The sequence below is a fragment of the Salvelinus alpinus genome, chromosome 2, assembly GCF_045679555.1.
Source record: "Salvelinus alpinus chromosome 2, SLU_Salpinus.1, whole genome shotgun sequence".
NCBI lineage: Eukaryota > Metazoa > Chordata > Actinopteri > Salmoniformes > Salmonidae > Salvelinus > Salvelinus alpinus.
This window is the reverse complement of record NC_092087.1, coordinates 59,851,895-59,923,693: the sequence shown is the minus strand read 5'-3', so window position 1 is coordinate 59,923,693 and position 71,799 is coordinate 59,851,895. Positions and strand designations below refer to the sequence as shown.

Here is a 71,799-nt window from a genome sequence, read left to right as displayed (position 1 = left end):
TAAATGTAAATGTAGTGCGTACAGCCCAGTACATCACTGGGGCCAAGCTTCCTACCATCCAGGACCTCTGTACCAGTCGTTGTCAGAGGAAGGCCCTAAAATTTTCAAAGACTCCAGCCACCGTAGTCGTAGACTGTTCTCTCTGCTACCGCACGGCAAGCAGTACCGGAAGGCCAAGTCTAGGTCCAAGAGGCTTCTAAACAGCTTCTACCTCCAAGCCATAAGATTACTGAACAGCTAACAAATTGGCTATTTGCATTGCCCCCCATTTTAGTTGTCTAGGCTCTGGGGAAAATGTGGCCTTTAATAAACGCATTTCATGCAATTCCATGATGTCATTTTAAATGACTGGCAGAATATTTTTTTAATACCGCACAAATGATCGAAATGGCAGGCTACTTTGACACTGACAAACTGAGATCAATAAAAATGCCTTTTGAATCCATCAATAGCCTAGGCCTAAGTGTGTGGAGACTAGAGGTCGACCGATTAATCGGAATGGACGATTAATTAGGGCCGAGTTCAGGTTTTCATAACAATCGGAAATCCGATTTGGCCGATTTAAAAAATATATATATTTTTTTACACCTTTATTTAACTAGGCAAGTCAGTTAAGAATTTTCAATGACGGCCTAGGAACGGTGGGTTAAATGCCTTGTTCAGGGGCAGAACGACAGATTTTTACCTTGTCAGCTCGGGGATTCAATCTTGCAACCTTACAGTTAACTAGTCCAACGCTCTAACCACCTGCTTTACATTGCACTCCACGAGGAGCCTGCCTGTTACACGAATGCAGTAAGAAGCCATAGTAAGTTGCTAGCTACCATTAAACTTATCCTATAAAAAACAATCAATCAATCAATCATAATCACTAGTTAACTACACATGATTGATGATATTACTAGTTTATCTAGCGTGTCCTATGTTGCATATAATCGATGCGGTGCGCATTCGCGAAACAGGACTGTCGTTGCTCCAACGTGTACCTAACCATAATCATCAATGACTTTCTTAAAATCAATAAATAAGTATATATTTTTTAAACCTGCATATTTAGTTAATATTGCCAGCTAACATGAATTTCTTTTAACTAGGAAAATTGGGTCACTTCTCTTGCAACAGAGTCAGGGTATATGCAGAAGTTTGGGCCGCCTGGCTCGTTGCGAACTGTGTGAAGACCATTTCTTCCTAACAAAGACAGTCAACTTCGCCAAACGGGGGATGATTTAACAAAAGCGCATTTGCGAAAAAAGCACAATCGTTGCACGACTGTACCTAACCATAAACATTCATGCCTTTCTTAAAATCAATAAACAGAAGTATATATTTTTAAACCTGCATATTTAGCTGAAAGAAATCCAGGTTAGCAGGCAATATTAACCAGGTGAAATTGTGTCACTTCTCTTGATTTCATTGCACGCAGAGTCAGGGTATATGCAACAGTTTGGGCCGCCTGGCTCGTTGCGAACTAATTTGCCAGAATTTTACGTAATTATGACATAACATTGAAGGTTGTGCAATGTAACAGGAATATGTAGACTTATGGATGCCACCCGTTAGATAAAATACAGAACGGTTCCGTATTTCACTGAAAGAATAAACGTTTTGTTCTCGAGATGATAGTTTCCGGATTCAACCATATTAATGACCTAAGGCTCGTATTTGTGTGTTATTATGTTATAATTAAGTCTATGATTTGATAGAGCAGTCTGACTGAACGATGGTAGACACCAGCAGGCTCGTAAGCATTCATTTAAACAGCACTTTCGTGCGTTTTGCCAGCAGCTCGTCGCTGTGCTTCAAGCATTGCGCTGTTTATAACTTCAAGCCTATCAACTCCCGAGATTAGGCTGGTGTAACCAATGTGAAATGGCTAGCTAGTTAGCGGGTGCGTGCTAATAGCGTTTCAAACATCACTCGCTCTGAGACTTGGAGTAGTTGTTCCCCTTGCTCTGCATGGGTAACGCTGTTTCGAGGGTGGCTGTTGTCGATGTGTTCCTGGTTCGAGGCCAGGTAGGAGCGAGGAGAGGGACGGAAGCTATATTGTTACACTGGCAATACTAAAGTGCCTATAAGAACATCCAATAGTCAAAGGTATATGAAATACAAATCGTATAGAGAGAAATAGTCCTATAATTCCTATAATAACTACAGCCTAAAACTTCTTACATGGGAATATTGAAGACTCATGTTAAAAGGAACCACCAGCTTTCATATGGTCTCATGTTCTGAGCAAGGAACTTAAACGTTAGCTTTCTTACATGGCACATATTGCACTTTTACTTTCTTCCCCAACACTTTGTTTTTGCATTATTTAAACCAAATTGAACATGTTCCATTATTTATTTGAGGCTAAATTGATTTTATTGATGTATTATATTAAGTTAAAATAAGTGTTCATTCAGTATTGTTGTAATTGTCATTATTACAATTTTTTTTTTTTTATCGGCTGATTAATCGGTATCGGCTTTTTTTGGTCCTCCAATAATCGGAATCTGTATCGGCGTTGAAAAATCATAATCGGTCGACCTCTATGAGGAGGAAATTATGATGCACATGTAACCGGTTCTTCACTGGTACCTTTCTGTGTTGTGTTCTGGTAAGGTGTAGGTGGAAGATAAGGCTCTGGACACAATTCAGCCGGTTGTCTCTCTTTTAATGACTGCATGGAATGGATACAAATACAAGGCAAAAGTTACTGCTGCAGTCTGGACTCCAAACAAGTATATTTGCCTCTCCTCATCATGCTCTGAGCAAACTCGTAGTAAGAGTATCAACAAAAAATACATTGTACATGTACATATTTTCAAAAGACTCATTATATTTTATAAATGTTGTACACCAATACACTAATAATTTACTAATAAGTGCAAAATATTTCTTCGGGTGTACTATTGTACAATTATACCTGAAGCCTACTAATGGAGCAACAACGCCATTTTTGACATGCGCGGACAAGTAACAAAATGAACAACTAACTAGGCACATTAAAATACAAAATCGTTACATTTCACAACATACCTGCATGGAATGGATACAAATAAAAGGCAAAAGTTACTGCTGCAGTCTGGACTCCATACAAGTATATTTGCCTGATAAAAGACAAAAGACAGTGCAGAAAACTCATGAGAAAATAATTGTAAAAACTCACGATGTCTGAACCTGAAAGAGGCCCTCTCCCGCCACAAAGCTAACGACAGTTGAGCTAGCCTTGCAAAGTTGCACTCGAACATTATCCCCATTCACATTAATATAGTCCTATAAACAGTAATGCAACACTAAATCCGTGACGATATAACTTTTGCTTGTCTTTTCTTGTGAATTTGTGAACATGTGCATTGAAAAGACCGTGTCTTGTTTTGCACACTTTGTACAAAATAATAAAATGCAGTACTACAGGATATTTCTTAAAGTAGCTCTTTATTAGCTTACCATTAGACCACCATTTGGGTGGTCTTAACCAATCATAGCACAGTATGATATGGCGGTAAAATGCATCCAATTATAATTCAGTATGTTTACAAATATGAATATTACAGACCGGAGCACCTACCTCTCCTCATCACGCTCTGAACAAACTGAGGAGTAAGAGCATGGCTCCCGTTGATGACATCACAGCATTAACACAATTTAGAAAATAAATACAATAAAATAATTCACTCTTGAAAGTAATGTAATACATCTTACAATAACCTTAAAATAATACATTCAAATAAATATGAGGGATTTTCGGTGAAATACATAAAGTATATTTTACACCTGTTACACACAGCTCACTTGCTAGTGATGGCCGATGTGCTTGTGCCAAAAGCCTATCTCTCTCTTTTGTAAAACAATATTTGAGGTTGATCAAGTATTTTGGTACCCTACAGCATAGTCTTCTCTTTTCAGTAGGAGCCATTTGTTTTCCAACCTGTGTTTTCCTTTGATTGTATTTGAAATATTGTGAAAGGCCTGTTTTTTTATCTTCATGCTGTTTTTTCACTGACAGATTTGCAGCGCGTTCCCGACTGTAGGCTATTTCTTGTTATTGGGCTACAATCTACAGCTAGGCTATTTAAAAAAAGAAGCTATTGATCCTATGTGGTGAAATTATAGGCCTTCTCATAGTGTAGTAGGCTATTCTGAATGATTTCATTTATTTCTGATCAGACAGCAGTAATTCTATAACTTTGGCAAATGTATTTCAATTAATCAGGGATCCTGTAGTTCCTTCAGAACCCTTCGCACAGCTATAATTCTACAAGGAAATAAATGATGAAGTGCAATGCTGGAGAGATGAGAGTTGCAGGCTCATGTCTATCAGAGCAGAGAGGGAGAGAGATCATAGAAAGTGAATCTCATTCTAGTTATGTGAGAGATACTGGCGCGCTTCTCACACAGCCACGCGTTGGTCTCAAACATTGGTTAGTTACTGTGTTGCGCAAACCCTAAACCCAGTCCGGCCCAACCCAAATCAACTCTTAGAATATTCGAAAATTTACTTTTTTACATTACGTTTTTTTTTGTGGGGACAGGAGAATTAGCTAATTAACTTTGATTGTTTTTAAGTTTATTTATTTTTACATTGCAAAAAGTGAAAATTAAGCACTGCACACGTGTCATATGTTATTATCAAGGCATAAAATGCAGATTTTTGTTAGGAATATTGTTCGATCAAAGAAAGGCTTGGCTATTTCTAAGACTGTATGATACACTACATAACAAAAAGTATGTGGACACCTGGTCGTTGAACATCTCTTTCCAAGATCATGGGCATTAATATGGAGTTGGTACCCCCTTTGCTGCTATAACAGCCTCCACTCTTCTGGGAAGGCTGTCCAACTAGATGATTGAACATTGATATGGGGACTTGCTTCCATTCAGCCACAAGAGCATTAGTGAGGTCGGGCACTGTTGGGCGATTAGGCCTGGCTGGCAGTGGGAATTCGAATACATCCCGATGGTGTTCGATGGGGTTGAGGTCATGGCTCGGTGCAGGCCAGTCAAGTTCTTCCACACCGATCTCAACAAACAAGTTCTGTATGGACCTTGCTTTGTGCATGGGGGCATTGTCATGCTGAAACAGGAAAGGGCCTTCCCCAAAATGGCTGAGCAGTTGTCCAAGACATTTCCATTTCACAATAACAGCGCTTACAGTTGACTGGGGCATCTTTAGCAGGACAGAAATTTGATGAACTGACTTGTTGGAAAGGTGGCATCCTATAATGGTGCCATGTTGAAAGTCACAGTACGGGCATTCTACTGCCAATGGATTGCATGGCTATGTGCTCGATTTTAAACACCCATCAGAAACTGGTGTGGCTGAAATAGCCGAATCCACTCATTGAAAGGGGTGTCCACATGCAGTGCACTTTTTGTCAGTAATGTAACTCAACAATTATCTTCTGCCCTATTAATCTTAGAGAAGCAACACTTATTCGAAGTCACCAAAACCTGCACGCCTACCTCATATCACCACTGGCAGTCAGCGACTGTCCAGGGACGCATCAAGAGCCTTCAGCCAGCTCTACCGGACTCCTGGCAGGCAGGGTAATGTTTATTAATCACCAAACGTGGGAAAAAGATGGACTGAAACAAGGAGGGACAGCCTGGACTTCTTTGCAAAAATGTTTTAAAACATTTTCCTTTGTATGCCCTAATGAACACAACCTAGGAGTGGATATGATGACATCATGGACTAGCCCCAGGGCACTAGACAGACAGCTGACAATTGTGCTAATGACACAGCCAGGCAGGAAAAGCATCATAATCGGTCAGTAGGGTAACTCTTGGCCAGACATTACAGAAAAAGCCCACCCTGCACCCTCCGAGTTGCGGGTTGTTGTAGGTAATAGTTCACAGATGGGCTGTGTGCCATTCGTGACAGATGTGTTCACTACTTCTCTCTCAGAGTTATGCAACGTTGGTGTGTGCCATGAGAACCAGAGCTAGATTCTCAAAGTAAACTATAGCGGCAGGCAGGTTAGTACAAGATCTGGAGAATGGGGTGGGTGGGTTGGGCTTTCATTTGCTGTTACAATAACTTCTGTAGGTGGCCAGGTGCCAGGGTTCCCATGCAAGGAAACAATTTTGGTTAAATAAGTTTGTTTTCTTTCTGATAGTATTGTGATGTTGACGGTCATGCGGTAAATGTCAAAGTGAAGAACTGAGGTCATATGAATCTAGGTCTTAGGCAGGTGGTTGGGTGTATTCATGTAAGAAAGGTAAAGTGTCTCTCCATCTAAGCACACTGAACTTTGTGTATAATTTGAAAGCGTGACAGGAAAATTATTGCTTATGTTATCAGTCACACCCCAGCTTGAGATAAAATTGGGATTATCTTTTGACAAGGCTTTGAAAATAGCTACGGTACCATTTCAATCTGGTACTGTGCAATCTTCACAACAGTCAATCATTCACCCACGCACCTTGACCCAAATACCATAAACTCCTACATAGTACCGTACACTGATTGTTCAATAGCTGTCTTCTTGGAAGCAAACGATATACATACACCTTGACACGATGCAAGGTATCACAGTCTGTATAATAACACGAATAAACTGATTTGTCCATTCTTTATTACATTATAAAAACAAAGTCTGCTGATGAACAGAACTATTTACTTGCAAATAAACCAAGAAAAAAAAAAGACAAATAATTTATGATACATAATAAACAAAAATATATACAAAGATTTCTATATCGTTGCTTCTGAGAAACCAAACAAATTGTCAGGTCTGAGACCTGGTCGAGGTAGGTACAGTAAATCATATGCTTTTAACAAAACTTATAAAACATTGTACAGTTACGAGTCGACAACAGAATGAGTTTCAAGGCATTCAAGGCACACCAAATTCCTACCAACAGGTCGGGGCTTTAAAGTTTGTGAGTAAAAGAAGAAGTCTAATTGGGTAAATGAGACATTACATTTTTTTGCAATTAATGGCAATAATTGGAATACATCACATTCAACCCCTTATTAGAACTCAAACTTTGGATCCAGCCCAAAATACAAAATCCACAGCAAGAGAACAACCATGTTCATAACATATGGGGGAATGTGGAAGAGACCGTATTCAAGTTCAATGTTTCAGTAACAAATGGCTGCTCACTTTGATATAGCTTACTCTACAAAATAGACTGTTACATGTAGTCTACTTTATGAACAATGACTTTGGCAAATCGCTAGGACAATAAAAGACAAAAAATATTTTACTGGGCTGAACGTGGGCCTATTGCTCCAAACCAAACTTTTTAAATCAAATTTAACTGTCTCAGTAACATTCACTTCTTCTTGAACAGTCACTGCAGGGGATGGATGCCACCATGCAGAGTGTGCGCAGCGTTAAGCCTGAAGTCCAGACAGGTCTTCTCAACAGGTTTATTTAAATGTCTCTAAATGTTTGTGTTACACCTGTTTGTGTTACATCTCCTTGGTCCCACCATTACCTCATGAGCTGCTCCAGTTTAGCTTTGAGCTGCTCCTGCCCGTCTCGGAGCTTGTCTCGCTTGGCGTTCAGTCTCTGGCCCTCCAGCTCCAGGCCACGGATGCTGTCACGTGCCCTCTTCAGGATGACCACCTTGGAGGCCTTGTCGTTATTGGACAGCTCGGGTACGTTATCCCTGAGCCGCAGGAAGCAGTTCTTCAGCTCGTTGCGCCGCTGCCTCTCCATCACATTGTGGGTATGCCTCCTCTCCTCCTCGTCCTCCACGTCCGGCGACTGCCTAGAGGAGCTGGGCTGGTGGTGACTGCTGAGGTAGTGGCGGGACGAGGATGAGCGGCCCGACAAGCCGTGGTGGTGGTGTCTGTGCGAGTCAGAGACCCGGGAGCGCTTGTGGTGGGAGTTTGAGGCGGTCGAGAGCTCTGGGCGGAGGGGTGATGTGGGGCAGGGGGCAGCGTAATTGTGCTGCAGCTGGATCTCCAGGTGTTGTCGCTTGATGGCACGCCGTTGCCGCCGGCTCTCCTCTGCCGACTGGGAGGGGCTGGCAGTCCTCTTCACAGTCACTACGTCTATCTCCTCCTCTGTGGAGAAGAGAATCCAGGAGAGATTGGGTTAGCAGTCATTTCCGATAACATTTGAACAACTGCAATTCAGATGCCTTGGCTTTAGACGACCACATTTTAACTGCAACTTTCTGGACAATGTTGCCAACTTTCCTTCTACGTTGTTTATCATTTTGTATTGCAAGCTTGCACAACAGATAGCCTAACTTATGTTAATTTTTGCAGAAGCTCTTGAGAAATAGCATTGAACGGTGCAAGAAAAACATGGTCCTAATTTAAAATTCCCTTATGAAATTATGGTGTTTAAAAAGCATGCATGAGGTCGTCCACTCTATAGTACAACTGATGTGTCACTACCTATGTAAAATGGCCTAAAGTCACTTTATAACAGTTCCTCTTAACATTCTAGCAAATAACTCACATGCTAGTGTAACCTTTTCATTTACAAGCACAGCTCAGGCAAGAATGAGGACCAACTCACCAGTATCGCTAGCACTGCTCCCATAAGTTGAGAATTCGCCTCCCGCCGAGCCGTAGTCGGAGGTTGACTCGCTGCCTTGCTCCTGCCGGTCCTGCCTGTCCAATAGTAAATCCTCATTCTCCAAAGCTTGGCACGCGAGTGCCGCGGTGTGGCAGTCCAGTGTGGAGCCAGCAATTTCCTCAAAGATTCTTGTGTCCATGTCTGAGAGCAGCGGGCTGCTGGAGAGCACAGACGATAACTTCTCTTCCATAGACTTATCACCGAGGCAATGCCACAAACAGTCGTCGGACTCCTCTGGCTGTTGGTCCTTTGTCACGGTTGCATTGCCATCGTACAAAATGTCAAAATTCCAATTTAGTTGTGGGTCTTGATCCTCCAGGAGTATATCAGAGACGTAGCTCAACTGGTCCTCCTTGGAAAGTGGTTTGGCATTGAGTCCAGCCTTCATCGGAGGGGACTGGGGTGGCGTGGGGAGCGACTGTAGGTCCTTCATCAAGCTCTGGCAGAATTCATCATCAAATAAGAGAGGCTCCGAGTAGAACCAATCTTGTGACTGAGAGAAACTCTGTAGCATTTTGGCTGACTCTGGGAAGAGGGAAGATAAAACGTGTTAAAAAGAACAGTAGAACGCAGTTCAGAACGCACCACTGCAGAAAGGGCAAAATACTATGCAAGTGTAATGAGAGCTCTCAATTTTTAGTGGTGCTCTTAATACTCCAACTGCAAGCACAACATTTTATTTATGTTTACATCCTTGCCCGCCCCAATGAGGGTGGTCATCAACCAGATGTTATCCCCATGACATAATTTAAACAGCTGGGGAGCTCAGTCTCCAAATTAACATTTTCCTCAAGGAAAGTTCAACATCTTCTTTCCCATTATGATCCACATTTTCAAGTTTTGTATTAGTCGTATGTACGGGATATACACATCAAACGAAATGCTACTTTTCGTTTCCTCCTCGACAATTCAACAATAAAAAAAGTATTAAAGATAAGAATATGAACAAATTAAATGGCTCAGCAGAATAAAATGTTTTTTTTAGCATAAGTAGGCTGGCTATAATACAGGAACGCACAATTTATGGACAAGAGGGGATTGGGGGACAAATGTTTAAATTGGGTAGTATTTAACAATAACATTTCAGAAATATCACAGATACATGTATATCAATCAACTAGAATGCATCTACCACAGTTAGTTGAATAGCTGACGTTTAATTTAACATTTAAATACCGCAGATGGGTGCCGAAAAACTACGGCGAACCAGCCCGCCCACACTTATCGCCGCGGAACTCAATCGTAAATCGTGGCCAAAATACCAGTAGACGTTTTAAAGGGCTAAAGTGGTGCAGTTACTATAAACAAGCAGTAGGCTAGCAGAACAGAGAATAACTATGTCAAAACTAAACTAACGTTACATATATATGGGCGTTCAACCTGGACATTTCATTTGATTAGTTAATCTAAATGTACAAAAATATAAAAAGTAGCCTAACATGCATCGACAGTTGCACATTAAAAATGTTTGCCAAAATAAAGAATTTAAGCTAAAAATCACTCATGCATAATAAATTACCCTTTCGTACATTCTGTAATCTCTTTTGAAATATAAGTGTTTTAAACGTCTGATAGCGAACTAGTTAGACAAACTACGAAAGAAATCCAGCTAAATTACCGGCATGTGAAAAAAAACACGTGAAAAAACCCATGTGAAATAAACTCTGACCCTGTAAATATAAACTCTTACCTTTATTCTTTCAAGGGATGAGAAAAGGAAGACGGCGCCTTTGCTTCGTGAGTTTTTAAATTCCAACGAAATTTAAACGGAGATAAACGAATGTAATTATTCTGCTGTATCTGAAAGTACTGAAGGTCCACTGCGTTTTAATCTAGCTACCATACCTCACGCACTATACCAGATCGATCTGTGGGTGGGTGTGGCGGCGAGACAGATTTCACTATATACTACCACAGCACAGCAGTATCCTTCCACAGCCCAAAATCGCGCCAAAACGTAACAATCAATATGGGACATTACATTTTAAACATTCTACTGCCTTTATAATGTTTATTTGGTATAAATACGTATGCATCTGCTCGGAAAATACGGGGACAAAACACACACCGCAAAACGTGTTTATGGAAAGGTCTATACCGTCTGGAGACGCGGATGGATCTACTCTCCATGCGCATTATGGAATTCCAAGAAAATGGAGGCGGGCTGGGTACAAATTTACACGTGTGATCTCACAAATGCCGGGTGTCTCGTCTGGTTCTTAGCAGCAGCAATAATAATAGTAATAATAAGAATAATAAGGCATCTTCCGTTCTATGATATGGGAATGAGTTTATGGCCACGTTGGACATTTCAAAGCAATTCACCAGCCAGCCCAGGAACAAACCATAGATTATTTGCATGCATTTACGCCTAACAAAACGAAACTACTAAATAATAGTAATGATTTACACGGTTTAACCTTGCGAAAATGGAAGTAGAGGGTACCCTACTATAGTATTCACATTAGTTACATAAGGAAAAGCAAAACTCGGTGGGGAATCACAGATTAGATGATCGATTACATTGACCAGATACTGTAGTGGCCGCCTGAACAATGTAAAGAAACGTCTTCAAAAATGGAAGGCAGTCGGGAGAAGAAAAGACCAGGTGGGACCATTCTAGCCAATAAGAGGGCAGATACGCGTGCACAGCGGTTTCCACTAGTTACCACAGCCACAAAGTAAAGATAATGCTAAATTGGGGTAAAAAATCATGAAAAGCCAAAATTGCTTTTTGGTTCTACTTCAAGGTTAGGGTTGGGCACAAGGTTAGCAGTGTGGTTACGGTTAGATTTAAAATCACATTTTAAGAAGATACATTATATATATAAACTGGGTTTATGACTTTGTGGCTGTGGTAACTAGTGAAGACCAAGCACAACTCCTATAGAGTGTTTTTTCCTTAAAATTGCCTGGATGTCACGTCTCCTACTTATATCAGTACACTCGTAACAACCTAATCACTATGAAACTTCTATCCGATCAAATAAGCCACACGTAGCAAATAAACCATTACATGTTTTTTTTAAACCAAATTCTACACTCTCATTGACCTCCATACAAAAACTCGCTCGGTGAGCGGAAAAGAAAGTCCCCTGCTGGAGAAGACAGATTGTGAGCCCAGTTACCTCTCTCGCTTCGCCATTTACTCTCTGGGGAATGCACTGCGTAGTAGAACAAGGAGTATGTGCAGCCGGAGTTGCATCTGTTACAATTGTTCCAGACTACAAAGTGGATTTTTGCAGACACAATCTATTGTTTAAGGACAGAAGTCAGGAATTGAATCACTTTGCAATATACTCTATGCGAACAATCAACTTATTTTTGATTTTACATGGGTTTTAAATTAGATTTGCAATACAAATCTACCCTAATTTTTAAAAGCAAAATAAAATAATGTATTAATTTCTGAAAAACTATAGGAATTATGTCAGTGAGCCAATTTCATACATTATCATTGACATTGTCATGTGTAATCAGTGTGCCAATCAATAGGCTACCTCAAATAGCATGAACAATATTGTCTATATGAGCTAAGATCAGTCTTTGTTAGGAGGACTGACTGGCTGCTGGCTCTTGCTCAACCAGGCTAATATGGGTGAACTAAAAGAGTGGGTTAATGTGCCACCTAGAAGTTGCTGTCAGACTGACCCACGACTAGAGTAGCCTGTAGTAGAAACTGAATGCACTATGCTGTCAGACTGGCCCACTGAACCAGTGTAGCCTGTAATAGAAACTGAATTAACTCTGCTCACGCCTCGGCTCGTATAATTTAAGCGCCATAGAACTGCTGCTTTCTCCCTGGCTACCTACAAACCACACCATGCATGGGCCTATTTCATATTTCAATTACATAAAACATGTTTTTTTGTAATCCCATTTCTTGCTGAAATGTAGAGTTTTACTCTGGTACTGTAGGCACACTGTATTCAAACACTGTATTCTATCAATGGACCATGGCTTAGATCTTAATAAATTCAATAACTTTTATCCATCTACTTTCAATGCGTATGCCATTCCCAATACAATACACTGAGGATCTTTCCACAAACGCTTGCCAAATAAATTAAGAGTAAAACTTTACTTTCGGACTCCAACTACCAATGAACGTGACAGGGTTGGATAATGGCTTGGTTACATCACTGGAACAAGCACATGAAAGCCAATAGACTGTCCTCTTTCTGCATGCCAAAAGTTTATATACAGAAAATTGCTTTATGGAAATAACTTTTGAGTTATCATTATGTTATGAGAGAACAGAGACTACTTGTTCAAGCTGTTCAGAATCCTTGTTCAAGTTGTTCAGAATCCTTAGAATAAGTTGTGAGAACATCTCTAGCTGAGGGACAATTATCTAAATATTTTAGGAGGCTTGTCTTAGCTTGAGGTCTGTAACATCCTAACATTTTCTTGTCAGTGACTTAATAGTAGAAAAAAGTTTATTTCTGTGTAATGGAGAAACTTTTTTTGAGGTGGGGTGGGTGAATTTCGGTGTACATTTCCACTTGGGCCCGTTTTTATGTGGTGGGCGCTATGTGTGGTTGTCATGCTTTGTGGTATACATCAGAGAAACCAGTCTCTTTTGGGAATATATTAAAGTCCACTCGATTGCATTGCTGGCAGGCAGCTAACCCAGCAATAGCTCCCATATGCCTACAGTCTTAGAAAAAAAGGTACTATCTATAACCCTAAAGGGTTCGTCGGGCTGTCCCCATAGGAGAACCCTTTGATGAACCCCTTTTGGTTCCACATAGAACCCTCTCTACAGAGGGTTCTAGATTGAACCCAAATGTGTTCTACCTGCAACCAAAAAGGGGTTATTCAAAGGGTTTTCCTATGGGGACAGCCGAAGAACCCTTTAAGGTTATAGATAGTACCTTTTTTCTAAGAGTGTATAAAAGGATATGGAGACACAATAGAACAGTTTGTTATAGGGTCGTAGCGCAGAATCATGTGAATTAAACAAAGACTGTCATTGTTCAATTATGATATCAATGGTTTAACGGAAATCATTTGTCACAAAATGTACACAGACATTTGTTAACTGTACATCCCATATTGGAACTGGACAATGTTGGAGAGTGAAACGCTGATTGTGCATATAGCTGTGTAGCAAGGGTGAGGTAGGTAGGAGTTTACATGACTTAGCAGACAAAGGCTACTGATCTTTATTTGCACACATGAATAGAGAAAGTTATAATGGAAGACAGCTGGGATAATGCAGTTGACATAATCACAGATAGGGTATTGTAGAGCCATTTACCGTACTGGGGCTCCCAGACACATATAGGCCGAGGTGCTCCACTTGCTGCTGCGGTCAATGTGGCCATTTCTTTGCAGTGAAACCTCGAATATACCCCAGACAACACAGAAGAACATGGATGCGTTTCCCAATTCACTTTGCCCTTCGTGTCTGTGAACAAAATCTTTATGTTGAATACATATCAAAAAGTAATAGGACAGTGATGCACATTGTGATGACCTGATGAAGATGTAAGGGTTGAATATATTATCACAATAAACACATTTGAGATATTTAGTAAAATAGATTTCTTATTTGCTGATGAATACTTGGATATCCACCCTGCACAAAGCCATTAGATGTGCCATGTGCATATGTTCTATCCCTTTGCATTGTGAGGACAATGAAAGCATGAGTAGGACAATGTGACACAATGTCACCATAGAGGCAAGGGAACATGCCACACGTCAGTGTTCTCCAGATCCCGACCGTTTCTGAGAAAAGGGTGACCCCTCTGCCTCTTCTGCCACGTCAGTTTTTGTAAGACACGGAGAACGGTTCCTCACCCCCAGCCTTGCGGCCTTTTTTGGCGAGGGAAGGGTCCCTCGCAACCTTGTGACATCTCCTCTGTGTCCCCCGATAGTGCAGTGAGGAGAGAGGAGAAGGGCGGTGACCAGGAAGGGGTTTGAAATGAAAACCACCAGTTAACGTTTCTGTTCTTTTAAAGAAATCTGCCATTTCAACATTGCCGGCCTCAACAGGTCTGCTATGGGCAGGGGTTCGGGGGAAATGGGTTGTGTTGCTTGTGGCTTTGTGATAGGGGGCTGTGTGGGGGACACAGATACCACTACAGAGTGATCCAGGGTCTTCCTCTACAGATTACCACACTGGATTTCCTTATCTCATTGGTGACAGCATGCAACTGATTATTCTTGGGAAATGAAGCACAAATTAATAGGCCCATACGTGTCCTTTGGAATTTGCTTTCTCCAGAGGAGACAGGGAATGTCAAACGCAACATCAAATTGTCTATTGTTGGACAAAGTTTAATGAGGTGAAAAAACCACTCGTGCCATTTTAGATTTTTTTTTAATTAATGAGATATATCAATTGATTCCTCAAGAATGTCACTTATGAAAATTCTCATTGTGACCCCATGGACTGTCAGTTCCTCCATTGTGCCATCTATGAATTTGAGTGTGCATTTCTCCAGCTGCAGCCCTTAGCTTTGTAGCAAACCAAGTGGCTGCCGTTTATTTATTTATTTTTCATTAAGGAGTGGGCCTTTAATGTCAATACGAGCTTGGACAATTCTTGTGTTGGCTGAAAGAGTGTGTAAGATTCTGGCCCAAATGAACTCTCTTGTTCAACTTCATGTCTATGGTGGTCATGTTACTAAGATATGGGAAGTGCACAGGACAGGGAAAAAAAGAATAATGACAAGGTAAGAGAAATTAAGAGGAAGGAAGCGTATAAACTGTTACAACTGAAGGCTACATTGACATTTTCGCTTCCTCGTTTTCTTAACATAGGCTCGATTTTAAAAGAACAGGACCATTAAAGGTGTCAAAAGACTCAATATGTACGGTACTATCTATAGTTTGTCTAGGGTTAATTTAAATGTTACTCTTTTGTATGCGGCATCTTGATTTAAGTTTATTTAAAAATATTTTTTTTCATCCAGTGTAAAATCGCAGCTTTAGCTCAAAAATAATAACTATGAGCATTTGTAAGCAGTTGTGACAAATGAGGAGATGGGACATTAGTATTAAAGGTCAGTGAGTACACCAAGTTTTCAGGACGTTTTAGTGACCACCCCTACTCCCTTCTACCATGGAGAGACACCACAAGAGGAACAGAGGGGCACTGTGTTGGAATGAGAAACAGACCCCTGACTTATTCGTAATCAGCCGGCCCCTGCAGCGCAGACACACACACACACACACACACACACACACACACACACACACACACACACACACACACACACACACACACACACACACACACACACACACACACACACACACACACACACACACACACACACACACACACACACACACAGGGCCCCCAGTTGCTGAGCTCAACATCTGTTTCTGTGCACATGGAGTTCCCCCCTCACTTACTGTGTCTCTCACTATAAGACTTCCCTGTTTCTCAGAGTTGGGAGTTGATAGAGGAGCCTTTGGACTACATGGGACTCAAGTTACAAGCTGTCATTACAGTTTGTAGGTTGGGTCCCAAGAAATCACATAATTGTAGCACATGGAACATAGGTGGTCATCTAAATATACCCACACATTGAAATATATCATTGACAATATCATAGTATCATATGTATTTCACAGTATATACTCACAACAAAAACAGTTAATTATCCAAAGAAGACATATTGATGAATCAACTAATTCATGAATTTGTTAGTTGGCAGGCACATTGATGGAGGTAGATTCCCTTATTGAGTTATTATATAGAACATTCAGGGTGAGGGCACTGTTCCCAAACTGCGCCCAGTACACACACACAGAGAAAGAGAGAAACAGTGCTCCTGACTGGAGGAGAGATGAAGGAAAGAAGAGGAAGACAGACAGACAGGGCTGCAGGGGAGGTCACATGGATTACACATGTGTGATGATGTGGGTGAAAGTGAAAAAAAGGGCTGCAGGAGTTTTTGGGAAGTAAAGGGGCTCTTCTGTGAATCCTAAGGGAAATGTTACTAGGAACTCTGCAACTGTGGTGAGAAAAAGGGCTGAGCAAAGAGAGGGGGGAACAGAGAGAGAGATAGAGTGTGGGTGGGGGGAGCAAAGAGAAAGAGAGAGGTTACTAGTGGTGGAAGAACTCAGAGTCTGGAGCAATACCATAGTATTTATTTTTAGGACTGCTCTGACATAGATAGAGACAGAGAGAAAGAACGAGGGAAAAGAAAGAGGGAGGGAGGGAAAAAGAGAGGGAACGGAGAGCTGTTCCAGATGCCAGGGGAGTCTTATGACTGTATGTTCAGCGTGGCACATTGCTGCCTAGCGCTATGAGAGTCCTCGCCATATAGGGCAAAGCACTAGTCAGTTGGTGCCCGCACTTGACCCAAAACCTGACACCATGCGAGCCAGCGACATGCACAACCCCAGTCATTCATGGGGTGAAGTTCTGAGAAACACTGGGGCCAGTCTTATATGGCAAACTCCAGCTGCCGCGAGTGTCATGAAATTTAACAGCGTGTGTGCTGCTATATGGGCCCGATGAAATATGGCTTGCCAATGGAACTATGCACATAGGGGCTTTGCCCATTCAATTTATTACGAGCCTCAATTCATTATGAAACTCAATTATGGACAATCAAGATAAAGGAAATATTGGCAGCGGTGAAAACTGAAATGATGGATAGCACTGCACATGATGACAGAAATTGATTGGATATCAATCATTCATATGAATATGTATAAAATGTGTCCAATATCAATAAAATGCAAAAAAAGCTGTATGGAATTCCATTTAACAAATTATTCTGAGAGTAAGATTTTTCTTTTGTGAAAGTTCACCTGAGTTCTTTCAAGAATGGGAGGGTCAGGGAGCCAAAATTCTCATGACCCACTGAACTCCTCGCATTTCACAGCCTGTTTCACACTAAGAGTGAAGAGGAGCCCACCAGATACTCCAGACTAGCACTGCTGGACACCCTAGCCTTGCAATGTGGTTCCAAATAGTTCCAAATGATGAAAAAAATGTATGCTCTTTAGCATTTCGCCATAGCTTTCAATTTCTTTATTTACTACAATAACTTATTTTACATGGATGCAATTTCTATGTTGCAAATGAGGAGTAAGCTCAAATGCCAATTAGGTAATTGGCATTTGAGCGTACTCTTTATGTAACATAAAAACTTGACTTGGCTTACGTTACTTAAGCCATTGGCTCCCATAAGAAGTGTAGGCTGCTGACAAATGTCCTCAATCTCATGTAAAAACTGAATCCATGTAAAAGTTATTCTGAAATGAAGTAATATAGAAGTGGGGAAAATATTGTCAAAATGGAACAATGGTGTCACCTTCTCTGCCTATATCAAGCAGAGTTAGTTGTAGTCAAATAAATATATATGAAGAATGGGGGGGGGGAATGAAAAGCTGTAAGTGAAACCGACGTCAGTGTGCTGCTAACACCAGAGGTGGGACCAAGTCATTGTTTTACAAGTGACAAGTAAGTCTCAAGTCTTAGCGCTCAAGTCCCAAGTCAAGACAGGCAGGTCCGAGTCAAGTCTCAAGTCAAGACCGTCAAGTGTCAAGTCAAGTCTCAAGTCCTAAACTTTGAGTTTCGAGTCCTAAACAAGTCATAATGTGCTCTTCACCAAATGTAAAAATTTCATATTTTTAACAAGAGTAATAGTTAGTATATTACATTTATGCAAATCATGAATGCTTTTAAAAATATCTCATTAATTTCCAAATAAATGTTATATTTCCATGGAAATACATAGCCATGAGAAAGACCCCCCCCCCAATAGTGATCGACTATCGCTATGGGGCGCAATCTGGCGATGTAGGCTTGTACACAATCTCCCAACCTTAACACACACACACTCTGTGTGGTTACAGTAGGCTATGTCAATGGTTTTAGGAACAGCAGTAACATCAGGCAGGATTGGGCTACCGGCTACCAACTGCCTAGCCAGTTGTAGCTCAATCTTGGGTGCAATGATCACATTCCCGCACTGACTGACTGTGTGGAGGTTCATTGATTTAACGTTACGTTAGCCTACATGATACACTAGTAAAGTAATGAAATATTTAGCTGTCGGCTATATTAGCCACGACTTACCGTTCTTTGTGCAGCTTCAAATGTCGAACAAAGTTGGAAATTGTTGCGCCTCTGTCTGTAATTTTCTTCCCGCATGTTTTGCAAGATGCAATCCGTTTTTTGTTGATACAGCGTTGTCTTTATATCCGAAAATAATAATTTTGGGTATCATCTTTCCAAGGGCTTTTTCTCAGCTGGCACAATTTTATTGGCTGCTGTCCGATTCAAACTGTAATCCGTTAAATGAAGAGTTGATGCGCTGCACACCTTTTTTAATAGCATAATGTTTTATATTTGGGCTTGGGGAGGGTATCAAGTCAGGTCGAGTCATAACGCTCAAGTCCAAGTCAAGTCACGAGTCATTTGTGTTAAAGTCAAAGTCGAGTTGCAAGTCATCATATTTGTGACTCGAGTCCATACCTCTGGCTAACACTATAGCTTCCTCGACTTTCCCTGTCCCCATACCGGACTCGAACCAGTGGTCTTGTGATCGCAAACAAACGTGACCGTCCTACTTGACAATGTACCAACCACTTGAACAATTGAAAATAATTCAATTCAATAGCTCCATCGGCAACATTTCAAGCTAGCTGTGAAGTGAGCTTATGGCACGTTCTTATCTCTGTTACATAAGCTCTCTAAGAACATAAACTCTCCTACTTTTGCACCTGACTGTATCTCGACTGTAATTTGCTGCCATATGAGGAGGGAGTCACTGGGAGCTTTCCAAATGGCACCATATTCCCTACATAGCGCACTTCTTTTGACCAGAGCTCTATAGGCATTCGACAAAAGTAGTCTGCTATATAGGGAATAGGGTGCCATTTGGAACACACTAGTCCCAATATAGAGCACTACTTTTGTCGAGTGCCCTTAGAGCTCTGGTCAAAAGAAGTTCACAGCAACCACCATCCCCTACAGTTATCTTATGACACTCAATGCTGCAGCAGAGGACCCCTGCCCCCATCACACCTGGGTGCTACTCATGTCTCCCCCACTCATGCGCATACCCAAGACCATTTGCCAATCAATACAGCTTTAGTCTTATCCACTGTTCAATTGCTGGCCTGAGTGCCCTCTTGCATCCCTGAAAGACCCCCAAGCCAACACAGCAATCAATGAGGAATGCATTGAGAATTAAGGGTAAATAAGCTGTTTTTAAATGTTCACCCCCCACTACCTCTGTCTTTTCTCTGTCTCTCCGAACCCTCTGCCCTCTGTTTAGAAGAGGGGGTAAAGTCTGAATAATCTGTGGTCTGGTCACTTTATGTAGTCCCCCATCTAGTGATTCATTCAAGATTAGCCTCATAGATTACAAGGATGCCCAAAGTCAAATAGCACTTTAAATGCAATTTGATTATCCTGGAAAATATATTGTCATAGCGATGCTTGTCATGGATCCAAATCCTTGTCATAGATTTCCAATGATGTAAGCGCTTGATATGCAGCACTCGTCCAGGCAGAACTTTTGTTGATGTTGGTATAAACACCACAATCACCTCCACTATAAAATGACTGGTCAGTGTAGCGTTTGCACTACTACCAAGTGCGCATTTGTCCACTATGTGCACTTGGTAGTACAAAACATATGACAAATGGATGAGATGCTTGATTTATTTAATTGTAACACTGGAGTTAGATGCTGATTTTCTGGCTTAGGAAACATACAGACCGCATAGGTTTTCTTTGTGTCTCACTCTTCTACATTTCCAAAATGAAATCAAAAGTATATGACTAACTAACTGGAGAGGCCCATAACAGCTTCATTCATTCAAAAGGCCCCATTTAGCCTGGTGTTAATGTAGTGTGAAATGTAGGCCACTCGTCGCCTACCTGTTCAACGAAATGGTCATATTTTTCTCTCTGTGTGTTCAGTTGCTCTGTGAGACATTGAAGAGTAAGATAGCTGTGCAAATTATGTTTTGTGTCTGTCACAGTGATGTGATTGAAGTCAAAGTTGTAACAGTACCTTTTTTCAAATCAGCTAAACCCTACACTATAGGCCTATACTTCCCCTGTCTTTCTCCACCCCCTATACTTATGCCTTAGAGCAGTAGTTCTCAACCTGGGGTACTAGTACCCCAGGGGGTACCTGGCCTATCCACAGGGGGTACTTGGCAAGACTCATAAGAACATAGGCCGAATGATCAGTTGCACTTTGGGTAGAACAAATTGTGATTGGGGGTTCATTAACTTAAAGAGGTTGTGAATCACTTCCTTTTGAGTATCCATTTGAAATAGTGGTCATTGAATCGTGTCATAGACAATCCTATCCTCTCTCACACTCCAAATACGCCGGCCGTGATGGGCATGAGCCAGATTCACTGACATTGCCTTTCCTTTCACCAGACTCATACAGCTCCCAGCTAAGCTCAAAAAAACATCCGCAACTTTTCAAAGCCGTTTGCTTAGCGCCCCTCATGCTCTTGTGTGGATGATTGCATCACAATCCAAACGGCAGGATGTGGGAGTTAGAGGCCGAGCTTCCAGTGAATACATGCAATGGAAAAGCAATTCCAGCTGTAGACTCCCCAGGGAATTAGCATTGTATGAGTGTAACTACGGAATAAAGCATTTGTACAGGCATATTGTGGGTCAACATTGGGCCCCCATTTAAAAATAAGCCATTCAAGAGCAAGATGGCTCATAGATACGTGGCTGTGACACATATACAGGAAGTTACTCACAATAATGTTATTCAGCTGTCTAGGATGGTATTTCACTATTTTTTTTTATTCCCACAATTATTATCGTACTTAGCTGGGTATATTGAAAGAACCGGTGCTCCCCCTTGTGGCTGAAACATGAAACCTCTTTGGAAAGGATATTGAACAGTAACCTACTTCGACAAAGACATCACTGAAAAGAGACCGCTATAGGCTCATACAGCTACAGTGATCATTTGGTTGGTAACCTCTTCGTCCTTAAGCTATTGCACATGAGCTTGGAGAGGAAGTGACATTATCACTGACATTCCACAGATATCAGTAGTCCTTTCGCAACAGAGTAGACAGTAAGATCTCTAACTTGTATAGCAGGACCCATATCTTTTTATTGTAATGATGACTAAGTACTTCACACTAGAGAAGAAGTAAATTAGTCAAGGCCCAGAAGAGGGATGAAAATAAAGTCACATACAATACTTAAGCAATAAGACCCGAGGGGTTGTGGTATATGGCTAATATACCACGGCTAAGGGCTGTTCTTAAGCGCGACGAAACGCAGTGCCTGGACACAGCCCTTAGCCGTGGTGTATTGGTCATATGTCACAAACCCCCGAGGTGCCTTATTGCTATTACAAACTGGTTACCAAAGTAATTAGAGCAGTTAAAATATTTTTTTTGTCTTACCCGTGGTGTACCACAGTTGTCAACCAATCAGCACTCAGGGCTCAAACCAGCCATTTTACAATTGTATTTAAGGGTGTTCAATAAGAAACCCCTAACCCAAATAAATGGTCCCCTTCAGCTGTATATATATGAAGGGCAAAGAGCTAAAGCAAGCCGTAAGCAAGTGAGTTAAAAGAAATTCCATACATTTTTCAGTTAAGGGTTCTAGATCTCTGAAATCGATGTCACTTGTGGTTGTTCCTGGGATAGGCATTGGACAGAGGACACATTGTGTACACAAAATGTCAGACAAATCATTACATTACAGGCTGGTGTATTCAACATTTATTTGTAATTTTAAAAACAGTTGAGGACAATCAAAATATAAATACATCTCTCCCACACACAAAATAGGCTGTGTACAGCACCAGACAACACATGCGCTCACACACACGTGTGCACTCTTGCACACACACTCCTTCACTCAACCCAGGCCCCTGAATAGGATCTCAAAATGTGCAATCACAACAAATGAACAAAAACATTATTAAACTGCATAATCCAGTCTCCTCAAGTAGTCCTCTCAACGACAGGCAGAGCTTCCATCAATCTGGGATATTCACTAAGAACCAACTGGAAGCAAACAGGCCAAAACGGGGAGGGACCTACCTGAACTTGTCCAATAAGAGATTCTCGTTTCCATTGCCAAACTTTTTGCTTCAGTTTGCACTAATGAATACACCCCTGAACACACATTAAAAAACACATTCACCCTGCCTGGGTCGCATATCATATCAAATACTTAATTTGTGATGGGGAAGCAATACAGATGTAAAAGAAGGGTACATGTTTAGAAATTAAGGCTTGGGATAAACTTAAGGATAAATATGTCAACTGGCCACTGAAGTATGTTTAGGGTAGCTGAGAATGGCAAAATAAAATTTCAGGGAACCAACTGATAGACGTACAGTTTGTTAGGACTGGGGATGAATCTGGTCAGTGATTCTGTCTTTCATTCTTTGTATGGATGGGGATGTAAAACGAACAACATGGGAGAGACAGCAGTCAAAGTTCCTTTCCATATTGAGGGAGATTTTTCAGATTCTTAGTGTTTTTTGCCATGTTAGGAAGTGTGAGTCAGTTTATAGTCACTTCCTCTTTCCAGATAGGCCCCTCCAGAGACTGATGAACAGGCTGGTTTGCTCGTGTCAAACACTCCACTAAGATGCTTTGCCCAGTTCAATCTTCTTCTGGATGGCTTTTGCAGAGTGGTATATCAATGAATCAATGAGTCCAGCCACTGGGAAAAATATACAAGATACAGTATATAAAATGACATATCATTGACACACATACAGTAGAACCACTGTCCATATGGTTCATTCCAACAAATGAATAACATCTACCTCCAATACTGCATGGTACCTCAACTGAGAAAGCCATCACTAATTATAAACAAGATTAAATTATATTGAAGATGTAGTGAGTGAAAAATGTGTTTGCTATGCGTACTGCATTTGTAAAATGTGAAAGTCAAAACATCTGTGTACGCTATCCCAGTGAAAATAATAAAAAACATTGAATAATGAAATAAGCTTTATGCAACATCTTTAGCAAACCCATTACACCCTTTTGTTTGTCTGAATGCAGAGGTGCCCACCTGTAAATACACCGCCTATGATGGCACACACTCCTGTGAGAAAATGAGTGAATGATCTGAAAAAAAGAGCAAACATGTTAGATGTAACACACATCTTACTATTTATATAGGCTACACACTGACAATGCTACAGTTGAAGTCAGAAGTTTACATACCCTTATGTTGGAGTCATTAAAACTCATTTTTCAACCACTCCACCAATTTCTTGTTATCAAACTATAGTTTCGGCAAATCGGTTAGGACATCTACTTTGTGCACAACACAAGCAATTTTTCCAACAATTGTTTACAGACAGATTATTTCACTTATCATTCACTGTATCACAATTCCAGTGGGTCAGAAGTTTACATACACTAAGTTGACTGTGCCTTTAAACAGCTTTGAAAATTCCAGAAAGTGATGTCATGGCTTTAGAAGCTTCTGATAGGCTAATTGACATAATTTGAGTCAATTGGAGGTGTACCTGTGGATGTATTTCAAGGCCTACCTTCAAACCCAGTGCCTCTTTGCTTGACATAATGGGAAAAATCAAAAGAAATCAGCCAAGACTTCAGAAAAAAAATTGTAGACCTCCACAAGTCTGGTTCATCCTTGTGAGCAATTTTCAAACACCTGAAGGTACCACATTCATCTGTACAAACAATAGTTTGCAAGTATAAACACCATGGGACCATGCAGCCGTCATACCGCTCAGGAAGGAGATGCGTTCTGTCTCCTAGAGATGAATGTACTTTGGTGCAAAAAGTGCAAATAAATCCCAGAACAACAGCAAAGGACCTTGTGAAGATGCTGGAGGAAATAGGTGCAAAAGTATCTATATCCACAGTAAAACGAGTCCTATATCGACATAACCTGAAAGGCCGCTCAGCAAGGAAGAAGCCACTGCTCCAAAACCACCATAAAAAAGCGAGACTACGGTTTGCAACTGCACATGGGGACAAAGATCTTACTTTTTGGAGAAATGTCCTCTGGTCTGATGAAACAAAAATATAACTGTTTGGCCATAATGACCATCGTTATGTTTGGAGGAAAAAGGGGGAGGCTTGCAAGCCGAAGAACACCATCCCAACCGTGAAGTACGGGGGTGGCAGCATCATGTTGTGGGGGTGCTTTGCTGCAGGAGGGCCTGGTGCACTTCACAAAACAGATGGCATCATGAGGGAGGAAAATTATGTGGATATATTGAAGCAACATCTCAAGACATCAGTTAGGAACTCAAAACATCAGTCACTCTTCAGGCGCCGACAGAGATGGCCGCATCGCTTCGCGTTCCTAGTAAACTATGCAGTATTTTGTTTTTTTATTTACATTTACATTTAAGTCATTTAGCAGACGCTCTTATCCAGAGCGACTTACAAATTGGTGCATTCACCTTATGACATCCAGTGGAACAGCCACTTTACAATAGTGCATCTAAATCTTTTAAGGGGGGGGGGGGGGGGAGAAGGATTACTTTATCCTATCCTAGGTATTCCTTAAAGAGGTGGGGTTTCAGGTGTCTCCGGAAGGTGGTGATTGACGGATCCTTTATATGTTATTTTCTTACAATGCTACCCCAGAAAATCTTAGGTTTTATTACATACAGTCGGGAGGAACTATTGGATATAAGAGCAACGTCAACTCACCAACATTACGACCAGGAATACAACTTTCCCGAAGCGGATCCTCTGTTTGGCCTACCACCTAGGACAATGGATCGGATCCCAGCCGGCGACCCAAACAACGACGCCGTAGAAGGGGCAGACGGAGCGGTCTTCTGGTCAGGCTCCGTAGACGGGCGCACCGCTCCCGAGCATACTACTCGCCAATGTCCAGTCTCTTGACAACAAGGTAGACGAAATCCGAGCAAGAGTTGCCTTCCAGAGAGACATCAGAGACTGTAACGTTCTTTGTTTCACGGAAACATGGCTCACTCGAGACACGGTATCTGAGTCGGTACAGCCACCTGGTTTCTTCACGCATCGCGCCGACAGAAACAAGCATCTCTATGGTAAGAAGAAGGGCGGGGATGTATGCCTTATGATTAACGAGACGTGGTGTGATCATAACAACATACAGGAACTCAAGTCCTTTTGTTCATCTGACTTAGAATTCCTCACAATTAAATGCCGACCGCATGATCTACCAAGAGAATTCTCTTCGACCATAATCAGTCGTATATTCCCCTCCAAGCAGACACATCGACGGTATGTAAAATGGAAACCACATATCCTGAGGCTGCATTTATTGTAGCTGGGGATTTTAACAAGGCTAATCTGAAAACAAGGCTCCCCAAATTCTATCAGCATATCGATTGTGCTACCAGGGCTGGCAAAACCCTAGATCACTGTTATTCTAACTTCCGCAACGCATATAAAGCCCTACCCCGCCCTCCTATAGACAGAAACTAAAACAGGAAGCACCCGCGCTCAGGTCTGTTCAACGCTGGTCCCACCAATCGGATTCCATGCTTCAAGATTGCTTCGATCACGTGGACTGGGACATGTTCCGCATAACGTCGAACAACAACATTGATGAATACACCGATTCGGTGAGCGAGTTTATTAGCAAGTGCATCGGTGATGTTGTACCCACAGCGTCTATTAAAACATTCCCCAACCAGAAACCGTGGATTGATGGCAGCATTTGCGCAAAACTGAACGCGTGAACCACTGCTTTTAATCAGGGCAAGGTGACCGGAAACATGACCGAATACAAACAGTGTAGCTATTCCCTCCGCAAGGCAATCAAACAAGCTAAGCGTCAGTATAGAGACAAAGTGGAGTCGCAATTCCATGGCTCAGACACGAGAGGTATGTGGCAGGGTCTACAGTCAATCACGGACTACAAAAGAAAAACCAGCCCCGTCGCGGACCACGATGCATGCTTCCATACAGACTAAACTACTTTTTTGCTCGCTTTGAGGACAATACAGTGCCACTGACACGGCCCGCTACCAAAACCTGCGGGCTCTCCTTCACTGTAGCCAACGTGAGTAAAACCTTTAAACGTGTTAACCCTCGCAAGGCTGCAGGCCCAGACGGCATCCCCGGCCGCATCCTCAGAGCATGCGCAGACCAGCTGGCTGGTGTGTTTACAGACATATTCAATCAATCCTTATCCTATTCTGCTGTTCCCACATGCTTCAAGAGGGCCACCATTGTTCCTGTTCCCAAGAAAGCTAAGGTAACTGAGCTAAATGACTACCGGCCTGTAGCACTCACTTCCGTCATCATGAAGTGCTTTGAGAGACTAGTCAAGGACCATATCACCTCCACCCTACCTGACACGCTAGACCCACTCCAGTTTGCTTACCGCCCCAATAGGTCCACAGACGACACAATCGCCATCACACTGCCCTAACCCATCTGGACAAGAGGAATACCTATGTAAGAATGCTGTTCATCGATTACAGCTCAGCATTTAACACCATAGTACCCTCCAAACTCGTCATTAAGGTCGACGACCCTGCCCTGTGCAACTGTGTCCTGGACTTCCTGACGGGCCGCCCCCAGGTGGTGAGGGTAGGCAACAACATCTCCACCCCGCTGATCCTCAAAACTGGGTCCCCACAAGGGTGCGTTCCCAGCCCTCTCCTGTACTCCCTATTCACCTACGACTGCGTGGCCATGCACTCCTCCAACTCAATCATCAAGTTTGCAGACGACACTAGAGTGGTAGGCTTGATTACCAACAACGACGAAACTGTCTACACGGAGGAGGTGAGGGCCCTCGGAGTGTGGTGTCAGGAAAATAACCTCACACTCAATGTCAACAAAACAAAGGAGATGATCGTGGACTTCAGGAAACAGCAGAGGGAGCAGCCCCCTATCTACATTGACGGGACAGTAGTGGAGAGGGTGGAAAGTTTGAAGTTCCTCGGCGTACACATCACGGACAAACTGAAATGGTCCACCCACACAGACAGCGTGGTGAAGAAGGCGCAGGTGTATGTAAACTTCCGACTTCAACTGTATATGGATTTTCAATTTTGTTTGAAGCTACCTACCGCTGTTTCTCTGTGAATTTCACCATCATAGGGGAGAGTTCATATAATACAAACACCCCAGGTAGGCCCTGGTCTCCGATCAGCCCATTGGCTACTTTCTCATGTCGGGTGACAGAGAATTGGTTTGTTTTAACCACCTGTAAGACACAAGCAATACAAAAGACGTCCCTGTTTGTCCATGACGCCTAAGTACCTTTCTTAGCATGCATAAACAGTCATGCACAGGGAAATATACAACAATTAATAATGAATTCACTTAATTTAAATGTGATATAGCTATAAAAAATAAATTAACTCCATCAAATAGCTACAATTTGTAGGTATGGTCAATAACTACCCACCCGAGTTCATTTCACAGCTGTCATGTCTAATGTATACTCACCTCTCCATCCCATTTCACGTAGATGGTTGGGACAATCTTCACAAAGTACTGATACATCATGGATGCTGGAATAAAACAATTGATTGTTTTGTAATGTGTAGCGGCAGAACCCATGTAGTCTGCAGAAATGCAACATTTCACTCAGCATGAACGCAGAGTGGCGCTATAGATTGACATCACATAATTAGCAGGCATTCTGAGTCTTTTTGGTGAGCAGGATCTTTTAGCTCTGTTCACCTAAAAGAGCCATTCACTTGGCTCACAAACAACTCTTCATTCAGTGCTTAAACATTTATGAAAAGAAAAATAGCATATTTCTAATGTAAAGCCTAAAACTTTGCCCACCATTATCTCAGATCGTGAAATGCGAGTTCAAATACATTTTTTACATTACAAAATTACATTCACATCAACGGGGCTGTAGTGGAGCGAGTCGAGAGCTTGAAGTTCCTTGGTGTCCACATCACCACCAAACTACGATGGTCCAAATACACCAAGACCGTCGTGAAGAGGGCACGACAATGCCCTTTCCCCCTCAGGAGACCAGATCCTCAACAAATTCTACAGCTGCACCATCGAGAGCATCCTGACCAGTTGTAACACCGCCTGATATGGCAACTGCTCGGCATATGACCGCAAGGCTGCTACAGAGGGTAGTGTGTACGGCCCAGTACATCACTGGGGCCAAGCTTCCTGCCATCCAGGACCTCTATACTAGGCAGTGTCAGAGGAAGGCCCCAAAAAATGGTCAAAGACTCCAGTCACTCAAGTCATAGACTGTTCTCTCTGCTACCGCACAGCAAGCGGTACCGGAGCACAAAGTCTGGGTCCAAAAGGCTCATTAACAGATCATGTTGATCTGTAGGACAATAAGACTGAGCAATTAATCAAATGGTCCCCCCCCTTTGTTTTTACACTGCTGCTGCTCAGTGTTTTAGCTATGCATAGTCACTTTACCCCCACCTACATGTACAAATTACCTTGACTAACCTGTACCCACACACATTGACTCGGTACTGGTACCCCCTATATATAGCCTCGTTATTGAGTTACTTTTTTATTATTTTATTTTATTTTTAATTTTACTTTATTTAGTAAATATTTTCTTAAAACTGCATTGTTGGTTAAGGGCTTGTAAGTAAGCTTTTCACGGTAAGGTCTACTGTTGTATTCGGCGCATGTGACAAATACATTTTGATTTACAAAAAAAAAAAAAACATGATCAAAAAATGAGTCAAGAATTACCCTCTTCAGAGAATGTTAGTATAACTTATCTACAGATAATCGATGTCTGGGGCTCAAATTTGCAGTATATCCTATCACAGATGCGATTCGGTTCCCGACGTTCACAAAAGGGATAATTTCAAAAGGACCGGGTTTACCCATCAAGTGACGGGAAGTTCTGATTTGCACTGACTCGGATCTTTTCAACTCGTCCAGTCAGAAGAACGAATCTGTTGACCAATTTCGTTCATTTGAGTCAGTAATGCCCAGAGCACGATGGACCCCTACCGTCGAACGATGAACACATCCCCCCCGAAATAGGCATGATTCTACAAGCCTCTCGTTCATCATCATCATCAAGGGGTTTATTGGAGCTGTCATTCGTGACACTTTTAGAAGCGTGCTTTAAACAAATGTACATTTGTTGAATACTAAGCTTACAAATACGACTATTTATTGGTACATTTGAAACGGAGATCTAGTTTGGCCGCAAAAGGACTAGATCGTGAACGACTCTTGGCGGAATTCATTGCTTGACTGCCGTGAGTGTGATACGCACAATTCATTCGCGAAATGCAGGAACGCAAACGATTCGTTCTCGAGTTTGTTGAGCAGAGTCTGTGTATGTTATGGTTCTTCAAAGCTGTGTCCATCATAACATTCAATAGTCAATTAATTGCATTCATTTTTGCACCATGCTATCAACTATCTATTCCAGGTCGCAGTTGTAAATGAGAACGTGTTCTCAACTAGCCAACCTGGTTAAATAAAGGTGAAATAAATAAATAAAAATATCTGTTCTCTATGCTGCCTGCAGCATGATCTATTTTGCCTGCGCACATATGACAGAGTTGTTGGTCGGAACGCGTTTGAATCCTGCTGTAGAATTCATTGCAGCTAGCAGGTCAAAGGAACGACTAAAATGAACGACTCACTCAGGAAAACGAATCGTTCACGAACTGATCTTTGTCTCTACTGCGTTGGTTTCGCAATCCTCTCAAGTAATGGCCGCCTGTTAGTACAGCATTTCAAGCTACCTAGTCTCATCGAAAAGGGTTGTCTTCTCTAGTGACCGATAACTCACATTACGCAATAAACCAAGGTAAGTGCTGCTTAGAGCGAATAATAGTGATGATAGAAAAAACATATAGTCGGGCGTTAACCATCTTTTCAAATGTCTTCAAGGCCTGACCTAGGTGACATGCAAACCAGTTAGCCAGCCAAAACGCTGCTAGCTAGAAGCTGGGTAAACAGAAGCTCGAGATAAAGGGTGGACAACGTTCGTGACATTAGCTAACGTTCGCTACATATCAATCTGTTTTCGGTGGCAAATGTCTGTCTTGTGCAAATAACGTTGATAGTTTAGCTAGCTAACTTGCCGTTTAAGCTTAGCCACTGGCGTAGTGTTATGACGTAGCAAGCTAGCTACAAACGCCTAGCTAGCGCAACTGTTTCATGAACCTGCCATGGATTTTGATGGTTGTGCTTTCTTTCAATACAGATGCCAGTGGCAGTAGGACCGTATGGCCAGCAACAGCCAGCCTGCGTTGACAGAATTAAAATGGGATTCATGATGGGCTTCGCTGTTGGGATGGCAGCTGGTGCTATGTTTGGAACATTTTCCTGTCTGAGGTTAGTTAAGTTAACCCAACGTCTAACTATTTACCTATTACAAGTAAGCCTACACTGAAATGCAATACACTTTGTAAGAATGCCATAGTCTGTGCTTGGGCATTACATGTTTTTGTTTCAGCCATCCACACTGCATATTGTGGTTTGTTCAATAGAACTCGATTGTTTTTTCATTTTGTTCAAATGCTGTATTTTTTTCTGCCCTCAGGGTTGGCATGAGAGGCAGAGAGCTGATGGGAGGAGTTGGGAAGACGATGATGCAGAGTGGAGGCACATTTGGTACATTTATGTCCATTGGGATGGGCATCCGCTGCTGAGACCACCTACCATACTTACTTATAATTACATAGTGTGACTTTTGTCATAACTCATTCCCATGTCACACTTTGTCCCAGAACTATGGAGAAATTATGTCAATAAATGCTGTGATTTCAATTGCTGGTAGTAGGCCAAATGTTTGGTGTGGCGCTTTTGATAAATGGGATGACTAACCTTGTGGTGCTGCAACATCGGTGCCATCCAAAGGATTGACGATACCAGGGTAGTCTCTCCCGAAGGATAGATGTTTGATAAAGTGAGTCATGTTGATCTGTAGGACAACACAAATAAGTGCTCACATGTATAAAGAACATTGCTTGGGCAAGACAAGATTTGTCAAATGTACTTACGTTGTCTAGTCCAAAACTCTGCAGATCATGAACTGAAAATAAATTGAGACAAGATGTTAGTAATGCTGTGATCTGATAGCATCATCAGTTATGTTCTGTTTAGAGTATGAGGGCTTACTACTCAATCTACGACTCTCCCATTACAAGTTATAATTGTTGAGCCCTGAGAAATGTGATCTAGATTACTGCTTGTACCACCTCCAATAAAGATCAAACCAACAATCACACGTTGGTTATTCTAACCACAAGTTAGAAGCAGCTCTGGTGCTTTAATTAAACAGGGTCAATTCTGACTGACAACCTCTTCATAAACAAAGTTTGATATTTGACTGGACAATTTAGAAGGGAGGGATGTGGCCAGTCTGTTTGTGCTCTTATGCCAACTCATTGTCATGACAAGGACAGCAAGGGAGTAGACAAGAGCACAAACAGATCTGGGACCAGGGTAGGGGGGATGTTTACTACCAAAATAAAAGCTACAAAAAGATGGACTTACTTTCCACAGCGTGCACTGCAGAAAGAAGAGAGAAGAGTCACTATATGACGCATGTTGGGCTACATAGAAAAAGCCACAGTCCTAAGAGGCTGGCCAAAGGCAATAAGCCTCTGAAGGGGGTTCATCACATCTGGTATTTCATATATGGCCAAATTCTTATCAAAAAGGGATTCTTGTCTCTTATTTCTGCCTTTAAGCAGATATGGACAGTAGTACTAGTCTAGCAAATAAAATCAGCATTGAGCTGGTGAATCATTCTGCAATATGCTTTCTGTACATGGTGTTGATGACAAAAGACACCTTTCAATGCCTCCAAGCAAGTTGAGGGTTTAGTACTTTGGTCCTACAACTTCATCTGGTTATGTACCATGCTACTCTATCAGCAATTCTTGAGAAATTAGTTATTAGGGTAAATGAAATTACAACAGTGCCTCAATGACAAATATGTCTGTATTGTCACACAGTTACAAAGGTTACATCAGCAAATTTTTATAGTAACGACTTCTGTTCTTATGCCCGCTTCCACAGTTGGAGTGCAATTCAGACTTCTGTCAAGCCGAGTAACATTATTTAATTTGTAAAATCCATTGCAATAAATGTTTTGCAATCAGTTTGCCAAACAAATGAATACATTTCACATTCATATTTATCCAGAGTGTAAGTGTCAATGCAAAATAACTTGATTAGTATGTTAGTGTTATTAGTAGGCAACAATGATAAAGCAAGTGAGTCAATTATCCATTTACAGTCAAAACATTACATTTATATGTTGAAAAAAAGAGCTACTTAGTTTGACACATTTTCACCTCTGCCATAAAGATCAGATGTTTTCATGAGATAAAAAAAGAGCTACAATTAATTACTTAGATTGCAACAGATCCTATTAGGAAAGAAGGGAAGAAGTCTATCATAAGACAACGAAAGGAACGATGAAAAAGAAAAACATGCACCATTTACAAAAGGATTTACGAGTGTTTTACTGGAAAGATTAGTTATGGATGCACTAGAAATGCCTTTACTGGCATAGTGACTTGCAAGTGAACTTACCGGTTAACATTGGTCTTTCCTTGCTATCCTCTGAGAATGTGCTAACTACACTACAAAAGGGTCTGTACCTGGTCTGAGACGGACTGTTTTAATAAATCACAAGGTGTTTCTGGTAGCAAGTAAGCAATTTTCGATTTCCAACCCAAATCAGTCTGCTACCTGTTTGTCTTTATGCAATTCAGAGGATTGACTTTCTGTCATGGGTATTGATGGAAAACAGAATTATTTTTTTCCTTGGATAATTGATATCAGACCAGGGGACCAACCCATTTCGACCAGAGTTTACTTTTACATAGGCAGCCCAATTCAGATCAGTGTGAATGCACAAATCTGATATGGTGCACATGTAAAATTTGTGGACAGTCAGAAAAAAATATTGGATATAGAAAGAAAATCAGATTTGGGTTGTCTACACTTAGGACAGTAAAATGCAGGTCTTACCATGAACATGGGACTGCTGGAAACTCTTTCCAGGGGCAAAGTGGAAATTTCCTGCCACCTAACAAAAAAACAGACAAAGTAAAGAGTTTAAAAGAAAGTCGGACAATGAACATAATATTTGCAGATTGAAAATGTATATAAATGCATTAAAGCACCTCACAAAATATAACTCCCAGTTACAGTACACTTCCATCCCTATTTCTTTTTAAATAACCACACAGAATTATGCTCCCAAAAAGTGATGATTCATTTCAAATCATATGTTGTTTCTAACCTGACCATTTGAAGACCAGGCAATGGTTTAAACACTGTCAGCCATTAAATAAAACATCATTTTTTGGAGTATAAATCAGAGTGCGAGTACTGACTATTCTTTTGATTATGAACTTAGCCAAATTATCAGTTTAAGACTAGTTACCTTGTTGACCTCCAGAAAGCCGAAGATCTGGCAGCCCTCGTTTTTCTGCTCCTGCATCTTCTGGCTGAAGCCCTCCCTCTTGCACTGCTCGATGGTGTCCGGGTTCTTGAAGGCCCAACCCCGCCTGCGATAGGCTTCTCGTACATCATCGCAGGTGTTACAGCACCTACAGAAAAGCACAGGAAATATGTCAAGGTCACACTCAAATTTTGGACAATAGATAAGCTCATTCATTCATGGTCTATGTTCTGAAAAATATCTAAGGTCTTAAAAAGGTGGGGGGCAGTCATATTTTAAAACAAAACCTCAAATACATTGTAGCAAGTCCAATTTCACAGTCAAGGGACTGTAGTTATGAAATTGACAGAAACCCCCTTTTCCGTCATGGGAAGATGGTGTAGTAGATGCACTGTATGTTCTGTAATGTCTTGGAAGACATTCCCGTCTTGGAAACTCACTTCAAATCTTCCATCTCTGCTCCGTAGCAGCTTTCACAGCGCTCAGGATCTAGCTTACTGGGGTCAAAAATGTCACCTTCCTCTTTTCCCAAATCTACATGAGATGACAAAACAAATTCCATGACCCAGTGAAAAACATGAACTATTTAATACAATTCATACAGCTTATATTTTCCCATGAGGGAAAACCGCACTGCTCTCCATGGTGTAGAATGCTCTTCAAGAAATACAATGAAATTGCAAGCAAGCTAATTAACAAGATGGTTACCGTGCTTCTCTGCCTCTGTAGTGACAGGATTGCTCTCCTTGTCGAGCCTTTGCTTGAACAGGTTGTGTTCCACATCCAACTGCTGCTCTCCAGCAACGTCCATGGCATCAATGCTTAGATCTGAAGGACAAGGTGGTTACAAATGTCATATACTTCAACTGTGCAATTACCCTATAGCTTCATGTACATTCCTAAAGAGATTACCGAAGATTTTAAGTTGAAGTAGGCCTAACCTTACACATTCAGTTAAAATGTCATATTTTGTTCCTTGTTCATGTGACATTTTGTTGAACGGTTTATAACATCACATAAACAAGCACATATAGGGTTTAATTGTGCACATGTAAGTTAATGTGATGATGCATGCTAGGTCTGAACACAATTCATTTTCTAAAGTTACTTACAGGCACATGGCATGTTAGGAAATATCACATCAATGTTGATTTTCAGTTTGTCTCCTCGTGATGTGTCCACAAACAATTCAGGATGGACCTGGGTTGGCAGAACGATATGAATTTTTGCAAGTCATAAAGCAGTGTACTGGGCCCCATAGCTGGAGTTTCAAAGAATTGTGGGTAAAAGTTATGACAGATGGCTTAATAAGAAAAACATAACATTTGTGATATTCTAATCATCCTCAAATAGGCCAGTCATTGTATTTTAGCACTATACCCACCATTGATATGTTTACTACTCCCAGTTGCCCAGGTGGCAATGGAGTGGAAAAATCATGTAAATGTACCTTACAATCCAGAATGTTGAATATATATATATTTTTTAATGTACTCTGACGGTTGTCTGTGCGGCTTGTCCTGCAGCCGCCCTACATTTTTTACAACATATCCACATGAAAGTATTGTTTACACTACCTTTTAGAGAGCTGGTAGGTATATGGTTCTGTTGGCTTGTATTTCCGGTGTGTATTTTCAATCTACTGACACAACCGATGTAAACACTACCGAATTACGTTCCCTCACATTCAGCTAGCAGGGCAAACCTACCAGCTCTTTAAAAAGTTGGGTAAGCAATACTTTCCTTACTCTACCGGTTGCACAGACAACCGGTAAAGTTCGAATGTAATTTTATTCAACATTCTGGCTTGTAAGGAACATTTAAACAACAATGTTTCAGGCTGTATATACCAATTAATCGTGCATTACAGCCTGATTAATCAGACCAGAATTTTACTTGACATTTAATTACACATTTTTTGAAATCGCATAGGGCTTGGCTGAAAAAGTTTGAATACCACTGTCTGTCTTAAGAGTTTACAAGTGTGACATGCAAAGCTTGAACCTAAACAGAGTAGCTAGCTAGATGTTTAGTTCCCTGTTCTCCTAGCCGACTAAACTCAACGATTTACAATGGAGTTGAGCGACGACTAGTGTAAATGCAAGCTATTCTGAAATATAATGCTTTTGATAAAAACGTTATTTTATGCGATGTCGGAACTCCAGTCCGCTCTCACAATTCGCCGCTCAACTCCATTGTTCTCCTAGTTGCCTGTTCTCCAGTAGAGAATCGTTCAGTATGGTCCACACAGAGTTAGCCTCTTTTATTAATTATTATTTTACCCCCTTTTTTCTCCCAAATTTCATGGTATCAAATTGGTAGTTTACAGTCCTATCCTATCACTGCAACTCCTATACAGACTCGGTAGAGGCGAAGGTCAAGAGCCGTGCGTCCTCCGAAACACAACCCAACCATGCCGCACTGTTTCTTGACACAACGCCCGCTTAACCCGGAAGCCAGACGCACCAATGTGTTGGAGGAAGCGCCGTACAACTGGCGACTGTATCAGTGTGCATTGCGACCGGTCCGCCACAGGAGTCGCTAGTGCGCAATGGGACAGGAACATCCCTGCTGGCCACACCCTCCCCTAACCCGGCTGACGCTGTGCGCCGCCCCATGGTTCTCCCGGTCGTGGTCCGACAGAGCCTGAACTCGAACCAGGTTCTCTAGTGGCACAGCTAGCACTGCGATGCAGTGCCTTAGACCACTGCGCCACTCGGGAGGCCCTAGAGCTAGCTTCTTAACCACATACCTAGCTGGCATACCTACACTAGCGTACCTGACTATTTTCAGGAAAAAAAATCACATGAACCCACCTCCTTCGTGAGATAATATTGCAACTCTGAGAAGAACAGGATCAACATGATGAGACCACTTATGATGGTGACTGTAAAAGGGGGAAAGACAAAAATGCATGTCAGAATATCACCAAATCCCATTGATTTTTAGCAAACTATTGTAGCTAGTCATCCGTTTCCCCCCAGATGTAGAAACACTTAAAATAAGGTCTATGTTTCGTGTAGGCTTACCCTGGAGTGACGTTTTGATAACCATGTAAATCTCTCTCCGACAAGGTGACTTTTATCAAGATATATGGCTCTATTTGGAAAATAATAATTCATTTTCCAGATTGGAAAATGCTAATTAGTATCAAAACAAATCCCTGCAAGCACCTATCTTTAGCTTGCACCTTTGCTAAGAGGTAAATCTAAAGAAATGTAGCCAATGTATTAATTACTACATTTAGCTAACATTAGATAGTTAATCCAGAGAATTTTACCGTTGTCTCAATTCGGCAGTCTCCTCCAGATCATCATGTCATTTGTAGTTATTTATGAAAGCCACATTAGCAGCTAATTTGTGTTTCATTTTTTGGGGGTAAATACAGGCAAATAAATTGATGTCACCTTGTCTGAGAGAGTTACACGGTTATCAAAATGTCACGCCAGGATAAACCTACACGAAACACAGATCTTATTAAATGGTTCTAGAATCTCCTATGGTAAAATTGAATTGTGGAAAAACGAAAGTAACCATTTCCCTGTTTGACCGCTAGGTTTTATGGGTATTTCACTCATACTGTGATACTCTATAATCCAAGGATTTAGGCTCTGGCAGACAAAACAGCCAATACTACCATACAGATTCTCAATTACGGTACGGTTCTAGAAACCTATAAAGCCCTCACATCAAAATAATTTCACAAATGCTAAATATACACTTACTGTACCCTGTTTTAACAGTTGCAGCTGACAGTATTTTTCAGTGACAACACGTTTGTGTCGTCTTCTTCCGTTTACACACAGGTGTTCGGAGACTTAGCTAGCTAATTAGTACGCCTCTGCCTTCTGTCTGTTTTCCGTAAACAATAGCTCTAACATGGAAATATGGCTGTGTGGGAACCCTAACTCTATAAAAGGTTTAGTAATGTAAAATTATTTCTGGGTGATATGAAAAGGTACGTTCCTTTTGTTTCCAAAAGCCGTACCGCAAGCGATGCGTTTTAACGTTCAGAACGAACGTCGGGGCTCTTAACAAAAGTTCGCCGGCCAGAAGATAATATCGTCAATATAGGCGCTCAAGGTAGTTAGCGTCTATGAATGGGTTATGCTACTGCTAGCAATTGGGGATAGTATTAGTGTTATGCTTGTAACTAGAACTTTGCACAAAAACACTCACCCGTAGCTCCACCGCATGTTTTAATTCGGAAATCCTCAAGAGTTTTCGGATATGCATCAAATTGTTTCAGTTTATTTAGTGTGTCCATCTTCTTTCATACCATCGGCTGAAAGAATTCCTGACACATCAGTCCTCGACATTCACTTCCGGTACACAAGGCATGCATGCGTAAGGAACCAATCAGCGTTGACCGCATACGGGTCAGTATATGAATTTACTTGACTACAATTTGGGAGTTTTGTATAAACTAGCAGAATTAAATGCGCGTCATGGTCAATCTGATGTCTGCATTGGCCATGCAGTATTTACAGCAGAAGGCAGGGCATTCATACTTCTTGCTCTTTGCAGAGCTGGAAATTGTCTAGGAAGTGAGTTAGTGTTTATACACAGGGCCGGTCCTTGCCGAGACCAACAAATGACACCCTGCAAAACTAGAATAGTTCCAGTAAGCAAAATTACGTCTAAAATACGAATTTTCCAGACTTTGAAGTTAGGTTCAATTTAAGTTCTGAATGAAAGGGGGGAAGTTTTTTTTCCCGTATGTTTAAAATGTTTATTTTCCAGGACGTTGAAAAGGCATATTTTCCGGACGTTGAAAAATATGTATTTTCCTGATGTTGAAATCCGGTTCATTTTCAGTTCTGAATGAAAGTTGAAAATAAGTAATTTATAGACGTTTATGTTTGGGCCAAATCAAGTCTGGTCCAGACCGGACAAAGTCTGAACCATACATAGATGTCTATGATTGGTTCAGATTTGGTGCGGACCGGACCAAAAATATGTCATTGGACTTTAAAATCAAGGCCTGTCTGGACTGCACCAAATTTGAACCGAACATGTTTTAGGCCCACCGTTTGTAAAACAGGCCATTGCATTGCGTTATTAATCCTGATTCCTGTGACTAAATACATTTGGCTATTTAAACTCTGAATATTAGCTACCCAACTTTATCAAGAGTTATCGCGGGCCTATTTGCAATGTATTTACATAGCGGGAAATGCAGAAATATTTTATTTTTTGCTATGATCAGCTTGTCAAAAATGTAGATACAAACTTGAAACCACTGATCATGACAATAGGGTGAAACTCCTGGACATCATTTGTGATTGTCAATTCCATACTGTCCATTTTACTTTGACCTGTCCTGTTTTTAGGATATGTTGTTTGTTAACATGTCAGCGCATTGTTTATTTGATTGAGCGCCAATTAGGTTAGGCTATTTGATTGGAGAAACCTGCATGATGTAAAAAGTGTAGGTCCTCATTACGTTGTCATAAACTTTATGTCCAGCCTGTAAGCTACAGAAAAAGCCACATTATTTCTACCATATACTATAACTGATACATGATTTATGTTCGTTTTTTGGGGGGACAGAACGTTGGTGGAGCGCTGGGAATGGACAAGCACAATATTTTGTGCCTTTGATAAAGTGGGCATTGCTTACCTAAAAAGTACATATGCTACTGGTTGAGAGAAATAGTTTTTGGGCAGAATTATGTGAGGTTTTATGTGGTTTTGGTCAATTTAGCTCAGAAAAGGCTGCCCTCACCAACCTGCCGCCTAATAATGAGCAGGCTGACGGTGTTTATACAGGACCTCCCGCCTCACCCACCACCAACCAATCATGTCAAAGCGAAGCTCTAAGTAGTCCTCCACAAAGTTACACAATTTGAGAGGCGCACAGCGGAGCTGTTTGGAGCTTGATTTGGCCTCTGCATGACTCTGAAGCTCCGCGATTGAGTCACATCCTCCAACCACATTTCGGATCAAGCATAAGTTGGCTTTTAGAAAAATAGTTTTCAGTAGTAAACAGACGCTGCGGTTTAATTCTAACATTAGATTATTCAAATATGTAATACAAATATCAAAACTTGTTTTATTTTATAGCGCTATATAATGCTTCAGGGCAAATTTTGTTAGCATTTTGGCATGTTTTTCTAGATTCAGAACTTAAAACATTTATAAAGGAAACATTATCCCTTAGATCTAGCACAGCAAATACGTCAATAGTGTAAGCATACGTTGACAAAGATCATCTTAATAGCCATCAGTGACGAAGTTAACAAATACTCAAGACATATTGCCTCAAAATAAAAGTTCAATACAAACATTTGTAAACTATGAAATGATTCATTTGAAAATCCCCAATAACAATTCTGATCTTTCAGCGAGCTGACGTTTAGAATACAATCGACAGAGTAGATGTTTTAGAGTTGACAAATTACATTTTTATCCATTCAAGGGGTACACAAAGTAACAATTTTGTTTTTCCTAAATTGCTTCGAATCTAAAAACCTTATTAAAATAAACATTTGAACCAAAATGCAGATCTTATCTCAGGCAGCTAGAGTTGACAGTATATGGTTGTGATCATGGTGATTTCAAAATTGTTAAAAATAAGCCATGCTCATTCATGATTAATTTAGGATTTTAGACAAACGTCAGAGGGCTATTGCAAGAAACTACATTAGATCATTTTTTGCAGTTAATATTAATTGCCAGTTTTTAGAATTTAACAGAGTTTGAAATTAGGATATTTTGCTCTAGACAAGGGCAATTCTCTGCCTAGAGCCGACATGGAAATGAATATTTAAACAATTCCAAAAGCAAAACTTTCCCCTCATAAAATTCACCTAAAATGTAAAAATTAAGCTCAAATAATGCAACATTTTTCAACTATAAAAATAAAGTTTCCTTGCTGGACAAGGTTTATCCAGACTTTTAAGAATCACTATAAATGAGTGCATAAATTAAATATGTAGAAAGTGTATGAACCACATCAAGACAAGAAATGTGTGGCGTAGGTGCATTGCAGAACATGGTCACAGGTAGCATCGAGTTATAACGGTTTATTCGGTACACCAGTGTTTATTCAATATTTACACAACAAAGTGTAGAGAACCCATGATGTGACAGATTCCCAACAGCACAAGGTTGCAGGACTGTCCCATCAAAGAACAGGTTAACCATTAGACAACAACCTGGACACGTTTCTTTCGATAATTTATTTTGTACAGTAAAACAGTATAGAGGTTGTGTTTACATCCTTTCCCGTTGGAGGAAATAACTCATTGAGAGGTTACCCAGAAAGTGAATTAGGGCAACCATATCATAAATACGTTTTTTTTTTTTAAAAGGACAATCGCAAATCAGAGAGGTCAGAATTTTAGCCGAGAAGCAACATGGGCAGTCAGAATGCACCTGTCTTTACTTTGGGGGTCTGTAAGCGATCTTCCTGCTCTTCAGCACCGACCACCTGTGCCTCTTCATGTAATAGACCAGGGGGATCAAGATGGCAGAGCCCATGAGCAGCTGGGGGAAGAAATTGTTTGAGTGAGATGGGGTCAATGTCAACTGTGATGACAGTAATGTAGAAAGGGAGCAATTTGGAAGCAAGGGCCAAAAAGACCAATCCAAAACAGGGGATTTGACTTAGTGACTCCTTTCAAACTTCTTATTTTATGTTTTAAAACATGACAAGTAGTGGTTCCATACATATGAAATTGAATGTAATGAATATAATTTTAAAAGACTTGAGGGATCCAAGCAATGCCCCACATAGACCTACCAATTTTTAAGACTACAAAGGTATTGTGTCAAACAATGGAAAGGAATGTCCTAAATCAGGGATGTATTCACTAGAAACCAACCAAAGAAAATCCAAAATAGAGGGACTACCTGCATTTGTACCCCCCCCCCCCACATTTTTTTTTCTCCATTGTTAAACATGTTCTATTGAAAAACAGTCCGTGGGGCGACGCACAATTGGCCTAGCGTCGTCCGGGTTAGGGAGGGTTTGGCCGGTAGGGATATCCTTGTCTCATCGCGCACCACCGACGCCTGTGGCGGGCCGGGCGCAGTGCGCGCTAACCAAGGGAGCCAGGTGCACGGTGTTGGTGCGGCACATTGGTGCGGCTGGCTTCCGGGTTGGAGGCGCGCTGTGTTAAGAAGCAGTGCGGCTTGGTTGGGTTGTGTTTCAGAGGACGCATGGCTTTCGACCTTCGTCTTTCCCGAGCCCGTACGGGAGTTGTAGCGATGAGACAAGATAGTAATTACTAACAATTGGATACCACGAAATTGGGGAGAAAAGGGGAAAATTTATATATAAAAAAAAAAACTATAAAAAAAAACAAGTTTGCACTATTGAATACACCCTAGGTTGCAAATACATTTCTGATTACAACTATTTCCATTACGGCAGTGGCTAGCGCCTCCCTGCCAGCTTACCTTCAGGCCCATGCGTTTGCGCTGGTCGTGCTCAGGCTCGGCCGCCCACCGGAGGAAGGTGCACACGTCCTTGGCCACCTGGCTCATGGTGGCTGGGGTTCCTGTCAACACATGAAAATGGAAGGTTTTACTTGCAATGACTGTGATGTGATCGTCTTCTCTACTTTAGTTGAACGCACTGACTAAGTTGCTCTGGATAAGAGCGTCTGCTTAATGACAAAAATGCAAGATGTAGACTACACTGAACAAAAATATAAATGCAACATGTGTTTCATGAGCCGAAATAAAAGATCCAAGAATTGTTCCATACGCACTAGAGGTCGACCGATTAATCGGAATGGCCGATTAATTAGGGACAATTTCAAGTTTTTATAACAATCAGTAATCAGCATTTTTGGACACCGATTATGGCTGATTACATTGCACTCCACGATGAGACTGCGTGGCAGGCTGACTACCTGTTATGCGAGTGCAGCAAGGAGCCAAGGTAAGGTGCTAGCTAGCATTAAACGTATCTTATAAAAAACAATCTTAACATAATCACTAGTTAACTACACATGGTTGATGATATTACTAGTTTATCTAGCTTGTCCTGCGTTGCATATAATCGATGCGGTGCCTGTTAATTTATCATTGAATCACAGCCTACTTCACCAAACGTGTGATTTAACAAGCGCATTCGCGAAAAAAGCACTGTCGTTGCACCAATGTGTACCTAACCATAAACATCAACGCCTTTCTTAAAATCAATACACAAGTATATATTTTTAAACCTGCATATTTAGTTAATATTGCCTGCGAACATAAATTTCTTTTAACTAGGGAAATTGTGTCACTTCTCTTGCGTTCTGTGCAACAGTCAGGGTATATACAGCAGTTTGGGCCGCATGGCGTGTTGCGAACTGTTTGAAGACCATTTCTTCCTAACAAAGACAGCCAACTTCTCCAAATGAGGGACGATTTAACAAAAGTGCATTTGCGAAAAAAGTACAATCGTTGCACGAATGTACCTAACCATACACATCAATGCTTTTCTTAAAATCAATACACAAAAGTCTATTTTTTTTAAACCTGCATATTTAGTTAAAAGAAATTCATGTTATCAGGCAATATTAACTAGGGAAATTGTGTCACTTCTCTTGCGTTCATTGCATGCAGAGTCAGGGTATATGCAACAGTTTGGGCCGCCTGGCTCGTTGCGAACTAATTTGCCAGAATTTTACATAATTATGACATAACATTGAAGGTTGTGCAATGTAACAGCAAAATTTAGACTTATGGATGCCACCAGTTAGATAAAATACGGAACGGTTCCGTATTTCACTGAAAGAATAAACGTTTTGTTTTCGAAATTATAGTTTCCGGATTTGACCATATTAATGACCTAAGGCTCGTATTTCAGTGTGTTATTATATTATAATTAAGTCTATGATTTGATAGAGCAGTCTGACGGGGCGGTGGTAGGCAGCAGCAGTGTTCATTGTTCATTCAGTATTGTTGTAATTGTCATTATTACAAATAATCGGTATCGGTGTTGAAAAATCATAATCGGTCGACCTCTAATACGCACAAAAAGGTATCAAATTCTGCACACAAATTTGTTTACATCCCAGTTAGTGAGCATTTCTCCTTTGCCAATCCATCCACCTGACAGAAGTGGCATATTATGAAGCTGATTAAACAGTATGATCATTGCACCTTGTGCTGGGGATAATAAAAGGCCACAAAAAATTTGCAGGTTTGTCACAACACAATGCCAGTTGTCTCAAGTTGAGGGAGCGTACAATTGGCATGCTGACTGATGGAATGTCCACCAGAGCTGTTGCCAGAGAATGTAATGTTAATTTCTCTACCATATGCTTGCCTCCAACGTCGTTTTAGAGAATTTGGTAGTACGTCCAACTGGCTTCACAACCGCAGACCACATGTATGGCGTTGTGTGGGCGAGTGGTTTGCTGATGTCAAAGTTGTGAACAGAGTGGCCTTGGCGGTGGGGTCATAGTAGCGGCAGGCATAAGCTACAGACAATGAACACAATTGCATTTTATTGATGGCAATTTGAATGCACAGAGATATCTTGTCAAGATCCTGAGGCCCATTGTTGTGCCATTCATCTACCTCAATCACCTAATTTTTCAGCATGATAATGCACGGCCCCATGTCGCAAGGACTTGTACACAATTCCTGGAAGCTAAAATGTCCCAGTTCTTCAATGGCCTGCATACTCACCAGACATGTCACCCATTGACCATGTTTGGGATACTCTGGTGTACGACAGCGTGTTCCAGTTCCCGCCAATATCCAGAAATTTCGCACAGCCATTGAAGAGTGGGACAACATTTCACAGGCCACAATCATCAGCCTGATAAACTCTATGCGAATAAGATGTCACGCTGCATGAGGCAAATGGTGGACAACCCAGATACTAAACCATGCCCCTACTTTTAAAAAAAATGCCATCTTTTACCAATAGATGGATATCTGTATTTCCAATCATTTGAAATCCATAGATTAGGGCCTAATGAATTTATTTAAATTGACTGATTTCCTTATATGAAGTGTAAATCAGTAAAATCTTTGAATTTGCGTTTATTTTTGTTCTGTATATATCCAATATCGATTCATTTTATTTAACTAGGCAAGTAAGTTCAGAACAAATTCTTATTTACAATGTCGGCCTAACCTGGACGACACTGGGCCAATTGTGCGCTGCCCTATAGGATTCCCAATCACGGTCGGTTGTGATACAGCCTGGAATCGAACTAGTGCCTTAGACCGCTGCGCCACTCTGGAGCCCTTAGTCTATTAATCTATAACCAGAACCTAGATATTTAGTCTGGCATGTCAAGGGTCAAAATGGAGTCGTGCGAGCGATGCAAAAAAAAGAAGCACTTTCTGAATTGATTTATCATTATATTATTTCAAGTTAGTGATCCCTAGCAGAGGGAATCCTACTGACCGTCCTCAAACTCCAGGACTTCATTGTAGATGGGGGGAGCCATGCCGATGGCCTGGCCAGGGAAGTAGGGGTTGTAGTAGAGGCCCTCTCTCACCTCCACTCCAGCAGGGGGCTCACAGTAGCCTGTCAGCAGGGAGAACACATAGTCTTCACCTCCATGTCTGGAACAATGGAGAAAAACAACTTAGGACATAGCACTTGCAAGCTAAGGTATAATATCATGGTAATAGCAGTGGAGTGTCTTGTTGTGGATTTACAAAAGTATTATCCTGCTTTATAGACACTTAAAAACATTTTTGGTGAAGAAAAGGTTACAATATATTCTACCTTGAATCTAACGTTTCGTTTACTGTCGATATTCCCAAATCACCAGATACTCTGGAGCACGGGTCTCCAACAGGTCAATCGTAAGTTACCGGTAACTCGCAGCTCACCTATGAGTAGCTCGCCAAACAATTCTGAAAATACATACATTTTCCACTGCAAACTGTCATAAACAAATCGTATAAGTATCAGACACCGCAAGCTCCCATCTAATCAATGTACCATTGACATTATCCCAACGCTGGTTAGCCACTATTGGCTTAAAAAGCCAAACCTAACACTATCTGACAATTAATTTCCAGCAATATTGCCCGCCTGTGTGGTGAGTACATTTGTCTATCACTCCGTGTGTAGCGAGTTGATGTGATAACCATCTTGTAGGTTGACAGATACTTTACCAAAAACCTTATAAATTCAAATGTTAACTGCAACGTAGGCTTACCAGGCAGAAGTATATCATTTGTATCTATTATTTATAAACTTTGCCATGAAATGAGCAGCAGCAGTGCGGAACCACCACTAGACCGCCACATTCCTCACGCACTAGATGCGCAATTTAAGGGGAATTAGTCAAATCAAATATTTTTATTTTTTTTTAGGTCTGGAAGAAACCAAGTCTGATGTGATTTAAGCATTGACATGTACTCAGAACATCCAATGTTGTTTCTCTATGAACAATTGTAATATTGAGTGAAAAACAGAACATATTCTGATTATTATTTTACCAGGCATATTGACAGAAAACAGTGTCAAAGAGAAAGTAGTGCACTAAGGACCCAGGGAAGGAGAGAAGAACGTGCCTATTAGAAAGCTACCAAAAAAAATAGTAGCTTGTGCTCTCCTGCTAGAAAAGGTTGGAGAACGTTGCTCTGGAGTGAGCAGCACAGTACCTGGCATTGACAATGTAGCTGAGATCTGGGGGCAAGGCTCCCCCGTTTGCCACACGGGCAGCTTCTGGGTTTGGGTATGGCTTGGGGAAGTAGTCTGAGAGCTTTCCTGGACGGGTGAACATCTCTCCTGACTCGTCAGGGCCATCCACCACCTCAATCTGAGCAGAGAACAGACAGTAGTCAGTGACATGGAGAAAGACCAAGATGTCCCTAGAAACTGATAGGTCAGCTTTGAATTTTTCACTCATAATGGTTAAAGTTAGGATTTGGAAAAGCTGATCCTAAAACGTTGCCCAAGGACACGTTCTAGCCAGTGACTGACAGTCATCTATAAGGCCATGACCTTGTTTAACTTCTTATGGCTGCAGGGGCAGTATTGAGTAGCTTGGATGAAAGGTGCACAGAGGTGCCCAGAGTAAACGGCCTGCTCCTCAGTCATAGTTGCTAATATATGCATATTATTATTAGTATTGGATAGAAAACACTCTGAATTTCTAAAACTGTTTGAATTATGTCTGTGAGTATAACAGAACTCATATGGCAGGCAAAAACCTGGGAAGAAACCTGAGGTTGGTCGATTTTCAACTCAAAGCCTATTGAAAACACAGTAGGATATGGATCTGTTTGCACTTCCTACGGCTTCCACTAGATGTCAACAGTCTGTAGAACCTTGAATGAAGCTTCTACTGTGATGTGGGACTGAATGAGAGGGGAATTAGTCAGTGGTCTGGCAGAGAGCCAGGTCCTGGTCACGTTCCATTACTTCTATAGACACAAAGGAATTCTCTGGTTGGAACGTTGAATATTTATGATAACAACACCCTAAAGATTGATTCTATACTTAGTTTGACAAGTTTATTCGACCTGTAATATAACTTTTTGAAGTTTTCGTCCGACATTCGGCTGGACCTGCACGAGTGTTTGGATATGTGTACTAAACGCGCTAACAAAAGTAGCTACTTGGACATAAATGATGGACATTACCGAACAAAACAAACATTTCTTGTGGAAGAGGGAGTCCTGGGAGTGCATTCCGACGAAAATCAGCAAAGGTAAGTGAAGATTTATAATGCTTTTTATGAGTTTTGTTGACTGCACAATTTGGCGGGTAACTGTATGGCATCCTTTTGTGGCTGAACGCTGTTCTCAGATGATTGAATATTAAGCTTTTGCCGTAAAGATTTTGAAATCTGACACAGCAGTTGCATTAAGAACAAGTGTATCTTTAATTCTATGTAAAACATGTATCTTTCATCAAAGTTTATGATGAGTATTTCTGTTATTTGAAGTGGCTCTCTGCAATTTCTCCGGATATTCTGGAGGCATTTCTGAACATGGCGAGGTTTTTGGATATAAATATGAACTTAATCGAACAAAACATATATGTATTGTGTAACATGAAGTCCTATGAGTGTCATCTGATGAAGATCATCAAAGGTTAGTGATTCATTTTATCTCTTCTGCTTTTTGTGACTCCTGTCTTTGGGTGAAAAAATAGCTGTGTTTTTCTGTGATTTTACGGTGACCTAACATAATCGTTTGTGGTGCTTTCGCTGTAAAGCCTATATGAAATCGGACACCTTGGTGGGATTAACAACATGATTACCTTTAAAATGGTATAAGATGCATGTATGTTTGAACAATATTAATTATGAGATTTCTGTTTGAATTTGGCGCCCTGCACTTTCACTGGCTGTTGTCATATCATCCCGTTAACGGGAATGCAGCCATAAGAAGTTAATTAATCTAATGGCCAAGGACAAACCCTTACCTCCTCAGCCAAAACCTTCACTTCGGCCTCTGTGTGCGACACGCCGACCAAGTTACGGAAGGCCAGGTACTCCATGCTGTGACACGCTGAACACACTTGCTTGTACACCTGATATCCACGGCGAATGCTGCAATATAAAGAAAAACAGACATTACATCCAGTCCTCCTTTTCAGGTAAATATGATCTAGCATGTAATAAGATTCCTTGAGAAAAATTATATTTCCTTAAAATTCTAAATGTCTCAAATCTAATTTCCTATTGCTAGCACTGGAAAAAGCCTTGGTGATATCATATGATGTAACATGCAATTACACGAGATATGTTAAAGTAATTGTATGGCCTTCATGGTTAGGAGTTAGCTAATACCTGGCGTGGTCGAGGGCTGACAGCATGCCGCTGTGGGTCCAGGGGTAGTTGGGGGGATGAAGCTCCAGGTCTGAAGCCTTAACCGACTGCTGCAGCATCAGAGCCAGTCCGGCCCCTCCAGTTGTCAACACACCCAATGTTGTCAGGGCCGCCTTCTTTGACCTGGGTAGACTAGCAAACGACATGTTGGCCTGTTGAGGAAGAGAGTTGACATAGAATGAATGTAGCTAACAAACTGAATGTAGATAACAAACTGACATTTGTTATCCATTTGCTCATTTGAGGTATTCGTCGCCATACCTTTTGCCTTAGCCAAAATAACCATAATATTGTGGTCAATCTTTGTTGGTTCATGAGATCACTGAATATGCGTCCCATGTCAAGGCAAAGGCATACAACTAAGCACTTATGAAACTGCCCTTTATCCATCCTTGGTTTCACAACAGATACCAAAGGAGTCAGCCTTCTAGCATCACAAGAGGACTGGGGTAGGCAAACAGCAACATAGATAGCATAGCTAGTGATTAATGAAGTTGCATGAAGTCAGTAGGATATCAATTTGCTATACTGGCTGGCATCAAATACCTTTCACAAGTATAATGATAACCACACATGAAACACCGAGAAACAAGCTCACGTAGTTAGGAGGACGTTTCCCAGTTTGCAGCCTCATAAAATACTGACTAATGTTAGCAAGTCTCGAATCAATTGTTTTCAAACTGGCTATCTAGCTACCGAACAACGTTAGCTATGGAAAATTCAAACTACCTCTGCTCTGGCTCAGTTAAAATCTCATAATGCTGGCTACCTGGGTCTTCCTTTCTAGCTTGCTAGGTAACTAATACTATAGTGTAGGGATGTAACAATTCACATCGGTCCCTGATTCAAATGTATTAGATACAAGTGCATCAGTCAGCAGACCCCAAACCGATCCAAACGTAGCATGCATTGGTCAGAAAAATCAATTCAAACGTTACAAATCGCCAGTTCACACAAAAAAGTTTGCTCATATTATAGTCTTTCTACCTTATGAAAATACCTCATTTTGTGACAACCGATGCTTTCTCTCCTTCAGTGTCGAACTGCATGTAACTGTGTTGAGTCATTGATCTAAAAGTCATTTTGGATGCCGATCAACCACAGGCAACATCAGTAGCCTGGTCAAACTGCGCACTGACCAACGCGAGGTAGACGGCCTGTTCCTGATCTTGTACATCTACGTGGCACCTTCAGCATTCAAACCCCAAAAAGGCTTGTGTGATATTAAGCTTTAGTTGAGTAACAACCGATGTACTGTTGACTAACCCCATTTCGTACAAATTTGCGCAACCGCTGCATTCAAACGAGGCTACAATAAAAACGAATGGGACTGTAGCGACTGTGTTAGCATCAAAATCTGCGGTGTGAACTACGTTTATATTCAAGCATTGATTAACATGGTAATGGCCCGATAATATTGGAAAAAAACGGACCCTTCGGCAGACTTTTCTTAGCGGATGTACAATCATTGCGAATTGAATTATGGGGCGTTTCAAGCCCCGAAGTGAGCATAATTGTACACTCGCAAACTCGATCAAAAACGAGGGCTGAGGGGCTTACGTTGCAAACTTCTCGTTTGGCTAATCGTTTGGACCGACTTCCAAGATGGTGACGGGGATTCCCCCAAGGGCATAAAGCGAGGGTAAGTGGACGAGGGTGTCTTGAGTTTGAAACGCAGCACTAGTCAATTGTACTGAATGCATTCATTTTTTGCTTCATCACTGCAAGCCATCATGACTCTCAAAAGCCGCCGTTTACTTCTCAAAATCAAATCTAATTTTATTGGTCACATACACATGGTTAGCAGATGTTATTGCCAGTGTAGCGAAATGCTTGTGCTTCTAGTTCCGACAGTGCAGTAATATCTAACATGTAATCTAACAATTCCACAACTACCTAATACACACATCTAAGTAAAAGAATGGAATAAGAATATATACATAAATATATGGATGAGCAATGACAGAGGGAAGATGCAATAGATGGTATAAAATACAGTATATACATATGAGATGAGTAATGAAAGATATGTAAACATTAAAGTGACTAGTGATCCATTTATTAAAGTGGCCAATGATTTCAAGTCTGTAAGTAGGCAGCAGCCTCTGTGTGTGAGTGATGGCTGTTTAACAGTCTGCTGGCCTTGAGATTGAAAAACAGCTTCTGTCTCTCGGTCCCAGCTTTGATGCACCTGTACTGACCTCACCTTCTGGATGGTAGCAGGGTGAACAGGCAGTGGCTTGGGTGGTTGTTGTCCTTTATGATCTTTTTGGCCATCCCGTGACATCGGGTGCTGTAGGTGTCCTGGAGGGCAGGTAGTTTGCCCTCGGTGATGCGTTGTGCAGACCACATCACCCTCTGGAGAGCCTTGCGGTTGTGGGCAGTACAGTTGCCATAACAGGCGGTGATACAGCCCGACAGGGTGCTCTCAATTGTGCATCTGCAGAAGTTTGTGAGGGTTTTAGGCGACACATTGAAGTGGGTCTAGGCTGACAGGTACGGTGGAGGTGATATGATCCTTGACTAGCCTCTCAAAGCACTTCATGATGACAGAAGTGAGCACTACGGGGCGATAGTCATTTAGTTCAGTTACCTTTGCCTCCTTGGGTACAGGAACAATGGTGGCCATCTTGAAGCATGTGGGGACAGCAGACTGGGATAGAGAGCGATTGAATATGTCCGTAAACACACCAGCCAGCTGGTCTGCGCATGCTCTGAGGACGCGGCTAGGGATGCCGTCTGGGCCAGCAGCCTTGCGAGGGTTAACACGTTTAAATGTCTTACGTCAGCTACAGTGCAGGAGAGCCCACAGTCCTTGGTAGTGGGCCGCGTCGGTGTCACTATCCTCAAAGCGGGCAAAGAAGGTGTTTAGTTTGTCTGGTAGCAAGACGTCGGTGTCCATGACGTGGCTGGTTTTCTTATTGTAGTCCGTGATTGTCTGTAGACCCTGCCACATACGTCTCGTGTCTGAGCCGTTGAATTGCGACTCCACTGTCTCTGTACTGACATTTTGCTTGTTTGCCTTGCGGAGGGAATAACTACACTGTTTGTATCTGGCCATAATCCCAGTCACCATGTCATGGTTAAATGCGGTGGTTCGCACTTTCAGTTTTGTGCAAATGCCGCCATCTATCCATGGTTTCTTTGTTAGGGTAGGTTTTAATAGTCACAGAGGGTACAACATCTCCCATGCACTTCCTTATTAACTCACTCACCGAATCAGCGTATACGTCGACATTATTCTCTGAGGCTACCCGGAACATGTCCCAGTCCGCGTGATCAAAACAATCTTGGAGCGTGGATTCCGATTGGTCAGACCAGCATTGAATAGTTCTTAACATGGGTACATCCTGTTTGAGTTTCTGACTATAGGAAGGGAGGAGCAAAATGGAGTCGTGGTCAGTTTTGCCAAAAGGAGGGCGGGCCTTGTATGCATTGCAGAAGTTAAAGTAGCAGTGATCCAGAGTTTTGCAACCACGAGTACTACAGTCAATATGCTGATAGAATTTAGGCAGCCTTGTTCTCAAATTTGCTTTGTTAAAATCCCCAGCTACAATAAATGCAGCCTCAGGATATATGGTTTCCAGTTTTCATAAAATCCAGTGAAGTTCCTTGAGGGCCGTCGTGGTATCGGCTTGAGGGGGATATACACGGCTGTGACAGTAACCGAGGAGAATTCCCTTGGGAGATAATACGGTCGGCATTTGATTGTGAGGAATTCTAGGTCAAGTGAACAAAGGTACTTGAGTTCCTGTATGTTGTTATAATTACACCATGAGTCGTTAATCATGAAACATACACCCCCGCCCTTCTTCTTCCCAGAGAGATCATTATTCCTTTCGGCGCGACGTACAAAGAATCCAGGTGGCTGTATCGACTCTGACAGCATATCCCGAGAGAGCCATGTTTCCATGGAAAAGATTGTTACAATCCCTGATGTCTCTCTGGAAAGCAACCCGTGCCCTAATTTCTTCTACCTTGTTATCTAGTCTGGACATTAGCGAGTAATATACTCTGAAGCGGTGGGTGGTGTGCTCACCTCCGAAGTTTGACCAGAAGACCGGAGATAACTTTAGCCCCGCCCTAAAAAACAGTTTCAAATTCAACACAAACCTTCAAATAGGTATATAATGACACATTATATAAACTCTTTATAGTGTTTTATTTACATTTTTGCAGTGATAAGTTAGACAAATAAGGTGAAAAAAGCAGTTTGCACACAAGGCTTATTCCTATCACGCAGTAGGTGTCGCTTCTCCACCCGCCATTTTTAAAAAGACCCGACAGAGCTCATTGCCTTCTTCAATCATGCAGACGGCAACATGAAGGTCTTGTCATTGATTTTGCTGGAAAGGGAAGAAATTCAGCTTTACAATGGTATTCATATTAGTTAACCTGAAAGTATTATGTTTTTTGGGATGTTAAAATAAGGTAAATTGTACATTACAGCGCAGTGTACAAAAGAGCGTTAGCTAATTATAATTTGCTATGTTATTTTCATCTATGCCCTGTTAAATTGTGTTTTACCGGAATAAAAGTAAGCTAGTGCTACCGGAAACAAATCTGGCTATGCATGCAGCACAGAGCATACAATAGATTTGATTTTGATTGTTCAGGTTCACCATCAGTAATAGTTTTGGTAGTTTTGCTTTAAACAATCAGTGTATTTCATAAATCAACAACTTTAGCATTTTAGCAATTTTTAGGTTAGCTTGTTAGCTAACCCTTCAAGTTAATCCTTAACCTAACTCCTAAACTTAACCCCTAGCCCAGCTAACGTTAGCCACCTAGCTAGAATTCATAGTAATTTTAATTTGTAACATATCATATGAAATGGGTGATGGACACAAATAAATTCATACCCGTGCTTGACCTGGACTGAAATAGTACTGTTTATATTTAGGTGCAGGACCTCCACAATGCTTTTGAGCTAATATTCAATAAGAGGAACAGGAGATCAAGCTGTAGAACGTGTGGTGCCGGTGTTGTGCCGAGCCCCCCCCCCCCCCTTCGCGTGAACGTGTACGCACTCAATTCTTCCTTGCTACGACTTGCTTGCTAGTTGAGATTTCTGATTACGTTTTGCTGCGTTTCATTTTACATGTCGGTTTGATCGCACGGGAGGCACTAGTAATGTCTGCAATTTTCAGTTTGGCATATTTGTTCATTTGTATTAGTCCATAAATAAATCACCCCTAAAAAAATAAAATGAAACACAGCCTAATGTGATCAGAAATCTCAACTAGCAAGCAAGTCGAAGCAATGAAGAATTGAGTGCGTGCGCGTTCACGCGAAGGGGGGGGATTCTGGCAGGGGGGAACTTTTCAGCACAACACCGGTAACGTAAACTCACCCCATTCCGTACAAATGTGCGCAACCGCAACATTCAAACGAGGCTACAAAGAAAACTAATGGGACTGTAGTGACTGTGTTGACTTGTGTGAAATCTGGGGTGTGAACTACGTTTCTATTCAAGCGTAGATCAACATGGTAATGGCTCTATAGTATTGGAGAAAAGTTGAAAAAACTGACCCGCCGTTACATCGTGACGTATCATGCCATAACATACAGCACGCATAAAGCAACTATTTCTGTCTTACAATCTCTCTCCACCAGGTGTAGCACTTCTCTCTACCATTTAAAAACAAGAAATGGACAATGACAGGGGTAAGGGGGATACCTAGTCATTTTTTGCTTCATCACTGCAAGCAGTCATGACTCTCAAAAGCCACTGTTTACTTCTGAAGATCACTTTAGCACCGCCCTAAAAACCCAATTCAAATTCGACACAAACCTTCAAATAGGTATGTAATGACACATTATATAAACTCCTTAGTGTTTTATTTACATTTTAGAGGCGATAAGGTGATAAGTTGGTCAGATCGAGAGAGAAAAAATTTCCCCACACGACATCTCTCCTTCTCACTATCACGCATTAGTTTCGCTCACCCACCCACCATTTAAAAAAAAAAAGAGCAGACGGAGCTCATTTCCTTCTTGAATCATGCAGAAACGGGCAGCGTGGAGGTCTCGTCAATGATTTTGTTAGAAAGGGGAGAAATTGTGCTTTACAATGGTATTGACATTACAGTTGATCTGGAAGTATTACATTTTTTTGGGCGCTAAAATAAGGTCAATTGTACGGACCAAGGCGATGTACAAGCGTGAGTTAGTTTACGTTACTCAGCTCAGGTGAGCTCCCGTCCAAGTCAAGTACTGATACACACCATACTAAATGGATGTCCCGGATTTATGTACAGAGTAATACGAAATGTTATGAGACCAGGTTGGTGATACCGTCATCGGCACACTGCTTTGATTAAAGTAAACTGCTTTTCGATTTCAACACATGCTCCGGTATCAAACGTAACATCACTATTATCAACCATCCATCACGTCAAATATAGCAACGTTCGTTCGTACACTGAGTTGCACTTTAACATGTAGCTATCTACCTCACACTGGGTAACGTAATCATTGCCCGAGTGACCTTGTCTGTGTAAGCTAGCTACCCGGCTAGCTGTCAGGGTGGCTTTGAAAGTTATTTTTATTTTTTAGAAACGAACAAACTCCAAAACAGCATAAACATGTTAGCATACCCGAGGAGCCTTGATCATTTTTGGCGTGCATAGGAAGGCTCGTCCAGTCCCTGATAGCACGACCACTCGTAGTGCCGCCATCTTTTTGTCGTCTGATGCCTCGAAAGACAGCGGAACGCGGCTGAATCCACTGCCCCTCCCCTTCCCTACAGAAAATTACACAAGATGTGTTTATACAACCTTGCCTTGCTTTAAGTGTTTGACAGCCGATTTTGTGTCATGTGTATCGACAATGTCTACATAATCATGTTTTATTGTTCGAACGAATGAAATATAGCGAATATCAGACGTTATTTGAAGTTAATTCATAAAAAGTTGTGAAGGCCATAATAAAAACGGTGACACCTATTGGTCGGGGGACTTTAAGATGACAAAACTGTGTTTAACTGTTTAATTCTTCTTGAAATTATTGAATAGTCTTATTTGGTCATACAGCCAGAAGTTGCAAGAGATGGCAGCATTGGTTTGTAAGCTTGTAGATAGCAGTGTAGTGTGTTCGTGCAGCAGCTGTCCTCCAATAACCCTCTGCCCTGGAGAGTGCAGGGCCTACTTTCCCCTCCAAAAAAATCTAACATGCAGCCCATGACTGTCATATTTGTAAATAAAAGGTACACTGGTATAATCATATGAAAATATTTGTTTTTGCATGTTTCAAGCATGCTGTAGGTAACATATTGAGTCGACCTGAATAGTGAGATAGACCAGTAGATGGAGTCAAAGCCCCATAAAATCAGCTGTCTGGTAAAATTTTGTCAACAGTGTGCAAAATGGCAATGATTTGTCATTCTGCTTTACAAGAGCTGTAATGTCCTTCCAGCAGTAGCGGTGCCTGGGTAAAAACACTGGGGAAGCCAAGCCCCCCCCCCCCCATATTACAACCTACACTGTGTGTGTTGTCATAATTGCGTTGTTTGCTGTTAATTCATATGCCTTGTGCATGTGATCTAAAGGCTGAGACAATAAGAAGATAGTGGCAGAATAAATTCAACCACACCTTTGTTTTATCACAAAACCAGATAGCAACCTCTGTCCGGTGATGTCCTTGACGCATATTGCATATCACAGACAGTTACATGACCTACAGCATGGTTAAGCAAGTTAATGTTTCCGACATTTTCGGACAACTACATAACTATTGATTTATAACCATAGAGCGTTACCGCAAGTCGCAAAGAAAACAGGAGCTGCCTCCACTAATCCAGCACCATTTCAACTTCAACATTTCAACATCATCAAATCACCTCTGCTTAGTCTAACACAGTGACAACTAAAAGATACCAAATTTTTTTTTGTCCAATCAACATAAGCTAAATATGATGTGGCTGTCCATGGTTCTGATTTCTGTTTGAACGCATGTACACGAGCACTTTTATTTTTTGTTGTCCTAGGCTACCTGGCTAAAATGCTTCCTCGCTAGCCTAACTTCCATTCATGGACAACATTAGCTAGTTAATATTAGCCTTCTACATCTAGCTACTGTACATATTGAATTGCTATCCTCTCAGGCCAGTGTATGAATTAATGGTTGAATCGCTGGTATAACCATTGGCCAATACGGAGAATTAAGTCAAACCACAAGTCCAAATCCCTATCTCCATCCACGGCTAATTTAGGAAAGGGACAATTTTTGCTAGCTAGCTAGCCACCGGAGAACAACCACACAACGAGATGCAACAATTCAAGTTGTTTCTGTGAAGGACGTGTGCTCTTAAAGAGATTTGATAGGAGAGATGCCAAATCCAAGTTGGCTTCTCTTGACACTTATTCTTTTCCGCCACCATTCACAGTTGAGCTCGCTCAGTTTAGCTCAATGCTGATTGGCTAACTTTTTATACTTTTTTTGTCAAGGGAGGCCAAATGCTCGCTGGCTTCCCTTGCATTTAATGCTACTGGCGGCAACAATGTCATACTCGTTTGGACCAGACCATATCAGATAGATGTTCTACACATAGAGACACAGAGGGGTGCTGTTTCACTCATTTGGATGCGTTCTCCTCTGAGATACATTCAGCCTCTTGCGAATTGAATGAAAATTATGAAACCCAGAGAGAAGCCTTGCTTCCATTGAATACACACCACTGCCTTCCATGAAGGGTATTTTTACATTTTGAGTAATTTAGCAGACACTGGTGCTGAGCGATTAACCAACATTTTGTTTAGTTTTTTCGGTTAAATTACTTTAATTGTATTTAGTTTTTTTTTTTTTTGTGAGCCCAACACACGATCTCTCTACAGAGAAATAAACACAAAAAAACTATGTGGGACGCTGGGCTGAAGGGAGTTGTAGTTTTCATTAAGCAAATATTCAACCTAGTTCAGGGCAGAAACGTGGTAATTAACTACAATGGAAGAGATGGAGGCTCGCACACTGTAAAAAAAAAAAAAGAATACATCCAATACTGAGGCTTGAATGCAAAATAAAGATGTTAAATCTATGATTCAGTACCTAGTACAATAGAATGCATGATCTATATTTTATACAAAATATACAAAATCAGACAGAGAAATATCATCAATTATTGCTTTTACATATGCCATTTGAACATTTCCTCAGAATAAATAACACAGGATTGTAAGAGTATAGAGCTAGAGATACCACCAGATGGGGGTATTGAACACCAGTGGGAGGCAAAATACCAGTTACAGAAAACACTTCAATAACAATTCTTCATTGTTACGCAAAAGTTTTATCTGCTGTATAGCACAGAAGGACATGGAGGAGACGGGTTGACCAGACTCTGAGAAGTTACGTGCAATAGGGGATTTAGGGTAATTTCTCCTTGCAGCACTCTTGTGTTCTATAATACCTGTTCTTATCTGTCTACTGGTTTTGCGCACGTATTGCTTATTGCATGGGCAAGGGATAAGGTATATGACGTTAGAAGAGCTGCATGTAAAGAACTGTTTGATAGTATATTGTTTGCCAGTGGCAGAGCTGCTCAATTCTCAAACTTTTTTTTACAGGAATCCCTACATGTCGCACAACTACGGCAGGGGTAGAAGCCAGTCACCTCATCCAGTCTTCCATCATTTATTTACAGGGGGACATGAGTGTCAGCCCAAACAATGAAGTCCCTGACATTCCTGGCACTGTAGTGTGAAAAGAGAGCAGGGTCAGAGACAAACTTTTGGCAAGCAGGATCAGCCATGAGCACATTCCAATGTTTCTAAATCGCTCCATTGATGTCATCACTCAAAGGAGAATATGTAGTGGAACAGACACATGAATGTTTAAAAAATAACTTGTATCCCTTCTGGTTGAAGTCTCATCAATGGTACGTACTCTACCAAGAGTATCATCAAGCCGTTATTTACAGTATAAGCGGGCCTCAAACGGTCTATACATTTTCATAGCCTAATTTTCAAAGTCTGTTTTCCCAGTAATGTGCTTCAGTCTCAGAAATTGTGTGTACGGTAATCCCTCCTTCAGAAATGTGGGATGCACACTAGAGACATGTAGTATACTGTTCTTGTCTGTAGGCTTTGTATACAAGGTAGTGGACAAGGACCCTACTATTCTATTGTACTAGGAGGTACTGATTCATGTGTGTTCTTGCTTGATCATGTGATATATGCAATTATCCTAGAAATAGAAGCCAGGTGTGTGTGCCAACGATTCACACTGATGATGGCCTGAGGCCGAAACATTTCTGTTTTGTTTTCACCTTTCATTTATGCACTGATTTATTTTTGGGGGACCATGATATTTTAATAAACATATTTATTTTGCATTCAATTCAGTTTTTTATGTTCAGGCAGGTGGATAAACTTTTGCTCGTGTTATGCTAGGTTAGATACACAGAGAAGAATGTACACAACACAACGACGAGAGAGAGGGACCGTTCATGAAAGTATGCCTTGTCTTCTTTGAATAACTAGTAAAATAATTTTGTCAGACAGCTCTGCAGCTAGCCTAGCTAAATATAATGACAAAAGACAGAACAGTATTGGGAGTACAGAGATAACGTTGTTTGGCTGCTATTGTCTGAGCAGAGATGAGGACTTTAAAAAAGTAAAGGCATCAAATAAAAACAAAGTAATATACACAACTGAAATATTGTATTATTTGATAGTAATTTCCTATTTTTCTATTGATGTCTACCCAATGTGGACCTGACAGAGACAATGGAATATTTAAAGTATTTTGGCAATTTTAATGTTCACTATTTTTGGCTTTGGAATTTCCATTAAAAAGCAAAACAATTATTAGAATTTTTATTTTACCTTTATTTAACTAGGCAAGTCAGTTAAGAACAAATTCTTATTTTCAATGACTGCCTAGGAACAGTGGGTTAACTGCCTTGGTCAGGGGCAGAACAACAGATTTTTACCTTGTCAGCTCGGGGATTCGATCTTGCAACCTTTCGGTTACTAGTCCAACGCTCTAACCACTAGGCTACCTGTTATTTCATAATGCATTTAATGAAAGACATTTTTTTTCTTCCAAAACCTTGATTATTTCTTCCATAATCGAACCAAAACCAAACCGACCCAGAAAATAACTAATTGCTCAGCACTAGCAGATACTGTTATCCAGAGCGATTTACAGTAGTACAATTAATTATGTCTTAATTTCTTGTATTTAAATTTGTTTTACTTTGGGATTATGTGTGCATTTTTATTGTATTGCAAGATATTGCTGCATTGTTGCGTCTAGAAACATAAGCATTTCGCTGTACCTGCGATAACGTCTGCAAAACTGTATACGCGACCAATACACTTTGATTTGATTCATTTTAAGATAGCTAGGTGAGACAAAAACATATCACCATTTTTATAAATGTGAAATGACGAATACCTGAAGAGCATCATGCTGAGTAAAGTAATTGAAAACTATAGGTAGAAATTGAGACACCTGTCTTCCCATACAGTGTCTGCTACTAGAAAGGTTGATCCAAAATAATGTATATATTTTCTCTAACCACTTTCAGATCGGGGTCAACATATTGTCTGCTGAAAACTGCATCGCCTCTCCATATCTGTAAGGAAGGGTCAAACACAAAACATGATATAGGTAATATAATTCTATACAATTCTACATTCTGTAGTCAAAAATAAAAGGTCCCACTTGATGATGTCATCAAGAGCAAAAACAGTGATTTTCAAAATGTGCTAAAAAAAAATCAGTCAGGGTGAGGGCATTTTCCTGCTTTCTCAATCAACGTGAATGTCGTAGACTTTGCAAATCAATGTTTTTCTTTTGATGACATTATCATTCAATTATCTTTTTAAATAGAATCCAAATTAAGAATATGAATAGTAAACAGGTTTGGCATTTTTATGTGTCCCCTGGTACACTACAAAAGTAAATGGACACCTGCTCGTCGAACATCTCATTCCAAAATCATGGGCATTAATATGGAGTTGGTCCCCCCTTTGCTGCTATAACAGCCTCCACTTTTCTGGGATGGCTTTCCACTAGATGTTTCAACATTGCTGCGGGGACTTGCTTCCATTCAGCCACAAGAACATTAGTGATGTCGGGCACTGATGTTGGGCGGTTAGGCCTTCCTCGCAGACAGCGTTCCAATTCATTAAATTCATGTTCAATGGGGTTGAGGTCAGGGCTCTGTGCAGGCCAGTCAAGTTCTTCCACACCGACCTTGACAAACCATTTTTATATGGACCTCGCTTTGTGCATGGTTGCATTGTCATGCTGAAACAGGAAAGGGCCTTCCTCAAACGGTTGCCACAAAGTTGGAAGCACAGAATCGCCTAGAATGTCATTGTATACTGTAGCGTTAAGATTTCACTTCACTGGAACTAAGGGGCCTTGCCCGAACCATGAAAAATCCCCCCAGACTTTACAGTTGGCACTATGAATTCAGGCAGGTAGCGTTCTTCTGGCATCGGCCAAACCCAGATTCGTCCGTTGGACTGCCAGATGGTGAAGCGTGATTCATCACTCCAGAGAATGCACTCCCACTGCTCCAGAGTCCAATGGCGGCGAGTTTTACACCACTCCAGCCGACGCTTGGCATTGCACATGGTGATCTTGGGCTTGTGTGCAGCTGCCATGGAAACACATTTCATGAAGCTCCCGACAAACAGTTATTGTGCTGACATTGCTTCCAGAGGCAGTTTGGAACTCAGTAGTGAGTATTGCAACCGAGGACAGAATATTTTTACGTGCTACACGCATCGGCACTCGGCGGTCCTGTTCTGTGAGCTTGTGTGGCCACTTTGCAGCTGAGCCTGAGCCATTGTTGTTCCTAGACTTTTCCACTTCACAATAACAGCACTTACAGTTGATTGGGGCAGCTCTAGTAGGGCAGAAATTTGCCGAACTGACTTGTTGGAAAGGTGGCATCCTATGACAGTGCCACATTGAAAGTCATTGAGCTCTTCAGTAAGGACATTCTACTGCCAATGTTTGTCTATGGAGATCACAAGCTGCGTGGTCGATTTTATACACCTGTCAGCAGTGGCAATTTTAGCATGTAAATCTTGAAGGATGCATGCCAGCAAAGCCACTACACAACACAACACTAAACAATACATTAATTGCACTATAACGGTGACAAACGGTGCCTACAAACTGTTAGGGCCTACATAAAGCTGTCCCAACAGCAGAGTCCCAATAGCAGTCCCAACACCTTACCACTACTACACCTGGCTATCAGCGGAGCCTTGTCTGGCAGCGAAACAGTTAATTCAGCCTCATTTTCTGCCTTAAAAAAAACATAGCTGATATTGCTGACTTGCTTAAACAAATTTGGTTTCTCCCGACAATTGAGATGTACAAACTATGGCATAAGGGGACGACAAGCGGATAAGAGGCAAACTGTAATTTAGATTAAGACATTAATGAGCGCGCTAACTATTTGTTCAGCACTTTTGAAATGTACAGCGACAGAATTCAGAACATGGGCCGTTCTTACAGTATTCTCCCTGTACACCAAGTTAGCACCATAGGATAAATAAAGGGGGCATATATGCAGACAAAGAAAGCTCTTACAATATTCAATGATTACATTTCCCTAAAACAGGTTACTGAATAGGCTACATGTGCACCACCAAGTCAGAACAGTAGGTAAAATTAAGAGGGGAAAATAGACCAAATGATTAGGGTGAGGCATACAGGCTACTAACAGCTTACTACACAACATACACTTACTACTGCTTTCTTAGCTAGAGAATACATATCTCCCTGGCATGTTACATCATTTATGCAGCAGCATACGATACATTTTTGGACTCACCTTGTTGTGCTGTGCACACATGAACAGGAAGGTGGTGCGGTGGTCCTTCGTGGGGGAAATTTTGTCATCAAACTTTGGCATGAAAGTCTGGCATTCTCTGGATTTATGGAGTTCAAGACAACTGGGAACTCTGAAAAAAACTATGTCAAATTATGATGACATCTGTGATCTTCAGGTCGTAGGTCTAGAAAGAGGCCCGGGTTCACGACTTACAATTCCGAGTTGGAAGGCCGTTCAAAACGTATTTTCCCAGTTGGAGTACGTTTTTCCTGAGTTCTCAGTTGTCTTGAACTCTGAATTCAGATTTCTCAGTTCCTAGTTAACAGTTGTTTTGAGCACGGCAGAAATCATACTTGGGACCACACAGCCACTCCACTGAATAGCAGGCTAGTGATTGCGTTTCACTGCTTGCAGTTAACCATTAATTCATTCCAAACCACTCATTGTTGAATTTGAGATTTCCAACTTGTTGTGTAATGTTTATGTCCAATGAGCACCGATACGTTTTATCTATAATTTCTCTTCATTATTTATCTTCAAATTACAAGCATTAAAAAGTATTTGCCAGTAGATTGTCCACTTGATTCATGATGATGACTACTAGCTTGCTAGCTAAGATTTTGAAAGTATGATGTTGATCAGTCCAATCAAAGCTCCTGTAGATATAATGTGATTTGATGTCATTTTATCTGTGGCCAATGACCATGGATGGGCACTTTCAGAGTTCCCAGTTGTCTTGGATGGGCACTTCTAATGTAACTATGGTAGCACCCAAGGGGCTTGCATTTTGGGGCTCTACCCTTAGATTTGGTGGTGACGTAGTGTCCCCATGAGTGACAGAACACTGAGCCAATCACGGCACAACTAGAGAACATAACCCAGTCACGGCGCAACAATAGAACATTACCAACCCCTACGCTCCGTATTTTCCCACCACCACAGAAAGCACCGAGCTAGGCTGAAACACCTGCATTTTGTAGCTACCATACTCAAGACATCAAAAAAGAGACCATGTTTGTATGCAGCTTTATTAACTCAATGATTTTTAAACATGTTTTTACATTGTTTGCAAACTGATATGTGACACCTATTAATGCCAAAATAACATGCAAAACAGGCAACCCCAAAAAATGTGGGGCTCAATGTCGGGGTCTGCCCCACCTACCCTGAATGACAGGTCGCCACTGCCCGTCAGCAACGGGTGTGACTGAAAAAGCCAAATCCACTCATTTGAAGGGGTGTCCACATACAGTATCAGTCAATGTTTGGACACACCTACTAATTCAAGGGTTTTTCTTTATTTTACTATTTTCTACATTGTAGAATAATAGTGAAGACATCAAAATCTACACACAATACCTCATAATGACAAAGTGATAACCTGTTATGGCTGCAAGGGAAATTATTGAGTAGCCAGAAAAAAGGTGCCCATTTCAAACGGCCTCGTACTCAATTCTTGCTCGTACAATATGCATATTATTTATTACCTTTGGATATAAAACACCTTCTAGTTTCTAAAACAGGTTTAATTATTTCTCTAAGTGAAACATAACTCTTTTTACAGCCCATTTTCTGGAAAAAGTGACTTTTCCAAGAAGCTATGTCTCTCTTCAAGATACTCTCTATAAAAGGCCTTGGCACTTGGGACTGTACAAACACGTCACACATCTTCCCCTGGTTGTCATGCGGAAGTGAGAGAAAAAAGGACTTGATTATCTCTGTCAGGGACTGAAAGGAACCTCTTTGAGTGATAAGTGCGCACTTTATATTTTTTTCTGGGCGCGAAGTAGGAACTGGACTGCGCTCCTGGAAAACACTCGTTATAGGTGAATATGACCTCCAGCTTCGATTTTCTTTGATACATGTCACAAAATCATCCTAAAGTATGTTTTTTCAATATACTTTAATTATATTATTGAAATTTATTCTGGACTTTAGACGTGATGCGACGCAAGAATTTTGTCAAGACGGAGAGGTTAGCACGGCATGGCCAGTGTGTCATGCTAATTCAACAGGGACATCGTTCGTTCTAGGTCCAAATGAACACGGTTCTGAACAAAGGACCCTTTGGAGAACATTCTGATGGAAAATCAACAAAGATAAGGACCCAATTTGGGATGCTTTTTCATATATCTGTCGAACTGTGCTATCGCTAGCGTTTGACTAGAATCAATGCTGCTGTGTGTTAGCTATTGTAGTAAGCTAATATAACGATATATTGTGTTTTCGCTGTAAAACACTTCAGAAATCGGAAATATTGTCTGTATTCACAAGATCTTTCTCTTTCATTAGCTATCCACCATATATTTTTCTGAAATCTTTTCTGATGTGAAATTAGAAGTTGACGTTGGTGTCTGTTTTCTCTGGCTACTGCCGTGCGATATCTGACTGTAGCTATGATGGTGGCTAAGATGGTAGCAGTAATGTAAAACTGATTTATAGCTAAAATATTCAACTTTTTCGAACAAAACATAGATTTATTGTGTAACATGTTATAGGACTGTCATCTGAGGGAGTTTTTTCTAGGTTATTTAGGTTAGTTCTAGGTTAGTTAGGTTGGCTTTGCATGCTAGCTGCATGCTAGCTGCATGCTACCGGTGCTGTGAAAAATATCTGTCTCTCTTTTTGTATTTGGTGGTGAGCTAACATGAATATATGTGGTGTTTTCGCTGTAAAACATTTAAAGAATCTGAAATATTGTCTGTATTCACAAGATCTTTGTCTTTCATTAGCTATCCACCATATATTTCTCTGAAATGTTTTCTGATGTGTAATAAGGTAGTTGAAGTTGGTGTCTGTATTTTCTCTGGCTACTCCCGTGCGATTTCTTACTGTAGCTATGATGGTAGCAGTAATGTAAAACTGATTTATAGCTAAAATATGCATTTTTTTTGAACAAAACATAGATTTATTGTGTAACATGTTATAGGACTGTCATCTGAGGTAGTTTTTTCTAGGTTATTTAGGTTGGTTTTAGGTTAGTTAGGTTGGCTTGTGCATGCTACTTCATCCTACTTGTGCTGTGAAAAATGTCTGTCCTCTTTTTTATTTGGTGGTGAGCTAACATAAATATATGTGGTGTTTTCTCTGTAAAACATTTAAAAAATCGGACATGTTGGCTGGATTGACAAGATGTTTATCTTTCAAATGCTGTATTGGACTTGTTAATGTGTGAAAGTTAAATATTTTACAAAAATAGATTTTGAATTTCGCGCCCTGCACTTGCAGTGGCTGTTGTCATATTGATCCCGATGTCGGGCTTGCAGCCTGAAGAAGAATAATTGCATATGTATTAAAAATAAACAGAAATACTTATTAATATAAGTATTCAGACCCTTTGCTACCAGACTCGAAATTGAGCTCAGGTGCATCCTGTTTCCATTGATCATCCTTGAGATGTTTTTACAACTTGATCGTAGTTCACCTGTGGTAAATTCAATTGATTGGACACGATTTGGAAAGGCACACATCTATATGGTCCCACATTTGACAGTGCATGTCAGGGCAAAAACCAAGCCATGAGGTCGAAGGAACTGTTCGTAGATCTCTGAGACAGGATTGTGTTGAGGCACAATTCTGCAGCATTGAAGGTCCTAAAGAACAAAGTGGCCTCCATCACTCTTAAATGGAAGAAGTTTGGAACCAACAATACTCTTCCTAGAGCTGACCGCCCGGCCAAACTGAGCAATCGGGGGAGAAGGGCCTTGGTCAGGGAGGTGACCAAGAATCCGATAGTCACTCTGACAGAGCTTCAGAGTTTCTCTGTGGAGATGGGAGAAACTTCCAGAAGGACCAACCATGCAGAACTCCACCAATCAGGCCTTTATGGTAGAGTGGTCAGACGGAAACCCCTCCTCAGTAAAAGGCACATGACAGCCCGCTTGGAGTTTTCCAAAAGGCACCTAAAGGACTCTCAGACCATTAGAAACAAGATTCTCTGGTCAGATGAAACCAAGATTGAACTCTTTGGTCATGAATGCCAAGCTTTACATCTGGAGGAAACCTGGCACCATCCGTACAGTGAAGCATGGTGGTGGCAGGCATGCTGTGTGGATGTTTTTCGGCGGCAGGGACTGGGAGACTAGTCAGGATCGAAGGAAATATGAACAGAGCAAAGTACAGAGATATTCTTGATGAAAACCTGCTCCAGCGCGCTCAGGACCTTAGACTGGGGCGAAGGTTCACCTTCCAACTATACAACGACCAGAAGCACACAGCCAAGACAACGCAGGAGCGGGTTCAGTGACAAGTCTCTGAATGTCCTTGAGTGGCCCAACCAGAGCCTGGACTTGAACCCATCGAACACCTCTGGAGAGACCTCAAAATAGCTGTTTTAGCAACGCTCCCCATCCAACCTGAAAGAGCTTGAGAGGATCTGCAGAGAAGAATGGGAGAAACTCCCCAAATACATGTGTGCCAAGCTTGTAGCGTCATACCCAAGAAGACTTTAGGCTGTAATCGCTGCCAAAGGTGCTTCAACAAAGTACTGAGTAAGGGTCTGAATACTTATGTAAATGTGTATTTCAGTCTTTTATGAGGGGGAAAAAACATTTTAGAATAAGGCTGTAACGTAACAAAATGTGAAAAAAGTCAAGTGGTCTGAATTCTTTCAGAATGCACCGTATACTGTAGTCTTATAAATTGGAGGAAAATACAAATACAAGCTATACTTATGACATATTTTCTTTCATAGTGTAAATATGTCACAAGCGCTCACAAAGAACAAACAGAATGCTTTATCAGTCAGATGCTTGTTTGTTCCAATAAAACCAATGTCAGGAATGCATTGAACGGTCTAAATAAAACACGCAACCCCTGTATTTGTGTTTGGGTTCCATGTTTTTTTAAATTATACATTTACAGATGGTGTGTAGAGGAAGGTGGAAACGCAAGAGCAGGAGAAGGGAAGCAGAGCACAACCATAAGAGGCTTCCACTGTTCACAAGAGCTACTTCTCTGTGAAGTATGAGGTGAGGCTCTCGATGCGCTGGATTCCTCTTTATGTCCTCTTTGTGGTCACCACTTGGCGAGCCTTTAAACAAGAAAAGGTACATTTAAAAAAATACATCCATACAAACTGGATATTCCAGCTACTCTAAATAATAGATTCATAAGAAATACAAAACAGAGTAGGATATTATGAGTGTTACAGTTGTATGAAAAAGTTTGGGCACCCCTCTGAGGCTGCATAATAATTTACTCTGTCATCACAGAAAATGATCACAGTGGCATGCCATTCATTTTCTAATAAAAGCTGAGTACTGGGGTATTGTCCAGACAAAGATTTTTAGTGTAGCAATATTAAGTTGTATGAAATTAAATCAGATGTGAAAAATAGGCTATGCAAAAATGTGGGCACCCTTGTCATTCTGTTGATTTGAATACCTGTAACTACTTAGCACTGATTAATTGGAACACACAATTGGTTTGGTGAGCTCATTCAGCCTTGAACTTCATAGACAAGTGCATCCAATCATGAGAAAAGGTATTTAAGGTGGCCAATTGCAAGTTGTTGTTCTCTTTGACTCTCCTCTGAAGAGTGGCAACATGGGGGCCTCAAAACAACTCTCAAATGACCTGAAAACAAAGATTGTTCAACATTATGGTTTAGAGCAGGGGTGTCAAACTCAAATACCCAGTGGGCCAAAATGTAAAACCTGAACAAAGTCGCGGGCCAACATTGAACAAATGAACCTTTTAATATGGACCCAAACAAGTTTTGCTTTAACATTGAATATGGAACAAGCATCGCTTATTACCATACAATATATAATTTAATAGTGGAGACATGCAAAATCGAATTTCAAATGAAAAAACACATCAATGGCATTCATTTATTAAATAAATAAAATTTAAATAAAAATCGTATGCCTCTTTTCTATTTGCAGCCTTCTGATTTAAATACCAAAATTAACTTTTTCCAGATGCGTCGCAGCTCTCATCCACAGCGAGGGAGAACGCAACGAAATCTTTTCCCTTTTCCATCAGCTGGTCATACAGATTGGTGGCAAGATCACATGTGCGATCAGCTACTGTGTTCCTGCTCAGGCTCACGTTTGAAAATGCTTGCTTTTTCTCTGGGCATACGCACTTTTTCACGAACTCTCCCTCATTAAAGGGCCGGGCTGATTTTGCGATCTCTGCTGCCACTATATAACTAGCCTTTACAGCAGCCTCACTTTGTGATGTGGCTTTTTTGAACATATTCTGTTGTGAAACCAAACTTATTTTCATCTCCTCTACTTTCTGGCTCCTTTGAGTCATGTCCATGTCCTTGTATTTGTCATGGTGTTTCGTTTCATAGTGTCGTCTAATGTTGTACTCCTTACTTACAGCCACGTTGACTCCACAAACAAGACAAACAGGTTTGTCTTTTACATATGTAAACAGATATTCTGCCTCCCACTTGTCCAGAAAGCTCCTGTTTTCTGCCTTTCTTTTCGCCATTTTTGGGAAGGGATAGCGCGCTGACAGTTGTAGCGTCTATGTTGCTATGACTACTGTCACAGAGGAGAGGACGTTTCTGGGTCCTGTCCTGATTGGCGCGCGAAAACAACAGCAGAGCATTATGGGATTCGTAGTATTAGCGGTGAATGCGCTGTATAATACCGGCGGGCCAGCTCTAGTAGTAATTTGGTATTGTCTCGCGGGCCAAATATAATGGCCAGAGTTTGACACCCATGGTTTAGAGGAAGGCTACATAAAGCTATCGCAGAGATTGCAGTGGACACTCACAGTGGACACTGTCAGTGTCCACTGTGAGGAACATAGTGAGGAAATGGAAGACCACAGGCACAGTTCTTGTTAAGGCCAGGAGTGGCAGGCCAAGTAAAATATCGGAGAGGCAAAGGCGAAGGATGGTCAAAAACAGCCCACAGACCACCTCCAAAGACCTAGAACATCATCTTGCTGCAGATGGTGTCACTGTGCATCGTTCAACAATTCAGCGCACTTTGCACAAGGAGAAGCTGTATGGGAGAGTGATGCGGAAGAAGCCTTATCTGCACACACGCCACAAACAGAGTCGCTTGAGGTATGCAAACGCATATTTGGACAAGCCAGCTTCATTTTGGAATAAGGTGCTGTGGACTGATGAAACAAAGATTTAGTTATTTGGTCCTAACAAGGGAAGTTATGCATGGCGGCAAAAGAACACAGCGTTCCAAGAAAAACACTTGCTACCCACAGTAAAATTTGGTGGGGGTTCCATCATGCTGTGGGGCTGTGTGGCCAGTGCTGGTACTGGGAATCTTGTTAAAGTTGAGGGTCGCATGGATTCCACTCAATATCAGCAGATTCTTGGGAATAATGTTGAAGAATCAGTCACAAAGTTGAAGTTACGCCGGCGCTGGATATTTCAACAAGACAACGACCCAAAACACTGCTCAAAATCTACCCGGGCATTTATGCAGAGGAACAAGTACAATGTTCTGGAATGGCCATCCCAGTCCCCAGACCTGAATATCATTGAGAATCTGTGGGATGATTTGAAGCGGGCTGTCCATGCTTAGCAACCATCAAACCTAACTGAACTGGAGATGTTTTGTAAGGAGGAATGGTCCAAAATACCTTAATCCAAAATCCAGACACTCATTAGAGGCTATGGGAAGCGTCTAGAGGCTGTTATTTTAACAAAAGGAGGCTCTACTAAATATTGATGTGATTTTTCTATTGGGGTGCCCAAGTTTATGCACCTGTCTAATTTTGTTTTGATGCATATTGCACATTTTCTGTTAATCCAATAAACCTAATTTCACTACTGAAATATTACTGTGTCCAGTTATTTGATAGATCAAAATGAAATTGCTGATCCAAACACCCAATTATTTATAAATGGAAATCATGGAAATTGTCAGGGGTGCCCAAACCTTTTCATACGACTGTACTTACAGGTTTCCTATTCTTCCTTCTAAAAGCTCTTCACGGGTCAACGTTTTGCTACTTGCTCTCTCACTTAAAAAATATATTCATATTCATAGATAACATGTTATGCATGACTATGTATTAGAAGTTGCAGATTGTCACTGCATGTACTATATGAAGAAATCACACGCAGAACGAGCAGTATGGCTGGTGGCATTGTCATGCTGGAGGGTCATGTCAGTGTAACAGTTTAGCTTCTCTCCTCGCCCCTATCTGGGCTCGAACCAGGGACCCTCTGCACACAACAACTGCCTCCCACAAAGCATCATTACCCATCGCTCCACAAAAGTGGGTAAGGGGAACAACTACTTCAAGGTCTCAGAGCGAGTGACGTCACCGATTGAAATGCTTTTAGCGTGCACCTAACTAGCTAGCCATTTCACATTGGTTACAACAGGATGAGCCTGCAGGAAGGGTACCACATGAGGGAGAAGGATGTCTTCCCTGTAATGCACAGCGTTGAGATTGCCTGAAATGACAACAAGCTCAGTCCGATGATGCTATAACACACCGCCTCAGACCATGACGGACCCTCCACCTCCAAATCGATCCCGCTCCAGAGTACTGGCCTCGGTGTAACGCTCATTCCTTCGACGATAAACGTGAATCCGACCATCACCCCTGGTGAGACAAAACCGTGACTCGTCATTGAAGAGCACTTTTTGCCAGTCCTGTCTGGTCCAGCGACGGTGGGTTTGTGCCCGTAGGCGACGTTGTTGCCGGTGATGTCTGGTGAGGACCTGCCTTACAACAGGCCTACAAGCCCTCAGTCCAGCCTCTCTCAGCCTATTGCGGACAGTCTGAGCACTGATGGAGGGATTGTGCATTCCTGGTGTAACTCGGGCAGTTGTTGTTGCCATCCTGTACCCGTCCCGCAGGTGTGATGTTCGGATGTACCGATCCTGTGCAGGTGTTGTTACACGTGGTCTGCCACTGCGAGGACGATCAGTTGCCAATCCTGTCTCCCTGTAGCGCTGTCTTTGGCATCTCACAGTACGGACATTGCAATTTATTGCCCTGGCCACATCTGCAGTCCTCATGCCTCCTTGCAGCATGCCTAAGGCACGTTCATGCAGATGAGTAGGAACCCTGGGCATCTTTCTTTTGGTGTTTTTCAGAGTCAGTAGAAAGGCCTCTTTTGTGTCCTAAGTTTACATAACTGTGACCTTAATTGCCTACCATCTGTAAGCTGTTAGTGTCTTAACGACCGTTCCACAGGTGCATGTTCATTTATTGTTTATGGTTCATTGAACAAGCATGGGAAAAGTGTTTAAACCCTTTACAATGAAGATCTGTGAAGTTATTTGGATTTTTACGAATTATCTTTGAAAGACAGGATCCTGAAAAAGGGACGTTTCTTTTTTTGCTGAGTTTATATTGCCATGGACAGACTGAAACCGACTGATGATTAAATCAATATAAATAACTTTACCCGGAAAATAATATTTGAGA

The 71,799-nt window shown here is 41.3% G+C and overlaps 4 protein-coding genes and 1 long non-coding RNA gene across 8 annotated transcripts; 2 read left to right on the top strand and 3 right to left on the bottom strand.

Annotated features, from left to right (window-relative positions):
- Positions 1-6,546: 6,546 nt before the first annotated feature.
- mych (myelocytomatosis oncogene homolog) lies at positions 6,547-10,408 on the bottom strand. Its single transcript, XM_071386549.1, has 3 exons — positions 10,222-10,408; positions 8,472-9,056; positions 6,547-8,008 (listed from the first exon to the last, which is right to left on the bottom strand). The coding sequence occupies exons 2-3, from the start codon at positions 9,043-9,045 to the stop codon at positions 7,431-7,433; spliced, it is 1,152 nt and encodes a 383-aa protein (XP_071242650.1). The 5' UTR covers positions 9,046-9,056; positions 10,222-10,408; the 3' UTR covers positions 6,547-7,430.
- Positions 10,409-22,223: 11,815 nt separating this feature from the next.
- On the bottom strand, positions 22,224-38,223 carry ergic3 (ERGIC and golgi 3). 3 transcript variants are annotated; one of them, XM_071386510.1, is made up of 14 exons: positions 38,047-38,223; positions 36,684-36,754; positions 34,980-35,067; positions 34,576-34,695; positions 34,308-34,401; positions 33,850-34,015; positions 33,432-33,489; positions 31,944-31,958; positions 31,448-31,479; positions 31,272-31,368; positions 27,924-27,988; positions 27,542-27,678; positions 23,554-23,609; positions 22,224-23,193 (listed from the first exon to the last, which is right to left on the bottom strand). In XM_071386510.1, the coding sequence occupies exons 1-14, from the start codon at positions 38,132-38,134 to the stop codon at positions 23,114-23,116; spliced, it is 1,167 nt and encodes a 388-aa protein (XP_071242611.1). In that variant the 5' UTR covers positions 38,135-38,223; the 3' UTR covers positions 22,224-23,113. The 3 variants fall into 3 exon arrangements, 2 of the variants coding, with proteins under 2 accessions (XP_071242611.1, XP_071242617.1); XM_071386516.1 differs by lacking the exon at positions 31,944-31,958; XR_011672994.1 differs by lacking the exon at positions 31,944-31,958 and having other exon boundaries at positions 31,272-31,479.
- Positions 29,396-31,695, top strand: romo1 (reactive oxygen species modulator 1). Of its 2 annotated transcripts, none has more exons than XM_071386538.1 (3): positions 29,396-29,689; positions 30,649-30,779; positions 30,988-31,695. In XM_071386538.1, the coding sequence occupies exons 2-3, from the start codon at positions 30,649-30,651 to the stop codon at positions 31,094-31,096; spliced, it is 240 nt and encodes a 79-aa protein (XP_071242639.1). In that variant the 5' UTR covers positions 29,396-29,689; the 3' UTR covers positions 31,097-31,695. The 2 variants fall into 2 exon arrangements, with proteins under 2 accessions (XP_071242639.1, XP_071242629.1); XM_071386528.1 differs by lacking the exon at positions 29,396-29,689 and adding an exon at positions 30,085-30,249.
- A 2,657-nt stretch (positions 38,224-40,880) lies between the features above and the next one.
- Positions 40,881-55,377, bottom strand: cyc1 (cytochrome c-1). The gene is made up of 7 exons (XM_071386494.1): positions 55,223-55,377; positions 48,585-48,775; positions 48,218-48,344; positions 46,447-46,604; positions 45,233-45,393; positions 42,274-42,374; positions 40,881-41,358 (listed from the first exon to the last, which is right to left on the bottom strand). The coding sequence occupies exons 1-7, from the start codon at positions 55,301-55,303 to the stop codon at positions 41,254-41,256; spliced, it is 924 nt and encodes a 307-aa protein (XP_071242595.1). The 5' UTR covers positions 55,304-55,377; the 3' UTR covers positions 40,881-41,253.
- Positions 55,378-64,143: 8,766 nt separating this feature from the next.
- On the top strand, positions 64,144-64,514 carry LOC139565862 (uncharacterized). The gene is made up of 2 exons (XR_011672991.1): positions 64,144-64,250; positions 64,363-64,514. It is a non-coding gene; the product is annotated as an uncharacterized lncRNA (long non-coding RNA).
- Positions 64,515-71,799: the final 7,285 nt, after the last annotated feature.

What these genes read in the sequence shown, in the direction of transcription:
- mych (XM_071386549.1), bottom strand. Translation starts at nt 9,045, where the DNA reads ATGCTACAGAGTTTCTCTCAGTCACAAGATTGGTTCTACTCGGAGCCT. An exon ending in GAGCAGTGCTAGCGATACTG is followed by an intron (nt 8,009 to 8,471) that starts GTGAGTTGGTCC and finishes TCTTCTCCACAG; the next exon opens with AGGAGGAGATAGACGTAGTG.
- romo1 (XM_071386538.1), top strand. Translation starts at nt 30,649, where the DNA reads ATGCCAGTGGCAGTAGGACCGTATGGCCAGCAACAGCCAGCCTGCGTT. An exon ending in GGAACATTTTCCTGTCTGAG is followed by an intron (nt 30,780 to 30,987) that starts GTTAGTTAAGTT and finishes TTCTGCCCTCAG; the next exon opens with GGTTGGCATGAGAGGCAGAG.
- ergic3 (XM_071386510.1), bottom strand. Translation starts at nt 38,134, where the DNA reads ATGGACACACTAAATAAACTGAAACAATTTGATGCATATCCGAAAACT. An exon ending in TCCTAACATGCCATGTGCCT is followed by an intron (nt 34,696 to 34,979) that starts GTAAGTAACTTT and finishes CTTGTCCTTCAG; the next exon opens with ATCTAAGCATTGATGCCATG. An exon ending in AGAGTTTTGGACTAGACAAC is followed by an intron (nt 31,369 to 31,447) that starts GTAAGTACATTT and finishes GTTGTCCTACAG; the next exon opens with ATCAACATGACTCACTTTAT.
- cyc1 (XM_071386494.1), bottom strand. Translation starts at nt 55,303, where the DNA reads ATGGCGGCACTACGAGTGGTCGTGCTATCAGGGACTGGACGAGCCTTC. An exon ending in AGCTACATTGTCAATGCCAG is followed by an intron (nt 45,394 to 46,446) that starts GTACTGTGCTGC and finishes CCATTGTTCCAG; the next exon opens with ACATGGAGGTGAAGACTATG. An exon ending in GCAAACGCATGGGCCTGAAG is followed by an intron (nt 41,359 to 42,273) that starts GTAAGCTGGCAG and finishes TTCTTCCCCCAG; the next exon opens with CTGCTCATGGGCTCTGCCAT.